This window comes from Thermobia domestica, chromosome 16, assembly GCF_964235325.1.
Source record: "Thermobia domestica chromosome 16, izTheDome1.hap1.1, whole genome shotgun sequence".
NCBI classification, from domain to species: Eukaryota; Metazoa; Arthropoda; class Insecta; order Zygentoma; family Lepismatidae; genus Thermobia; species Thermobia domestica.
In genome coordinates, this window is record NC_137469.1 from 16868210 (window position 1) to 16940298 (window position 72089).

General features: G+C 35.2%; 2 protein-coding genes across 2 annotated transcripts in view; one reads left to right on the forward strand and one right to left on the reverse strand.

Moving 5' to 3' along the window:
* Positions 1-13783: 13783 nt before the first annotated feature.
* On the forward strand, positions 13784-54612 carry LOC145672929 (very long chain fatty acid elongase AAEL008004-like). Its single transcript, XM_081742148.1, has 8 exons — positions 13784-13970; positions 18867-18952; positions 24209-24399; positions 26681-26764; positions 32263-32319; positions 37037-37142; positions 39419-39555; positions 49419-54612. Exons 2-8 carry the CDS (start codon positions 18883-18885, stop codon positions 49578-49580), a joined length of 807 nt encoding a protein of 268 aa, XP_081598274.1. The 5' UTR covers positions 13784-13970; positions 18867-18882; the 3' UTR covers positions 49581-54612.
* A 14938-nt stretch (positions 54613-69550) lies between these two features.
* Positions 69551-72089, reverse strand: part of LOC145672421 (very long chain fatty acid elongase AAEL008004-like) — a 13743-nt gene continuing 11204 nt past the window's right edge. The window contains exon 6 of the mRNA XM_081741573.1: positions 69551-69916. Within this exon, the coding sequence (XP_081597699.1) occupies positions 69752-69916 (165 nt within the window). The 3' untranslated portion in view covers positions 69551-69751. The remainder of the gene's footprint in view (positions 69917-72089) is intronic.

The window sequence follows — 72089 nt, forward strand, 5'->3', positions numbered from 1 at the left end:
TTCAGTTTAGAAATGTATACGGAGAGGTATAATTAACTCCGCTTGTAGTTACGAAGGGTTTGACGATAGAAAGCAGCTCAAAGCTCAAGTTTTACAAAGAGGTTTTTGAGGAATAGAAAACCGAGAAAATGGTGATGCACCAGAGGACGACGTCGATATGGATTTCCATTTAGTAGATGATGATGGAGAGGAGGTTACATAAGTCAATTTTTTGCACATTTGGATTCATTGTTTTCAATTTAGAACAAAATTAATGTAGCATTTATGTATCCATATTCATTTGTGCCAATCTTGTGCAATGTATAGTTGATAATACATCCCCTCCCCCAATATTTTAGTAGACATAACACTGATTTCTGACTCTGACTCCCTTTCTTTTTGATAGGTTTTGTATCTTGAGCCTCAACAAAATGGCCGCTTGTCCAGATGCAAAAGCTGTTATTTCCATTTCCATACGCAAAACCTGTTAAATCCAAACTATCTTCTTCAATAACGCAATTCACAGATTAGTGTGATTATACAGCTTTCGACAGACCAACACTCACATTATTCTTGATTTTTTAATGTTCTCTAGTTTCTAATGTTATTTTACAATTATGACGCGTTTAAGCAGTTTTTCTCGATTTGTCACAAATTTTAAAATGTGAATTTAACGGGTTTTGCTATTCACCTACTCATATATATTCGTATATATCCATGGACCTAGTAAATACATAAAGGAGTTTTGATAATCCTAACTCCTCGAAAATAGTTAATATAATATTAATCTATATATTTTGCATTTCTTAATTCTTTATATACTAGGGAATTATCTCTTATATAATTTCCCTCTAGTTGAATTTCCACGATTTTTTCTTATTGTCCGCCATTTTAGGCGTAACGAGGATTAGGCCAAACGAGGATCCTTTTTTCGCCTAAAATGACGGACAGAAATCTTATCATTTATCTGTCATAAAAGTGTCAAATAATTGGTTAGGCAAAACGAGGATTAGGCCAAACGTGGCGACACGGATAGATATATATATATATATATATATATATATATATATATATATATATATATATATATATATATATATATTATATATATATATATATATATATATATATATATATATATATATATAGTGTGCCGGATCCAGAATTGTTTGAGATGGGGGAGCACCAATAACTACCAAAGTAATCAATCACACTGAAACTCTTCAAAGTGACATATGACTACGTTCTTTATCCTTGATAACACTGATGCTTAGAACTGAGGAATTATTTTAAAGTGTGTCGCAAGTGTTCTTCTCCCCTCCTGGTTTCTGTTTTCTTCCTTACTTGCCAAATGCTATATTGTTTTTCTTGGTGAATCCTTTCCCTTGAATCTTTTGAAAATCGACTTAAACTATTGCTTTTGCAAAGCTCTACTTTCCTGCAAAGCAAAGCCCCAAATGGAAATAGGATGGCAGAATGTTTCGAAAAGTGTTGGTATTTTCACTGCTGGCTTATCTTTTTAGTTAGTGTATATTTACAACGAAGGGATGGTGCACGTGCATCTTTGCATCCCCCTAAATCAGACCCTATATATATATATATATATATATATATATATATATATATATATATATATATATATATATATATATATACGAGGGTCATTCGGAAAGTAAAGAACGTTTTTGTATAAACACTTTAATAACTGATATACAAAGGCGAAATTTGTGTTACATACTATGTGATACTTAAGTTACTTTTCGACATAGTCGCCGTGTAAATTTAAACACTTGTCATACCGTGGTACAAGTTTTTCTATGCCTTCGGCATACACAGTTGCCGCCAAACTGTTGAACCAATCACTAACAGCTTCCTTAAGTTCATCATCACTGCCGTAGTGGCTTCCACCCGTGCAGCCCATCAATAGTGAATCGACTATCCTCTTGAATTTTCCGCTCAATTCTTCCTTTGAGTTCGTCAGTCACAACAGAAGGCCGGCCCGAGCGTTCCTCATCGTGCACATTCGTCCGTCCGTCATTAAACATAATGCACCACTTACGAACTGATGCTTCATTCATTGCATTTCCATACACTTCAGTGATTTGTCTATAAATTTCTATCGGACGCACTTTTCGTGCATTCAAAAATCTTATCACACTACGAACCTCACACTTGGCGGGATCAGTAATCAGCGGATCGCAGCTGGTGTCAGACTGAGGCTAAAGCATGCCCAGGTCAATAACCCAGCGGCAGCGGGGGTGGAGGAACACGCGCACGCGCTAGCGCAAAACGTTCTTTACTTTCCGAATGACCCTCGTGTATATATATATATATATATATATATATATATATATATATATATATATATATATATATATATATATATAATATGGTATAAGTATTTAAAATTTTACATAAAACACAAGGCCATCTTATGATATTTCTTAGCATAAATAATCTCTGACATAAGATATTAAATTTAATATTTTCTTATTTCACTGGGACGGAGCTACTCAAAGAGATGTCAGAGTTTATTTTTCGGAAATGAAACAAATCTAAAATTTGGTTCGTTACATATTCCCTTCTTTTCCACTATCTTCTTCGTCATAAAGTGGTCGATATTTGTCTTCTTTCCTATTATCTTCTTCGACATAAAGTAGTCAATAATTTTCTTCTTTCCCACTATCTTCTCCGTTATCATTTGAAACTACTTTTGACGAATCATACATATACAATTTTGAAATGTTTACTATTATCTACCAATAGTGACAGGACTCAGATCCTAGCGAAAGATGATTATAAAGGTGCCACCATGCTGAGTCAATAGATCAGGGTCTTGGATTAAGGTTCAGATTTGGAAATGAAAAAAAAAAAATCTTTAAGTTTTACGTCCCAAGGTTATGCCAGCTAGGCTAAAAGAGACGGTCATGACGAAAAATGAATGAAACAGTGGAATGAAGAAATTGGAAGGAGCGGGAGAACACCGAGAAAATCCACGCACACGGCTTTGTCAACAACAAAGTTCACTTGATGTGAGCTGGGATCGAACCAAGAACCTCATGCACCAAAGGTGAACAGTCTACCACTGAGCCACCGCCGCCCCCAAGTTTGAGTATTAAATACGTATAGTTTGGACGTCTGCCGTACTTTACACCGTGAAGCGTAACTCACTTGTTTTTATATTCGAGCTACATACGTCAAGGATAATCAAATTCTACAAAAGATAAAATGGGGAAACGGTGGCTCAGTGGTAGAGCTTCTGGTGCATGGGGTCCCTGGTTCGATTCCCAAAGAAGTAAGTTTGTGGTGGACATCATGTCCGTGAGTTTTCTCGGGGTACTTTTTCCTCCAACATCATCATCCCACCGATTCCCCCTTCATCACTCACTTGCCTTAATTATACCTCCCCTTTAGCTTAAAGAGCATAATCGTTGGCAAGGGCGCCGATTTCTCTGTAAATTTTTTTTGGGGGGGGGACATTCCGATGCAGAAGGCATATATATGAGGATTTTAAGACGAATTGCATTCAAATTATGCCAACCTCTGGTGCTTGGGGTCCCGGGTTCGATCCCAGCCCCCGCCAAGTGAACTTTGTGGTGGACAAACACCGTGCTCGTGGGTTTTCTCGGGGTTCTCCCGTTTCCTCCCACTTTCTTCATTCCACCATTTTCATTCATCTCTCATTATCACCGTCTCCTTTAGCCTCACCGGCATAACCGTGGGACGTAAAACTTAAAGATTTCATTTCATTTCATTTCAAATTATGCCAAATATGATATATTCATAAGTACAATAAGGGGGTCCACATGAGCTTTGGAGGGGGCCCGGGCCCCTCCTGTCCCCCAGGATCGGCGTCCTTGATCGTTGAACGCTAAACTGAAAATTTCCTTTGATTTCATCTTACAAAAAAATGAAAAGAAAAAAGAGAAAAGTTTTGGTGAAAGGGTTACTTTGTAATAAACTATAACCGGTACAGGTTTTAATTTTCCCTAAAATCATAGTCATATTTACTTATTGTTTCCTAAATTGGTTACTTGTTTCCGAAATTGGTAGTGTGAAGAAAAGAGTAGCCAATTCGGACATGTAAATGAATAACCCTGTAAACATTGGATCCATTGTGAGTAATTCGCTAGTTGTGAGATTAGATTGTGAAATAAACCTGATAACATTGAACTGCTTCGGTTTATCAAATTAATGCTTTGTGTACACAGCGAATGTATGTGACATACAGACATACACAGTATATTTATTTATTTATCGTCCTTTTATGCATAAATACATAGAACCGAGGCCATTGCAGGAATGTTGTTATCATATCGATATGAGAGATGTTTGTGAAACAAGATTCCATTACTGAAATTACCGAAATTACGTCATGAGGCATAATATTCCAAACGTCACTTTGAGCAACTGGCGAGCAAAACAGGTTCTTTTTCTTTTTGTCGCCGTAAAAATTCATTTTTAACCACAGCGTACTGTGCCGTTGCAACACGTACTTGTTCAAGTTCACTTTCACTTTTCACTGTCGAAGAAAGTTTAACGGGCCCAAGGGCAGCAGGTAACGTGGAGTTACGTATATGACCCTGAACTTCAGACTTAGCCGCTAGCAGGTCTTCGCGTCAAGAATCAAGCCATGCCTTCACCTAGAACTTTCAAGTAATTTGTAGATCATTACCGCATTAACTGCTTCGTCGTGTAATTTCCGTTTTTTTAAAAAAATGAAATGAAATCTTTAAGTTTTACGTCCCACGATTAAGCCGGTTAGGCTAAAGGAGACGGTGATGATGAGAGATGAGTGAAATGGTGGAATGAAAAAAAGTGGGAGGAAACGAGAGTACCCCAAGAAAACCCACGAGCACAGTGTTTGTCCACCACAAAGTCCACACGGCGCGAGCTGGGATCGAACCAGGGACCCCAAGCACCGGAGGTGAACGCTCTACCACTGAGCCACCACGTAATTTCCGTTTAATTATCTCTTATTATTAGAATTATTATTTAGACTATATCAAATAATACTTTCGACAAAATAAATACTATCAAATATCCAGGATCATGTTAACAGACCAAAATCATATCCGCGAAGAAATTAAAAGGTCGACTGAAAGCAGGAAATTTGTGTTATTATTCAGTTCAAAATCTTTTGTCGTCGCGAGTTCTGTCGAGGAGTTTGAAGCTTAAAATATATAAAAACGATAATCATGTTTGTTCGGTGTGGTTGCAAAACATAGTCGCTTACGCTGAGGGAAGAACCCAGACTGAAAATATCCGAGAACAAGATCCTGAGACGAATATTTCGACCCGAAGAACGGGAATGAGAAATGGAGGAAATTTCATAACGAGGAACTGGATAATATGTACTGTTTACCAAAGATTGTTAGGGGTCATCAAGTTTAGGAGGCTCAGGTGGGCAGCTCATGTAGACAGAATGGAAGGAAGTAGGAACACTTTCAAAGTTCTGATTAGAAATCCAGTCGGTAAACGACCATTAGGAAGACTTAGGCACAGATGGGAAGACAATATTAAGATGGATCTCGCAGAAATAGGAATACAAAATAGAAACTGGATCAAGTTGGCTAAGGATAGAAGTCAGTGGAGAGCTTCACGGCATAGAACTTGCGGATTCCGTAGGCCATAGAGTTAGTTATTTAGTTAGTTAACTATGCTATTCATAAGTAGAGGAAATGTTATAGGACGGCTTTGTCCGTCCGTCTATCTGTCTGTCCGTCGACTGGTATCAGAGCAAGAGCGGTAAGACACATCGAGAATTGTTTTTTAATCGGTTAAGCATCCAAAGAAGAGATTTCTTCTCCTTAACCCTTTATTCAAACCGGAAGTAATATAAACCAACCACTTCCGGTTTCAAAATTGATTAACATTATGATAAACCTGTAACAGATAGCGAAAAGCAGTTTATTTTAAATATATGTACCGTATTTAGTACCCAAAGAATAGGTTTCATTTCCGATTTTGTCTTTCTATTGCAGTGGGAACTGGGATTAAAATCTTCTACCATTTCCGGTTCCTAATACTGATTCTCATAGAACAAAAAATACATTCTCATACGAGATGTCACTAGTTGTCCATCGTTGGTCCATCGTCGCTTACGGCATGGGGAAGTCACCGATGACTTTTACCCAAATCACCACAGTCTAGGCAGGGGCGGATCCAAGGCGGACTTTTGGGGGGGCGGTTGATTGTAATACTGTTACTTAGAGCTACTTTTAAGAGTTCCAAGCTCTGGGATTGGTTTTATTATTTATAAAATAAGAAAGTTGCCTCTTCTGGGAAGGGGGCGATTGCCCCGATTGCACCCCCTGGATCCGCCCCTGGGTCTAGGTGTTGCTTTTCAGTTACGGTTTGATTGGAAGAGACCATGTAACGCGTCGACCAGGAAGCCACCGAAAGTTATCACCTATGCACTATTACTGCTGAATTTCATAGTGAATTAATGATATCCATTACCTGAGCTGAAACATCCATTTGTTAGATTCCTGGTTTACATTTCCCTAATCAGCCTCCCATTTCTTGAATATTTCAAATATAATTTCATATTTATTTTTTGTTCTTCCGACACAGCCTACCGAAAAATAATACAGTAATATTTTTGAACCTAGACTATACAAAGATTTAACAAAACACTGTCTGGGCTCAGTGTGACGATGGAGAAAATCGTCAAATTTTCTCCATTAGACGTTGATGATCCCTCATTGGAATAAAGGAGAGCGCGGTGGCTCAGTGGTAGTGTGCTTACTTCCGATGCGTGGGGTCCTGGTTTGATCCCCGGCCACGTACCATCTGTGGTTTCCTCGGGATACTTTCGTTTCCTCCCACATCCTCATTCCACCGGTTCTTCTATCATCATGCATTTTCTTTGATCATCCTTCTCCTTTAGCCTTAAAGGTATAATCGTGGGACGTTAAATTGAGAGAGAATTTAAGTATAAGAATAAAACAAGTAATTTATCGTTACTGTGATTTTGATGCTTTCATATATGTGAGATCTTGTAGTTATCTTTCAGCGTAATGCTTTGACACACAAGAAAGTATACAACAAACGAGAAAGGATTATTATTAATGTTATTAATACATATTTCTGGACACTCTCAGTATCTATGGTTTCAAAAGCCCACCACATATGAGGGATGATATCCCTCGGTGTAACACTATTCGTGGAAAGAAGGAACCTGCATTGGACCAGCATTTGCCTGGAGTGAATAAGGAATATCTACGGCTAGTCTGAAAAAGCTGTTACACTTTTTCGTCTTAGTGTCCTCACTGGGAATCAAAGCCGGAACCATCGAACCAAAGGCGAGAGCCTTGGTGATTACGCTACGAGGGACCTTAACAAGCGAGAAAGACAATAATAGATCACGAGAGGAGACAGAAAAAGAATAGAGTGAATCATGTTTGTTACAAATACATAAGAAGCTTTACAAACATTCAGGCCTGTAGCCAGCCCCAAAATGTAAGGGGGACGGTAGAAGTTAGGGAGCCCGATCCAACCATATTATAGTTTATTTGCAAGCCTACCGTAAAAATTTTAGGGAAGGCAATAGAAATTTAAGGGGGGCTCGGACTCCCGTGCCCACCCCGTGGATATGGGCCTACAAACACTCTCCATGTGTATGGCAATCTTTCGCTGTCTCCGTGTCAGGGGGTCAATTGGGTCACTCCAGGTACAGGGTCTGTTCAGTTCACCGGATCCGGTTGGTCATTGGTCTGACAACTTCTGGGTCTTTCGTGTCACGGGACACGGACTTCACGTGACATATTCCATCATACACATACATTTATTTCTTGTAGAGTAACTCATTCACATTTAACATATCCATTTACATTAGCGGATGTAATAAACTTGTACAGTACGCAACAAAAAAACCTGCAACATGAGCATGTAAGTTTACTATGAAACTACGCCTAACAGCGCAGGGAATCAACATAACGCTAAGTGGCACGAATCACGCGAGGACAAACCTCGGCGTCCTCCACTGCGCACTTATTTTGGAGCAAAAGACTTCGTCGTTTCACAATAAGCTTACATGCTCATGTTGCAGGTTTTTTTTTTTTTTTTTTTTTTTTTTGCTGCGGACTGTACCATGAAAAATAGAATAGGATTATTGTATATTTGTCTCTGTACTCAGCGCCATAACTTAGATTTTTTCTGAATGGGGCAAGGAGCTTTCCTGGGGGGAAGTTGGCCCCCTTGCTCCCCACAAGTTACGGCCCTGTCTGTATTGCATTTGTTATCAATTTTTAGTGCATATTTCGACTCATATATATATATATATATATATATATATATATATATATATATATATATATATATATATATATATATATATATATATATATATCCAAAGTCTTAGTCATGACATAATGAAGGCACGGATAACGTTTCTCTTCTTCATCTACTTGTAACGGAAGTATTTGTAATATAGAAGAAGATGTATCACCTACAAGTTCAACACATGGATTTAATTGTCATTTTATTTCAAACGCTCTAGCCAGTAGACAGGGCCATCTCGTGTGTATTGAGGGGAGGAGGGGAAGGGGAGTGGGACGACCGTAAATCCTGCGTCAAGGAAAGTAACCAGTTTCCTGTATTTCTAATTCATTCTTCGTATTCGAAATATTTACATATGATTAACCATCACACTATTAGCGTCACGAAGTTTACTCATAGTGGGAAATCAATATCGTTGAAGGAAAAAGTTTTAAAGTTGACACAAAATAATTTATTCGTTCGGGATATCAGAAACTTGTCACCTACATCCTACGCAATTTACTTTCATTCCAGAACCCGCAAACTGACGTAACGATTCTATCAGGAGAAGTAAACTTTGGATGAAATATTATAAAATTTAGAGGCCAAAGTACTTCTTCCACAAAAATACTTGAATAATCGAATGATTTGTATTTGATTCCCGTTTTTGTCAGCAGTAAAACTAAATACGAGGGTCATTTCATAAATAATGCACGTTTTGGCAACATCTTGTAGTGGATGATGCAATCGAAACAGTGATTCCAACCTGTGACAAAAAAATCCCATTTGTGAAAGTTTTCAAATATGCAGTCACAAACATAGAAGCCACACCAACAAGATTCCTTACGGGTAGATTCGAAGTCTTTCCTGTGCTGTTTGGAAAGTATATGCTACTCAGGGCCAGCTCTGCCATATATGCAATGCGTCCATTTGCACGAGGCGGGAAATTTCGAGGGGCGGCAAAATCTGTCATTGTCGAACAGTAGCGAAAACCTGCTCCATTTAGTTAGTTATCACATTTTCGATATGAAAGTCCCTTATCATTGAAGGTAGAAATAAGTTTTCTTCTTTAATTTTTAACACATGTAGAAGGAAAATCAAGAAATAAAGATAAAAGAGCTAGTTGCACTGGAATTGCAAACTGATATATTGAAACTGAAGCTCGATATTGAATTCTATAAAAAGGATTACCATCTTTGCTCTCCTGATGTGTTTGTTCTATCTTTCACTAACATAATTAATTATTATGTAAAGAAAAAACAGACACAATGAGATTATTATTTGTATTGTTTAGGCCTTTCTGAGTGCGAGTGCTTTTTCTTTCCCCTTCGTTGTTCATGATAGGGTAGCACACTTAAAATTGTGGGTTTTTAAGCTTTGTTATTTCTGGAGAAGAAAAAAAAAGACAGCAAATAATGCCATTGCACGGGTTAGCAAATTGCCTAGGGCCGGCACTGTTGCTACTGCGAAAGTGGTTTGTGAAACGAGTTATTCATATGTGATAATTCTTCTCAGAACCCAAACAAGGAACACAATTTGTGCTTGGATATTTGAGAAATGAAAAAGAAAATAAAACATATGAATAAATGAATGAAAGAAAAATAAAGTAAACAACTAAACGTGAAACAATAAAGTTTTTCAAGACATTTCTCAAAGTATGTGAAGAATCAAGATTCTTCCAATATTGGTATACTCAGTAGAAGCTGATAGCATGGTGTATTAACATAGATACTGTATTTTTGGCAGCAAAACATATTTGTTTTCGGATAAGGAAAAGGCTTTCTAGTAAACTACGAAATACTGATAGTAGATCGAAATTTATGGATATTTTATTCAAATTATTTTTAAAAAGAACATATAAAAGTTTCATTTTTAATATATTATGTTTGTTCTTAATATAACGTAAGAAAATTCAGAGGTAAAATGGGACTTTTTGCTCTCGAGATCTGATTTTATAATGTCTGTAGTTGGCATCACTGAATCGAACTAAATCTTGCCATTTGAACTTCTGTTCATGAGTCGGCAGAACGTGTGCTTCTGAGCTCTGTAGCGTACACATCTTGGCTGAGATAATTATTGGAAATTGAGGCTGCAGGTGCTTCGAGTACTGTGTCTGTCAACGATCACAGATCGTAGATTAAAATTAAAATTTTGCGTGGCAAAACCCCGACAGAAATCCACAATGCTTTAAGTGATGTTTGTGTGAGTTAATAGTGGAAGCTAGTAGAGTAGAGTTTCGGTATCGAAAGCCATATACAGTAAAGCCCCGATTAGCCGCGGAATTGGGTAGCAAGGGCACTGCGGATAGCGAAAATCGCTTATAACCCGAAAAAAAGACTAAGGCTAGTTTTAGACGGAAGCATTTCTCGTAGTAAAAAGCATATCATCGATATCCTACCGTGTAAAGTAGCAAATGTTATAGCATTTCCCATGCTATGGCATATCCTATGGCATTTCTTGTCGATGGAACCTGTTTTATTTCGCAGCATTTTCCCCAGCATTTCTAGTCCGATTGCAGCGCCGTGGTGTGTTAAAAGGAAGCGAAAGATTTTGTGCCAAATATCCATGCTCTTTGTTTTGTGTGGGAAATTGAATTGTAGTAAAGAAAAATGAGTTGGAGTAGGGATGCTCTTTGCCTACATACTTCTTTGTGGTTTTCGTTTTTTAATATAACCGGCGAGAACTGTTGTTACAACCACTATAGCTTTAGCTACCTCACGCTTTAGTTTCAGAGCCATAATTGTCCTCTTCTCCAGTGATTTGTTTGCTACGTTACGACAAGATGGTTATCAAAACACTACCGTTTAAATGTACCATATACTTTTCATGCCATAGAATATTATATGAGATTTTTGGCAGCGCATCTGCTACGATAAATGCTTCCGTCTAAAAGTTAGGAGTAAACACCAAAAAACACAGTATTTCAGTATAGAAACTATGTTTTATTGTTTGTATTGTTCGGGTAATCAAGGTCAGTGATCAGAGAATGTAAAAACAAAACAAAACAGCAAGAGCCTACCACTTATTCCGAGAAGGCCTATAGGATTACGATGCATAATAAATCTGTCAAATTTTCGACCATCGCACTGTAGATCCTATTGTATTTTTCCGGTTGTTGGCTTGGATTATTATTATTATTATTATTATTATTATTATTATTATTATTATTATTATTATTATTATTATTATTATTATTATTATTATTATTATTATTATGTTCGTAATTAACCCTCCAGTGGTCGCAAGCGGACTCTCAGTCTGCAGTGAACAATGAATGTAATTATCACCAAGAAAATCACTCTTCCCAATTCCCGTTTTTCATTCCTTACAACAATCGGTTTCTGCTTACCAGAGTAGAGTTGTACTTCGAGACGTGTACTATTGTTGGAAATATTGGTTTTTTACAATTCAATTTATTTTTATGTTTTAGAACATACAGTACTTATTTGCACGCGGAGTGTCAGTCCGCAATGACTACTTATGTAAAGCGACTGCAGCAGAATTATTTTTTTTTTTATGCGGCACTCGCGGACAATCGAGGTTTTACTGTACCCATGAAGGAGATCTCTCTTTCAATTTTCCAAACTTTTTTTTTTTTGGTTAATTTCGTGTTGTTTCTAAGCACAATTGTGTAACTCCTATTTTTTTGTTATACACGCGAAGAGACGAGACGAGAAATAGAATTACCTCGTCTTGTCTCGATTTCCAAAACAGTTTTTCTAGTTTTGTTCTGCAAATTTATCTCCTATTTATTCATTTCATCTAAAAGTTACCAGAATTCTTCCGCGTGACGAGAGGTTCACGAAGGGTCTGATATAACAAAGTTAAACCATTTTATTGTTGAAATACATAGGTCGTTCAATATATGTTTTCCTAAGCTTAAAAAAGAAATTACGGCACATTTGTGAACTATGTATATACACATGTGTAGATGGGTGCTTCTCCACCTCTTCACATGATTGCCATTGACATTCAGGCATTTGTCTCACCGTTGCAACAATTTGTCCAAACCCTTTGCAAAAAAAATCCGGGCTCTGGCTACTTAGCACTCCTTACAACGCGCTTCACTTTTTCATCACCGGTTGCAGGAGAGCAGGTCGTTTAGGTCGAAGCTGAACTCTTCTTCAGGGAAACGCAATTCGTCATAATAAGCGACCTGGTCATTTCTTCTTAACAATAACACCCACCACCACTCAGAACGCAAACAACGACACAAAATTGAAGACTTAAGTTGGGAACGGCTGCTTCACTTTCCAATTTAGCGCCGACTTCCACCTTTTTCTGGTGTTAAAGTCTATGTTGCAAGGTGAACATTTCAAAACAGATGAAGAAGTGAATCGGATTGTGAGAAAAGTGCTGAATAGCTAGAGCCCTGATTTTTTTGTAAAGGGTTTGGACAAATTGGTCCAATGGTAAGACAAATGCCTGAATTTCAATGGGGATTATGTGAAGAGGTGAGGAAGGACCTACCTATATATGTATGCACAGTTTACAAATGGATCTTAAAATAAAATAAATATTTTACAACCAATGGCGTCATTTCAGACTTCGCTTGAGGATGGGAGCAAGAGCACCAATGTCGTAAGACTCACGTTTTGTACAAGTATATTAGTAGACAATCGATTAGAGTATATGTATCCTCAAACTCTTGGGAGAGCGCAATTGCCCCCTCCTGGCCCCCCTAAATGACGCTCCTGTTTACAACTTAGGGAAACTTATATATTGAACGACCCTCGTATATTGTGTAATGAATTTCATATCTGTAATCATTGATAAATATCTTTCATTGCATTCGCAAAATCACTTTATCGATTTATAGTTTATGAACTATGAATTTTGTTACATTAAAACAGTATTTAAAGATTTAAGACCAGGGATGGATCCAGGACGGACTTCTGGGGGTGTGTGTTGTAATACTGTTACTTAGAGCTACTTTTAAGAGCTCCAAACTCTGGGATGGGTTTTATTTATATATAAAATAAGAAAGTTCCCTCTCCTGGGGGAGCTATCATCCCCCCTTGATCCGCCCTTGTTTAAGACTTGGGTAAGTCAGTATCTGTTCACGAGACTAAAGAAATGTCTCGTCTCGAAAATGACATGAAATTCGTCATGTCTCTTGCCTCATCTCAAATTTAGAGAAACGTACTTGTTGTTTCGACTCTAAATTTCTCATCTTCGAAGGGGTAACAAAACTTCTGTTGTACAACAGTGTAGAATGTATGATATTTAAAAGATGTTGAATGGAAAATTTTTAAGTACATGTGTGTGGGAATTTATTTAATGTAAATAGCGATGACAGGAAGTTAGTAACAACACAAAGGAGGTAGATGAACAACACAACCCATCAGTAAACAGGAACAGTTAATCATGTAGGGACAAAAGGAAGATAAGAAAATATTTTCTGACTGATTTGAATCACTAATTAACTTATTAATTCGGAGTTCAGTAATTACCGTTATAACATTATATACATTCTCTAAGAAAAGTGTCTTCATATTCTTAACAAACAGGTATTGGTGCTAGATCTACCATCACATAGTGATGCAATGTAAGGAGCTTCCTCGAAGGAAATTCTTTTCCAGGCAAAGAATTAGGCTTTAATTGTCATTTGATTAGCAGCGGATTCGAAGGTCTACAATTTTAGGAAGCAAAAAGTGATCCTTTTTTTTTTCAACTTTATACAACTAACAGTTTTCCTTGGTCTCCTCTTGAAATTTGACCATCACCAAGTAAGGATATTGCTTTTTCTATAAGGTGTATTGTCTTGGTCATTTGCCATCGAAAGTTGATCATTGGCTATCTATTTTAGGTTAGCGTTAGTCACACTTAGTCACACTGTAGTACAGTTTCTCGTGAAATGAGTGAAGTCAGGTAGTGCCAGGTCTAGTCAGAGGAAAGATACGTGTCCGTACACGCTCACCTGATGGTATTGATATTTCGGCGTCCGTCTAGTGTCGTGAATACAGTTGGGGAGCTAACAATTCAGTGCAGCTACTTGAAAGAAAAAAATAGCGAACTCCGCTCTAGGACATCTGCATTAACAGCGAGGGAAGTCGATGTGCTGACCACACATCACCCCCAAAGGCATGAGTGCTACAACCTAGCTTGAAAGCCCTAACTCACTAAGGGATATTGTACCAGGAGTTTAGAGTTAGTCATACTTAAGTTACACCTCCCAACTCTCACAAAATTAGCTCTTCTAATGTTAGAAAATATTGTCCATAATTATAAACGTTTTCTGTTCTTCAGAAAGTGAACCAATGTTTACTTGATTCTAACGATGTGTAAAGTGATTTATAGTGATGCTCGCGAAGTGCTAGTGTATATGCGTTTATATGGCTTTCCATATACATAAAATAAGTGTTTGTGTAATATTTCTCGTACATATCGACAGAGTGGTTGAACCACATGTGTTAAGTAAACATGACTGTTTTTCATTATACAACCAAAACAAAGATGCAATAATAATTAGAGGGCAGTAATTCATACTGTTCAAATCTAAAGGATGCAATTATGATTGTAAATGGTTATTCATAGATTTGACTGTAGACAAATTTCTGTTTATTACTCATAATTCTCCCTTACAAGTGTACTCGAAAAGGATTCAAAATATGTGTCTTATGCTGTATACCAAATTAACGCATTTATTTGATGATAAATTATGCGGACACCTTTAATACACAGTAGGTATTGAAGTCTCGGTTTGAAGCGTGAGCTGTCGGTAGAAGTAATGATACAAATGTTTCTTATCTTTTGTCTTCTAACAAAGAGGCAATATTAACGGTAACATGGTCAAATTCAGGAGATGCCTGTGTAACTTTTTCGAAAGATAAATTATTTTACAATTAGAAGACTTTCCGTACACTTCTTAAACTCAGTTATATTTCGTTGAGTTATTTTAAGAGATAGTTCTCTAAATTGTATGAAAAATGAATCAACAATCAGATAATTATCCTCACTTTTTTTTTAATATTCCAACAAATTCAAGATATCATTGTCGAAACTTTGTCCAAAAATAAATTGAATCAGCAAACAGAGAATTATCCGCATACTCCCTTAATGTTTTATTCAAACAAATTCAAGACATGATTGTTCAAACTTTGTCCAATAATAAATTGAATCGACAATCAGAGAATTGTCTGCACATTCCTTTGTTATTACCTAGGTACATTGCAACAAATTCAAGATACCATTGTTGAAACTTTGTCCAAAAATAAATTGAATCAACAAACAAAGAATTATCCGCACACTCCCTTAATGTTTTATTCAAACAAATTCAAGACATGATTGTTCAAACTTTGTCCAATAATAAATTGAATCGACAATCAGAGAATTGTCTGCACATTCCTTTGTTATTACCTAGGTACATTGCAACAAATTCAAGATACCATTGTTGAAACTTTGTCCAAAAATAAATTGAATCAACAAACAAAGAATTATCCGCACACTCCCTTAATGTTTTATTCAAGCAAATTCAAGACATAATTGTTCAAACTTTGTCCAACAATGAATTGAATGAACAATTAGAGAATTATACGCACACTTCTTTGATATTTAACTAAGTTAGATTCAAGACATGGTTATTGGAACTTTGTTCAACTACAAATTGAAACAAAGTCGAAGGATTATTCAAACACTTCTTTGATGTTTAATACAATCAAATTCAAGACATGGTTGACAAAATTTGTTCAAAGTCAAATTAAATCAACAATCAGTACTTTCTTGACCATTTCATTTCAACATGTTCAAAATATGGTTTCTCCAAAAATAAATTAACAATCACACAATTATCCGTACACATCTTTGATATTTCATTTTAACAAATTCAAGCTATGGTTGTTGAAACTTTGTCCAAATATAAATTGAATCATGACTCAGAGGATTATTCGCATACTTCTTCGAAATTTTAGTCCAACAAATTTAAAATATAATTGTTGTGACTTTGTTGAGAAATAAATTGAATGAGCAACTAGAGTATTGTCCGCACACTTCTTTGATATTTCATTCTAACAAAGTCAAGATACGATCATTGAAAATTTGTCCAAACATAAATTGAATCAACAATCGGAGAATCATTACGACGCTTCTTTGATATTTAATTCAGTTGAATTAAGTGCACGATTGTTGAAACTTTGTTGAAAGGTAAATGAATCAACAGTCAAAGTATTATCCAAACATTTCTTTGGTGTTTATACAACTAAATTCAACATATGGTTGTCAAACTTTGTTCAAAGTCAAACTGAATCAACAATCAGTACTTTCTTAATTACTTTCGTTTATAGCAGGACTACTGGGACGATCTTTACCATACTTTGTACGAAAATTACATTGCACAGTTGTCGCAGACCTGAATTCTTCAAACCAAAACACACAGCTAACACGCTCGTAACCAGTAAAGGCCGCCATCTTTGCTGCAGTTGCCGCTAGCGCTCGTGGTGGCTTGCTTCTGAACAAGTGTACTACGTGAGTCAAAACTTGATGTATTTTGCTACAAAATGACACCAAAACCATGTCTGTAAGGTAAATAAATAAATCAATAGGAGTTTTTAAAGTTGTAAAGTTTTTTCTGACACACCCTGTATTTCATTGAGTCAAATTCGAGACAAGATTGTTGAAACTTTGTCTTAAAAAAAAATGAATCAACATGCGGAGGGTTGTTCGTATATTTCTTTGATACTTAATTGCAACAAATTCAAGATATGGTGGTTGTTGAAACTTTAGTCAAAGACATATTGGGTCAACAGTCAGTTATTTTGGAAGCTTCATGAAAATATTTTAAGGCATAATTTATTATTTTAATACTCGATTTCAGAACTTTAATACACCCATGAAGTTTCCATGGGTACAATTGCATTTAACTTATAACATGTTGTTTACATTCAGCTATTGTGTCATTTTCTCCGAATTACTTAATAGACTGGATATATATATGTGTATAGCTGAATATACCCATTCTTTGCATGCGAACTGTATTTCGAAGCCAATGCCTATGGGAGTACCACCATTCATTTGAGCGACCGCGAAAACTATGGATTTGACACTAATATCGGTTATTTTCTACTACTTTTACGTCCCGATAAATGCCCCCCTGAGACCCCCTGGTTCGATTTTTTTTTTTAAAAAAACGCTTCGTCTTGGCCTGGGGACTGGACCAAGTTACCCGTGACCAAAATTTGGTAACTGTCAACCCAGACCCCAGGCCGGTCTCGGTAAACGCCCTCCTGAGACTCCTTGGTTCGAAATTTGAAAAACCGCTTCGTCTTGATCTGGGGTTTGGACAAAGGTACCCCTGACCAAAATTTGGTAACTCTCGGTCCACTCGTCTGGTCCCCAAGCCGCACACAGACAGACAGACAAACACACAAACAAAAATTTTATTTTATTTATATTAGATTATATATATATATATATATATATATATATATATATATATATATATATATATATATATATATATATATATATATATATATATATATATAAAATTATCACGGTAGGCTTGCAAATGAACTATAATATGGTGATGAACTATAATATGATTGGATCGCCCCCCCCCCAAACTTCAGCCGACCCCTCTACATTTTTGGGCTGGCTACGGGCCTGTTCCACACCCTTGTAAACGTAATTGAATTTAAAGAATTTGATAATTCTCAAATTGTCATTGATTTATTTTAGTGAGAGTCAGTGTTAAAAACTTCAGTATGTGTATGTTTTATAATTATTTAATACATATCTACAATGTATTTGCACATTCAATAAGTGAAAAAAAAGGTACCGGTATGCGTTCTAAAATTATTGTATGTTTACTTATTATCACAAGGGCATTATCGTATATCACGATGAGCTCTTTCGTGGCTAAGCTGTTAGCGTACGCGTTTTTGGCGTGGGAGACTCGGGTTCGATTACCGGTGAGAGCTCGTGTGGTTTAGATTTTACGTCAATCAGTAGGTCCACGTCTTATATAGCCTCGGTGCTGAACGGGACGTTAAACTCAAAATCAACTCAAACGTATATCACGATAAATTATCGTATGGTTGGCAAGCCTTATATAGGCTAAATGTTGATTTTTTTTTTTTGCACTTTATTGGAGAGTTAAAATGAAATGAAATATTTCAGTTTTACGTCCTACTATTATGCCGGTTAGGCTAAAGGAGAGAGTGATGATGAGAAATGAATGAAGTGGTGGAATGAAGAAAGTGGGAGCAAACGGGAAAACCCCGAGAAAATCCACGAGCATGGTGTTTGTCCATCACAAAGTCCACACGGCGCGAGTTGGGATCGAACCAGCGACGCCAAGCACCGGAGGTGAACGCTGTACCACTGAGCCACCACGTCCCCTTTACTGGAAAGTTAGATAATGTGGCATGCCATTATGTTTCTCTGAGTCGCTCATGTAATGAAAAGTGTTTATAGCCCATGTTAATCAATGCTTTTAATCCATACCAGATATATGAATTCCTGCTCTCTCATAACGTAGTTAAAGTGAACACACACACACGGTAACATAAGCTTGTTTTCACGGTACGGCATTACTACTAATTATACTTCTGTATACCGTAATTAATTTATGATTATTGATATTTTTAATGTATTTGTTTACAATATTTACTTGTTTTTTTTTTCAGTTTGATAAGATTGACAATGTCTGGCCTAGTAGGCGGCGTTGTTGTGAGTAACCGTAGTGAGTTCCATGATGATGATGATGTAATGGGTAAGTATATTACATAGGTAACTATCATACAACTTCACAGCATGTTTTTCTGTTGAAAATGTACGTAAAAATGCTTTGTAAGCAGAAAAGTAGTATCTGAAGTTGCCGACTATACAGTACTATTAACCCTACGTACACCAGGGGGTTACGCGTAACACCGCACACTACGGGAGGGTTAAAATAATGTCTACCTCATAAATAATTATTTTCAGTCCCAGAAAATGTAATAGTTTTCTTTATTGTGTGCCTTCAGTTCAGGAGCGTGATTTCAGATTTTGCTTGGGGGGGGGAGACCCCTTGATATAAGTAAAATGTCGCGTTTTTCACTGATTTACTACTATTCTATTGATAAAATCTATATACATCTCAAACTCAGAGGGGAAAATGCCCCTCCCTGCCCCCCCTAAATGACGCCCCTGCTTCAGTTGTCTTAGTTTAAAATTAGTACAACAGAGAAGAATATGACATTCTCTGGGACAGAAAATATCATAATGATTTATGTGTTGGACTTTTTAAAAGCCCTTCCCCCCCCCCCCCTTGGTGTGCGGTGTTACGCGTAACCCCTTAATGTATGTAAGGTTTCCACCTTTAATATCATCACTCTGAAACCAGCAGGTCTTTAGGTGTACGACGCTTTGCGTCAGCTGTACCCGTAGTGACACCTAGTGTCAGAATCTTCAATTTAACTAGAAATAACGTCATGCACAGTATGGTAACACGTTATACCAAGGAAAAGTACTTTATGTCCACCACGAAAACTTTTTTTTTCTTAACTTTTGAGTTATCTTCTAGAAATTAAAAATATTGAATGCTAGTAAATAAAAATTAAATTATTTTTGACACAAAACTTCAGTGAGGCAATTTTTAACCCACAGGACCAAGGTGGCTCAGTGGTACAGCGTTCACCTCTGGTGCGTCGGGTCCCTGGTTCGTTCCCAGCTCGCGCCTAGTGAAGTTGATGGTGGACAAACACCGCGTGTGCGGAGGTTTTCTCGGCGTTCTCCCGTTTCTTCCCACTCTCTTCATTCCACCATTTCATTCATTTCTCATAATCACCGTCTCCTTTAGCCTAGTAAAACCTGTGGGAAACCGTCTCCTTTAGCCTGTGGGAAGTAAAACTTAGAGATTTCGTTTCATTGTTTCTCGTGGGACGTGAAACTGAAACATTTCATTTTACTTCATTTTAACCCAGCTTGGTGGACGTAGGGTTAATGAGATATAGCCTAAAGGTAAATTAACTCTTAAATTTTAAAATTCTGTTTAATTAAAATATGGTCCAAAGATGAGACACACAATATATCAGCTGATAGATCATATCCGGCTGAACAAATTGACGTGCTTGTGGGAATACTCTCATGCGTAGATTACGAGAAAATCGAAACGTACTATGTTTTGTGGCGATTTAAAAAGTATACCATTCGAGAAGGCCAGAAATAATTATCATTTTTTCATTTTGCTGAAAGAAATCGTTAATTATGTGTCGTATACGAGGTGTGTTAGAAAAGTAATGGGACTTACTGATGATTTTTATTTATTTATTTATTTATTTATTTATTTATTTTTACAAATCAACGTTATCTGCCATCAAACTAGTCCCCTTATGAAGCTACACAGCTATTGAGGCGTTATTTCCACTCTTCGTAGCAGTGTTGAAAGGCTTCTGCTAGAATACCTTTCAAATCGTCAGTTACAGTCTTCTGAGTATTACCCAAAGTACCAAAATGACGTCCTTTCCAGTGGTTTCTCAACAAAGGAGAGAAAAAAAGAAGTCACAGGGACTGAAATCAGGCGATTAAAGGATTGATGAATTATAGAAATGTTTTTCTGCCAAAAATTTATCGATGGAGACTGCCGTGTGATGTGATGCATTGTCGTGGTGTAGGATTCAAATGCGTGCAATGCCTGGTCTGACGCATGCCATCCTTTCAAGGATTTCGCGACAAGAAGTTTGATTAGTAGTTTGAGCTGGTGGCATACATTCCTAATGGACAATCCCTCGACTGTCGAAAAACAAATGAGCATCAATTTCATTTTGGATTTCCTCAATCTCGTTGGTTCGTCTTTCAACATGTTCTTGTCCTAAAAAGGCTCGTGTCATATGAGCACTTACGCTCTGGATAGGGAACGATCTTAATAAACCGTTTGTAACTTTTCTTAAGTCATAATAGTGGATTCGCCAAGCTTTACATAAAATTTGATCGCAGAATATTACTCAAACTTTTGCCGGTTCATTTTGTAAACTTATCTCACAAACACAACTTCACTTCTGGCGCTCTCAATAATCGTGTAGCAACTGGAGCAAATTCGAACTTGTATTGAGTCATGGGTTAACTTAAATACCGTGTGAAAGTGGAGGCAACATTGTTCTCGGTTCGTACACAGTGTTACCAGTCTCATCACTTTTCTTACACACCTCGTACGTAGCAAATTATACTTAAGTAACAGATTGTGTTAGGTATTGTTTGTCTTTTCCCAACGGTGACACAAATACTGCTTGTAAGTATTTCACTGTTGAAAATGAGAATGAATTTCAAGTCTTGGATAAATATCCCTGTATTAATAGATGTTTAATATCCTAAGAAATAAGTTTTAATTACTCAAACTTCGGTACTTTATGATCTATGTCTACGTCTGAGTAACATGTCCAAAGGCTGGATCTAGCCCAATTACCCTATGTCAGTAGCACTGGCGCAAATCCCGGCCGGATGGGAAGACATATTCCCCTCAATCTTGGAACTGGGGGACTGACCCCCTAATAATCCGATTTGAAATGTGTTTTTTTTTAGGGGAAATAATGTTTTCTGTCCGACTGCTACCTCATCTACATCACCTGATATATAATATAAAATATAACAAATTCACCTCAGAAATCAGATTCATCTACCGTAATATGAGTCCCTCCCCCCAGAGTAAGCCTCAAATCTGCCCGCCTCCCAATGCTGAAAACAACTCTGATCCTCCACAGCATTGTTTTTCAACTTCATAAATATTTTGAACATGGCTTAAAAAAAAAAAAAAAAAAAAGATTATGGAAACGGTTTAACCTCCCCCCCCCCAATGTTGAAGACAGATTTGCACTGCTGGTCAGTAAAATAGGAATAGGTATTCAGACTTCCCCTTATGGTTGAAAAGGGTATAAATGCAAACTGACAACATAAGATCTAGAGCAGAAGAATAAGTTGAGAATTAGCATGAGGAATTATTCAAGAACTAAGTACAGCTCACAGAGAACGAGAAGAACCCTAGCAGAAGTAGCGTGACGTGGGTATGGGCTCGCCCACTTTTCGCACGGGGGTTTCAAATGATACCACGGAATAGCACACAGATAACTACCCGGAGTAGCAGACGACATTTAAATATAGACCACACCTCAAAAACTGAAAATGGACTTGACCGTGTTGTTGACCTTTCCCCGCTTCCCCTGTTTTAGGGTTCTTCTCGTCATCTGTGAGCTGTACTTATGACTTTATTGCACAGGTAGTTTATTAGAAAGCTTACTGTTATCACTGTTATCATTATTATTATATCTCTAGTAGATAGCTTTTATTTTTAAAGTTCATTTATTCATTGTTCGGAGTTAGCGATTTATCAAAATTTACAGTATTCTGAGCAAACAACAGTTTGCTATTACGAACTCTGTGTTAATATTCACTAAGTGATCAAAAATATCCGGACACCCATCTGAAATTGCAGTTCATCTCACATAGTGGAGTCTAACATGGGATTGGTCAACTCCTTTATCTTTATGAATGCTCCACTCTCGCAGATATACTTCTGATCAAATGGCGAAAGTAAGTGGAAGCCCGTTTTTTCCCGCAGGGCTGCAACAAGGGTAGGGTATTATTGTTGGCTGTTTTTGTGTGGGACAAGGTCGGTGTGCCAAAATATCCAATCGTCCTCAATTGATCTCGACTAAGAACTAAGAGCAGATCAGTCCACTATCTGCACGTTATAGGCGTAAACCCAGTCTCTACAGACCGTGCAGTATGAACAGTTCCTGTATAGTGTTGATGATAGGCAGAAAATTAGCTGTTAGAATGTATTTGCAACCCTGTGTTGTGGCATTGGTACATAGAACAAACTCTAATTTCCAAACCTTCACTATGACAAATGTGACCACACCCTATAATGTCCCAACTTGAAATTTCCGTGTAGGTACTACCAGGCCCGTATCCAGGGGGGTCTATAGGGGGCCGGGCCCCCACTAAATTTTTGTGGGCCCCCTCTAAAATTTTCACGGTAGGCTTGCAAATGAACTATATAGTGATGAACTATAATGTGGTAACTTCAGCCGGGCCCCCCTACATTTTTGGGCTGCCTACCGGCCTGGGTACTACATAGGTTGATAGATGTTTGTCAGGCGTTCTCCAAAACCACACTCTTCTATTCGGACTCCACATAAGTATACCATCGTCCACCACGGCAAACAAACAAAATATTTGCTATCATCCGTGATTTCATGGCGTCGCTCCTTACATAACGTAAGAAGGAGTCTAGCATTTGTAAGTGTAGAGTGTGGCTTATGTGCAGTTTCTTGACCGCGGAAACCAAGTGTCCATACCTTGCATCGAAGAATTATGATGCTAAGAGAAGTTTCCGATAAAATCTATAATTCATTGAGTGATGATGTCGATGAATGGTTGCCAGCTTTTTAAGTGTAGAACGAACCTCTTGAACAATTGACGGTTTCTGGAGGACTACTATAGATCGATTGTTCCACCTTTAGGTTGTGGATGTTCCATCATGTTTCCACTTCACTATGAGAAGCAGATCTTTAAAGATCATTGTGTTACACCCAAAGCACACACGCGTAATCACCTAATCAAGTTGAAAATCTCTCAGCTCGACACAACGGCTCACTCTGCTGTCTTGCCATGTCTAGTATACGACTTCGGAAGCTACTCGTGTGTGTCACAGTCGGTAGATCCTCACTAGTAAGTGATGTCAGTACTCACAACACCTGTGTTTCACACACGGTAGATCCTTACTGACAGGTGACGTCAGTGTCTACAACATCTGTGTTTCACAAGCAGTAGATCTTCACTGGTAGTAACGTCAGTGTTCACAATACCTGTGTTTCACATGCGGTAGATCCTTACTGGTAGGTGATATCAGTGTTTACAACACCAAACATCATCTTCGCAGGTAGTATCTGAACACTATTGATCACATAATGTAGTTCACGCTTTTCATTTGTAATATTTCCTCAATGTCTTTCGAAAATAATAAAATGAATAAAAAATCTGTCTATTTCAGAAAGTCTCGCTGACTCATGGCCTCTTATGAGCAGTCCTTGGCCAGTGTTATCCATCGCAGGATTATACTTGTACTTCGTGCTAAGCCTTGGTCCTCGGATAATGGCCAAAAGAGAGCCATTCCAACTAAGTTCTGTCTTAATTTTGTACAACCTCTATCAAGTTATTTTCAGCATTTGGTTATCATCGTTCGTAAGTAATAAACTTCATAATTATTTTTATTAATATTTTCAAAATAGTATTAATAAAACTTTAAAATGTGTAAAGTATTTTATTTGTAATTTAATTTAGGTGCTCTGAACTTATTTATATAATATAAAAATGTATGTGTGTATGTATGTTGGAGCGTAAGTCTGGAATGCCTGACGTAATTTCAACCAAACCGAAACAGTGTGACAAACATCTTGGGATTTGAAGGCGGCGCTGCAAGGTCCCTTTAAATACTGCTAGCAAATGAGAGGCCAGCGGTATTGCCACGTTTATTTTGTACACATCCACGTCTATTCTCTGCCACCTGATTGCGCTGTAGTTCGTCTGCTTAGCCATAGCCACATTCCTTAGCACTTGGCAACATCGTGTCAGAGCTTGCATTTTATTCGTTTAGCTGAAATGCCAAGATGTTTGTCACAGGCCTTAGTACGCATATGATTTACAATCTAGAAAATTTTTTTTTGGGTGGATAAGATACCCCTAGCACCTCTAGGGAGTGAGAAGGGCGTGACATGTAAAAGTAATCAAAACCGACTGCTATTAGTGTCGAATCCATAGCTTTTTGGGTTTGCTAAGATGAATAATAATACTGCTGATCAGGGGAAACGCGGGAGGACGCTGTTACCGCACTTCCAAAAAAATATTTATGGCGTCTCCCCACTTCCTAAAAAATTACAATGGACAAAGATAGGCACAGGGGACGGCGTAACGTCATCCATCCCCCTACCTTTTCAGATTCACTTTTACCCCTGCTGCTGATACAATGTAAGCCACTTATGATATCCCCAGGGGTGCAGTTGGAAAGGGCATCACATGTAAAAAAAAAAATCGAAAATGTCCAATATTAGTATCAAATCCATAGTTTTCGTGGTCACTGAGATGAATTGTTACACTCTCGATGTCGTTTTAGTCCAAGTTCAGCCCCATTGATATGGGAAGTGAGATGGGAAGAAAAATAAAATGTGCAAAATGATCGAAATAAGTGTCAAACTCATAGTTTATGAGATCGGGTAAACAGCTGACCTGTTGAAATGATTTTTTGAACATAGTTAGTGGCCATCTCGAGTCCGTTTTTTTTAAATCATGTCACGTTGATTTAATTTTGTTTGTGGAGTATGCTGTACTCCACACCTATACACTTTCGAGAAACATATCATGTAAAGAACACGCTGAAGTATGATGGACATGGAAATACAGTTCATCTTATTTACTGAAGATTAGCAAGATGCAATTACCAGCGAAATATCAGAGAAAGATCATAGAACCAATTTACAAGTTATATTTGTAATTGAGTACTATATAAATACAGAGTGTTTGAAAAATAACTCCCTAGTTTTAAGTATAAATTTAATTGAGAAATGAATGAAAACTTAAATCAATGAGTACATATCATGAAAGAGAATTCCTTCAAGTTTTGTTTAATGTTGGTAGACTTCCACGTGGGATCCCTTTGTGGCCCTGCACACGTCGAGACGATATTCCACTTCTCGCCACGTATTCACCAACATTTCGGGTGTAACTGTCCCAAAACTGTACATAGCTTTTGCTGTAGGTGGTTGACCACCATACTGACGTCTAAAATTACGTTGCACCGTTATAACTGACTCAGTTTTCACAAGCCAAATAACACACTGCGCTTTCTGTTGCGAAGTACACATTGTTGCTGATATGCTCTGCACTGAACGCCTGTATGGACTGAACTGAGGAAACAGAGTAAACAAAACAGCAATTGTGCCGTCTCAAGGTCAAGCAGACCTGCCAACTGCAGGGAAGCCAAACTTGGAGAGTTGATGAATCAAACACCACAAACTAGAATAGTGTATGTCACTTTGTACAGATTCTAGGACACATTAAAACTAGGGAGCTCTTTTTCAAACACACTGTATATTCAGTTATAGCTATATGCGCTTCATGCGAATAAACACTGTAATATCCACTGCACTACGAGAAAGTATTGTCTATACATTTTAACTAGATCACTATTCTCAGAGAAGAAGCAAATTCTTCTAATACATGAACGAACCAAGACCACAAAGAAATTCAACCACATATCTCACATCCACATCCATTTGGCAATAAAGGGAAGCCTTCACAGAGATCTCATCCCGTAACAGGTTCCAAAAGATCACGTGACTGTTCCATTCAGTGGCTATGATTGATAATAAAAACGTCCTGGTGGGAAGAATCAGGAATTAAGGTGTGTCTAGTGTAAATAATGATATTATAGATTTTAATGCGACCCTTTTGTTTCATTTTGTTACAGGGATTACAAGATAATTTCCTCGGATTAATTCTCAGTCACGGATGCAAACCTGTTGATAAATCATTTGGGCAATACCGCATGAGGGTAAGTTTATGACAATCTATTTTATGTTTCTTTAAATGTACTTTAAATATGTTTTTCCCCCAAGATTATATAGTCTACAGACCGACTGAAAGAACTAGTGATAGACAATAATGATTTTGGTATGATTAACTTTTTTTAAAAAAAATTAAACACTGCATCCACACACTTCCAACAAATGTGTCACACAAGAAATAGGTTGCAAGTGTGATGTATTTCTTACGTGCATATTTTCATAATATGTCATACAAGAAACACGTTGGGGTTATGATGTACTGTACACCTGTATACTTTCATAACGTCACACAAGGAACACGCTGGAACATGTACTTCTCATCTACATACTTTCATAATGTTTTACACACAAAAAAACGCGTTGTAATTATCACGTACTCTATACCTATATACTTTCATGATATGTCACACAAGAAATCGCTGGGATATTATACACTTTTCATCTTCATACTTTCATAGTGTATTACAGAAGAAACACGGTGGGGATTATGATGTACTTAATACCTGCATACTTTCATAATGTGTCACACAAGAAACATGGTGAAGTATGATGTAGTTCACATCTGAGTACTTTCATAATGTATTGCACAAGAAACGCGCTAAACTTAGGATGTACTCTACCTGTATATTTTCATAACATCTCACACAAGAAATTTGCTTGTTGTACTATGTACTTCACATCTGCATACTTTCATAATGTGTCACACTGGAAACACGCTGGGATTATGATGTACCTCTCACTACAAACTTTTATAATGTCATATAACAAACACACTGAGGTTATAATGTACTCTAGACCTGCATACTTTCATACTGTTACACAAGGAACACACTGGTGTTATGATGTACTCTACACCTCTAAACATTCATAATGTTGCACAAGAAACACACTGGGGTTATGATATACTTTTCACTTCATACTTTCATAATGTCACACAAGAAACACGCTGGTGTTATGATGTACTCTACACCTGCACACTTTCATAATGTCACACAAGAAACACACTGGGGTTATGATGTATTTCTCACTGCATACTTTCATAATGTATTACAGAAGAAACACATTGGGGTTATGATGTACTCTACACCTGCATAGTTTCATAACGTTACACAAGAGACACACTGGGGTTATGATGTACTTCTCACTGCATACTTTCATAATGTCACACAAGAAACATGCTGGGGTTATGATGTACTCTACACCTGCATAATTTTATAATATGTCACACAAAAAACGCGGCGGGATTATGATGTACTCCACGCCTGCACAGTTTCAACAAATGTACCATATCACACAAGGAACACGCTGAAAAATTATGTACATTGAAATACATCTTGTCTACTAAAGACTAACAGGATAACATTTATAGCCTATTAAGGGAAAAGAAGATGCAACTACCAGTAAAAAATCAATAAAAGGTAAAGAAGCAATTTACAAGTTATATTTGTAATTGTGCACTGTATAAATGTACTCATTATTACTATATACGCTTTATGTTAACCGGGAGAAAAAAATATTTACCGTATAACCAACACGTTTTCAAGAATTGGGTTACACAAAGAACATGCTAGAGTACGATATTCACCTGTATACTTTCAATAAATGTGCCATATAAGGGACATACTAGAATATAATATAATTCACACCTCTGCACTTTCAAGAAGCATGCCATGTGATATAGACGCTGAACAGGCATTCCAAACTAAGTAGGACAAATAGTCATCAGTGTACAACGGTACGGACAAGAAATAAAATTTCATTTTCATACTTAATTATGAATTTAGGTGAGTAAATTCATAAAATCATACCTAATATTGTGCTAATAAAAAATAGAAGAAACATAAAAATTAGTAGTAGATGGATACCTAACATCTTCCAGAATGCTTCTGATATCTTTTTCCTACAACAAATTTTAGGATGTCTGGAGACATGATCCAGGCATTAACAATTTCCAAAATAGCGCTTATATGAATGTCTATGAACCTAGATTTCGCTGATAACATGTTCCTTTCCATAAATGAATAAACTTGTTCACACTGTAAATAATATATTTTTGTTATATTCTCGATGTGAAGCAAAGGCCTCATAAAAATGATTCAAGGTTCGCGAGTTTAACAAGCCTGCCCTAGAGTATTATGTACTTCACGTTTCTACAATTCCAAGAAGTGTGTCACGTGAAAGACACGTTAAACTAATAGAAACTTCACGTCTATATACATCCTACGTACACGCTGTAATATAATATACTTCATTCATTCATTCGTTTATTAGGGTCTACTAGGAACGTCAGACATTAGGCTATTTATCAGGTTGTTGTTCGTATTCTATTTTTTTTTAAATAACATTATTATTTAATTTTAATAACTGTATGTTAAAACTCTTTCGTTTATTACAAACTAAATACAGCTATTATTTAAAAAGTAGTTCACAGGATTCCAAGACAACATGATACGTAATGAAATGCAGTTGAGTTCGTTTCTCTAATTGCTGCTTTAACTTAGACTTTGGGGGGAATTGTTATTCTGGCAACACTATAATTTCTATAGTTGGCAACACTGAAAACTTTTCGGGTTCATATTTTCTGTTGTAGAATAGCATTATCTATGATTGTGATGAGTTGCATTTCATTACCTCCTTTCACTTATGACAAACAAGCAAAGAAAAAATGGTAAATGTTGTACTATTATTAGTATATCAGGCTCTTAACGAGTCAATATCACAAATTATGACTCGACCGAGAATTAAACTCGGAACCATACACATAAGTGATACACATGCCACCAATCAACCGTTTAAATGCACGAATGAGCAATACCACTTGACCTCAACCTTGAGCTAAGGATATGGTATTTTCACACTCTATGTTGCTTCATACGCACTGCGTGTTTAAATAGGTGTTGCGTGTTTTTTTTTTTTTTTTTTTGTTTTGTTTATTCAAATCATCAGAATGTTAATAGACATTGTGTAATATTTAAGGACTGTCCAAAATCATTGTTATTATTTAAAGAAAGAAGAGTTGCCAGGTTTAACTTTTAGATATAAAAAGAAAACAAAACAAAGATGATGCCGAAGTATTGTTAATGGTAATACAAGTACACACACACACACACGCCGCAGATACTGTCAGTGTTACCAATTTGGGGGAAAAGTCGCTAAATCTAGGGGATTCGACTTTCAGAATAGCGACAAAAAAATAACATTTCTGATTAGCGACTTTTTTTGGTGATTTTTAAATTACTATTTGGCGACTTATTTACAAATTTAGCTATTTTTGTTATGTGAACAAATCACGCACTATTAGTTGAAAACAGTTTGTGTTTGTTTACTTTTTACTTAATTGAATTAGCCCAATTCAATGAGTTTGAATAATATACAGCCCATATAACGTGTGGCCCATCTTCAGAATCCCGCTTTGTTTTCTGATAGGCTACACGTTCCTCATCTAGCGGAAAATAGTTTTAGCCTTGCATGTCATTTAGCTAGCAGAGATTCCATTGAAAGGCAGAAATATTACAGTATGCTTCTAAAAGTTCGAGTAAATGGTGAAGGGGTGTAAGGTTTTTTCCCCTCTAAAGGTTTAAATTTCATGTGTTTTTTCCTAGATAGCTTTCGTGAACGAGGAATTGAACCTCTGGGTTCTATAGGGCATGGAGTTCATTTTGAGTTTAACGTCCCGTTCAGCAGCGAGGCTATATGACACGTGGACCTACTAACATGGAATTCGAACCACGTGAGCTCCCGCCGGGAATAGAAGCCGGGCCTCCCGCCCCAAAGGCGGGTACGTTAACCACTTTTTACATGGACTTATATATATATATATATATATATATATATATATATATATATATATATATATATATGAGAAAAAGACGGAATACTACGAATAATTTTAGGCGACTTTTCATCCCAAATTGGAGTCATTTCACCTCCCATTTAGCGAGATTTCGTGTCAACTTTTTGGCAACACTGGATACTGTAGCAAAATCCTTATAAAGAAGTGAAAGTTTGTTTTTTTTCTTGTACTTTTAAAGTATTTGCAGATATGTATATTTATTTAGCTTGTATTGTTAAGTGTTTCTACTAGAGAGTGTTGTTTTCTCACAAATTATGACGTAATTTTAAGTATACTTGAACATGTTCACTTTTGACGTAAGACAAAGTTCATTTTCAAATACAAGGGTGTGTTTTTCGGGTGGGAAAAAGGCACTTTTTCTCTTCATTCTGCACACCGGATGTGTAAACAGGATGCTCTAATGTAAATAAGCAATATTTTATTCATATAGAGGTGTGACCCTATCCACCTTTTTTCCTTTTTTTTCTTTCTTTCCTTCCATATACTACATTGAATATTAATATAATTCAACAAAACAACAAAATCCATTCTGTACAACGTTTGACAAAAAAAGTTCCAGGACTGATATTGGTAAAGAAAGTTGAAGTTGTTGGAGCAAACCGCGATGAGAACGGTTGAAAGTACTTTCCCAGGGGCGGATCCAGGAGGGGCGATTGCCCCCCCCAGAAGGGGAAACTTTCTTATTTTATATATATAAATAAAACCCATCCCAAAGTTTGGAGCCCTTAAAAGTGGCAGTATGACAACCCACCGCCCCCCCCAGAAGTCGGTTCTGGATCCGCCCCTGTGTGCTAGCCTCACAAAGTCTATAAAACTGGTTTTGAAGTCATACTCTGAAATGCTGTTAAAGTGTGAAGTTAAAGATTTATTTAACTTATATCCTGAACACTCATGAAAAGCTGTTCCTTCAGTACCAGTTTGAATGTCAGTATTAGGAAGAAGTCTACTGGAGCCAAATTCGGTGAATAAGGAGGACCCTATACTTTACTAATACCATATATACTCGAATCTAAGACGCAGACCCATTTCTAAACTTCAAAATTTCAGGTATAAAATTCTGGGGCGCAAACACTTTAGTCAACCCAATTGCCGGAGCGGTTTTGTATGCGATTCCAAGACGCACCCCTCCCCCCATTTTAAACCAGAAATTGTGACAGAAAAGGTGTGTCTTAGATTCAAATATATGCGGTAACTGCCACAATTACTGCTGAGTAAGGATGATAAATATTCCTTTATCCCATATTTTGTTTCAGATCTGCCGGATCGTTTCGCAGTTGATGTGCAGCACACCCATTGGCGTAACTGGGATATTTTGCTCGGCGGTGCGGGGGGTGCCTAGCTCCTTACTTCTGGAAGTTAAAACCATATTCTCGTAAACGACTCAGCTGTGAAACTTGTCAAACACACAAACGAGCAAATTATCTATTTCCTCCCGTTAAATTTTCAAAATTTTGCTAGAAGCGGACGACCAACTTTCGGACTTAACCCTGGATCATTATTACGAGTACACACTACATTCACTTAATGCTTAACCGATAAAGTTTAACCTCAGGTCTATTTCATGTATTTTGCCCTAATTCTAGAATGTTAGCCCTGTTTTCTAGCACTTAATATATTCTTGTATAATTTCAGATGAAGGAAGCAGTCTGGTGGTACTTCTTTGCAAAAGTGGTGGAACTTTTGGACACTGTAAGTATCTTAAACGGTTCTGATGTAATAATTAAGAATTAAAGAAGCATAATTAAGATTTCACTAATCAAGCAACCTTAACGTACTAGACTATCCTCTGAATTGTCTTTACTAGATAGTAAGTCTTTATCACAATATAATGTTATTTTTCTTAGCATCAAACGTGTCGTCATGGCTGTTAAACTATTATTCTGTTAAACTTTAACCCTTAAGAGATCCGGGGTTTTTGGGCTATTTTTTAGACTTTCAGTCAAGCAGCTACTGCATCGTCACTATTTATCCTAGGATCATGGGTCATACCTCATTCTCTTCAGAATGGAGCTGGCTTTCAAATGATACCACTTGCATGCCCATAACATATACCAGGAGTGGGAAAAATGATGTCAATGGGAAAATTTCGGAGGAAAATTTTTTTCTCGCAATTTGGGCCCCCCTGGAGCGACCCTGTGTGAACGTAGCCATCTAAAAAAAATCTGATAAATAGTACTTGGTATACTGAATGTGTGTGCCGAATTTCATGTTTCTATCTTAAATACCAAGGGCGGGAGAAATTTTATCAGGAATTCCCACCATGCCCCAAATTACCGTAAAACACCATGATCTAAGGTAAAAAATTTCCTGAGACATCCCTAATTACCCTAGGGTCACGTTTCGCCCATCATTCTCTTCAGAATAGAACTGCCTTTCAGGCGGTATGACTCATGTGTCTCCATCATGTATCTAAGGCGGGAAAATGAGAAAAAACGGGATTTTTGGGTAAAAATATCCCTTTTTTAAACTTTTTGACTCTCTGGATCCCCCCTGATTTAACGCAGAAATCTGAAGAAAAAATCTGGTAAATACTACTCGGTGGACTGCATGTTTGTGCAAAATTTCAATCTTCTACGTGCAAAAATAAGCACGCCAAAAATACTTTACATAAAGCCCCCCAAAAAGTCTTACACGGAAATATAAATTTTTGACTTATGACGTCATCACCTCCTATGTCTCGACACAGGAAGGTGTGAAACCATCCGTAATGTCTTCTGGAATGCCTCTGGACTTGAAAAACAAACAAACAAACAAACAAGAAAAAAAACCGGACGAAAAAGCTCAAATAGGAGAGTTATAATGCAATGTACCATGAAACACCCCGTATGGCACAAATTGTACCATGAGATCCCCAAAGGGTTAATTATGTGCTGGAATAGCTTAATTAGTGTAATGGTTATACAAATAATATCAATAACAGTAGGCACACCACGCGTCATACCACAAATAAGCAAATACCAATTATTCTGAATTTCTTCATTCTAATTAAGGGTTTATTTGCAACGCTTTAACTACATCTTACAATTCTAAATACTGCTCCACATACAATTATCCATAGAACAATGGATAACTGTATCGACAAATTATCTCGATTACACGCTCTCTATATTACATACAGACCTAACCAATACAGTAATGAGGCCTGCGGTGACTCAGTGATAGAGCTTTCACCTCTGGTGCTGGGGTCCTTGGTTCATCCCAGCTCGCACCAAGTGAGCTTTGTGGTGGACAGCATCGTATGTGCGGGTTTTCTCGGGGTTCTCCCGTTTCCTCCCACTTTCTTCATTTCATTCCTTACTTCATCATCACCGTCTCCTTTAGCCTAGTCGGCATAAACGTGGGACGTAAAACTTAATGATTTCATTTCATGTCACTTTACTACAATAATTACCTTCCCAACAATGTCATAGATGTCTTCCCTTTGGCAGAAGCTATTTGGATACCAGACACCATAAAGTGGAGAGAAATAAACCTTTTACTCTGAACTTTCAGGTATTAAGGCATTTGGGAGAAGTTTCTGGACATTGTTTCCAAGGCGCGGAAAAATCAAAGAAAAACCCTTAATCTTTGTTTTCTTACTGTAACCTAGATCGATGTCACCAGTGTTTTATTCATTCATTCAAAAATGTATAATGTCCACCGTGCATCCATTTTCTGTGTAGCTCTGAAAACACATTCCTTCCGTATGCTCTTTTGTGATCAAGTTGCCTTCTATCGGGTTCAATTGTCAGTAGGAACGCTTACCTGTACACAAACACAATCAGTGAGTCACATTCCTTCCATATACTCTTTTGTGATCAAGTTGCGTTCTATCGGGTTCAATTGTCAGTTGGAACGCTTACCTGTACACAAACACAATCAGTGAGTCACATTCCTTCCATATACTCTTTTGTGATCAAGTTGCGTTCTATCGGGTTCAATTGTCAGTTGGAACGCTTACCTGTACACAAACACAATCAGTGAGTCACATTCCTTCCATATACTCTTTTGTGATCAAGTTGCGTTCTATCGGGTTCAATTGTCAGTTGGAACGCTTACCTGTACACAAACACAATCAGTGAGTCACATTCCACTGAAAAGAGACGCTATACGGGACTGGATTCACGGAGCGATTTCTCTGAATAGGAAACGAAAAACTTCCTGCAGTTTGCTTTTCAAATAGCTTTAATTAATCAATAATTTTTAATCTGTTAATAATGCTTTATAACGCTATGAATCCGAGGTAGACTCGACTAAGGAGTTCTATTTCTCAGCTGTTTCATCGCTGTGTGATTTGGAGTTTGTGATGGGCTGGGCACTGAGATTTAACTAACAATTTTTTAAATTTGTATTTATTGTCACTTCTTCATTAATAACTAACTAACTCTGTGAACTATGGAACACGGAAGTTCAATGCTGTGTTTACAAAGCTCTCCATTTACTTCTGTCTAGCCAACTGGATCCATTTTCTACTTTGTACTTCTATTTCTACGAGATCCATCTCAATACTATCTTCCCATCTATGTCTAGGTCTTCCTAACAGACATTTTCCGATTAAATTTCCAGTTAAAACTTTGAATGCGTTCTGTTCCTACTTTCTTCCATTCTCGCTACACGACCTGTCCATCTGAACCTTCCTAGACCTGATGACCCTAACAATGTTTGATAAGCGGTATAAATTACGCAGTTCCTAGTTATGAAGCTTCCATCATTCCCTATTTCCGTTTCTCTTGGATCCGAATATTCGTCTCAGGATTGTATTTTCAAATACTTTCAGTCTCCTTTCTAGCCCTCAGAGTATGAGAGCATATTTCGAAACCATATAGCACAACAGGCATGATTATCATTTTATATATTTTAAGCTTCAAATTCCTCGACAGAATTCGCGAAGACAAAAGATTTTGAACTGAATAATAACAATAATTCCCTGCTTTTAATCGATATTTAATTTCTTTGTGAGGGATATGATTTTGGTTTGTTAATATTGATCCTAGATATTTGAAACTGTCCACTTTGTAAGAAGTATTATTTGATATTTTGACGCATCCCGGGCGAATTACCATGTATTTAGTTTATTCTGCATTACTCCTAACCCCATGCCCCTGCAAGCGTTTAAGAAGACTTCTGCATTTCTTTCTATTATTCTCCAACATCCTCTATCAGATTTACATCATAAGCATATGCCATAACCTGGTGAATACCATTCAGCTCTAGGCCCTGATTGCTATCTTTGATTTTCCTTACTCTCCAGAACAAAGTTGAATAATAATGTTGACAACACATCTCCTTGTTTCAGGTCATTCTCGACTTGAAAGCTCGTGGACAAAAATTTTTCTACTCGGACTAACACTCGTAAAATAAATTCCATGAGTTGACACTAGTTAAATACCAATCAAGCAATCAAGCAAGTCTTCATTACATTTCGACGTGATAACGCTGCCTTCCTCAAGTCATTATCTCTTAAGCAAAGAGTCACAATGATAGATGTTGAAAGCAAAGCCCTCGTTGCAAGACTATAGATGTGGCAAGAATGAGCGGTATCATGCCAGCTTGCAGCATTTATACTTGCTGAGGAGAGCTGTTAGATTGTTTGCAGGTCGAGTAGGCTGACAATCCACAATTGAAAATATCAAATCTCGTTGATTGCGTGTCCATCAGAATTTTTAGAAAGTTGCTAAGTTTTAATTTTTACTGATGGATACTATAGGATGCATATTTAATATTTAATATTAAAAAAAAAAAAAAAAAAAAAAACTTACATCCTTAAAACATACACTGTTTCAGTTTTTCCTCCTTTCTTCTTCAGTGTAACATTTTAGCTGCTCTGCTAAACTTATATGGTGAGAAAGTTGTCCATTCTTTCTTTTTTTTTAAAAAAAAAAACTAACGAAATACCATTTAGATAGTATAAATGTTTATAGTTCTTCATTTTAAAAGATATTTTATTCAAGTTACGGGATTTTCCAGAATAAAAGTTCCCATCAACCTATAAATAGCAATGCAACTGAAGACATTAACGCTAAGGAAAAATCGAGAAAAGCCTCGAAACAGTATGTGTCTTAATTTAGTACAAGAATGTAAGGTAAGACCTCGAAACAGTATGTGTTTTAATTTATTACAAGAATGTAAAGCAAGACATCGAAACAGTATGTGTTCTAATTTATTATAAAAATGTAAGGTAATTTTGTCTTTTCAAATAAGTATTAATTTGGTTTGTTATCAAGTGGTATACAACGAAAATATAGCGACCATAATCAGAGTGTATATTTACCTAAGATTTGTTTTTGCTTCACACTATATTATAATTTCTTTATATTTGAAGTTTCCACTGAATGTACGATAAATTAATAATAAATTATAGTTTTACTATCACTAAAGCTTAATGGTGTCAACATTCTTAATTGTTTTTTCTTTTTTACTTTTTCAGGTATTTTTTGTATTGAGGAAGAAACACAATCAAGTATCGTTTCTACATGTGTATCACCACACTCTAACTCTATTGGTATCCTGGATGTACTTAAAATTTCTGCCAGGTAATTAAGTTTGTTATTATTTTTAATGCTTTAATTGTATTTTTCTTTCACCAAAACATTCACTAAAGTGCTGTTTCTCTATTGTTTTATTAGCAATTGATTCAAATTTAAAAACTTAATTAGAAATGATCCCGAGTCTCAAAATAACAATATATTTTCAAAGGTATGAAGTAAGATTTCACTAATCTTTTATCGTTCTTGAGTAACTAGCTTCATCTTCATAGCTAGCGTATGTACTTTTATTAATACAAAATATTTTAACTGTTACAATGGCAGATTTATCTTGTGTGTCTACCATTTGTTGGTTTACCTCTCTTTTTGTGTTATACTGTTCTTGTTTACTTTTCATTGAAATTATGATTGGGGTTCTTCTTTTATCATCAATCATCTTGAAATTAAATCGTCAGTAAAGGCAAGAGAAAATAAGAAAAATAGTATAATTAAGCATAATTTGAGTTGAACGTTTAATAGTTATTGAGTCAAGCTTGAATCACGCTCACTTGATGTAACTTAAGATATAATTCACTAAAATGATCGTTTCAGTGTTCAACAGCCCCAGAATCGTTTCAGTATGCTAATAACTACAAGATAGTTTGCACCAAATCCGTGGATAGCTTTCATTATTTGCATCGTTAATCACAAATACAATGATAGTGTTCACATAGGATCATAATAATACAAGGCTCCCAATTATAACTTCATAACGAGGAACTGTAGAATTTGCACCGTTTACCAAACATTTTTAGGATCATCAAGTCTAGGAGGCTCTAGGTGGGCAATTCACGTAGTCAGAATGGAAGAAAGCAGGGATTTTTAACTGGAAATCCAATCGAAAAATAACCATTAGGAAAACCTAGGTGCAGATGGGAGAACAATATTAAGATGAATGACGCAGAAATAGGAATACAAAGTAGAAACTGGATCCCGTTGGCTAAGTCGATGGAAAGCTTTCGTGAACGCGACATTGAACTTCCGGGTACCGGGTACCGGGGTTAATATAATTCGGAAGTTAGTATAATGTGGTGCGCACAAGACAGGGTTCATTTCTAGTAAGACAAGGTTCCTTTCTTTTTTAATTTAAAATCCCACGATTATGCATCGAGGCTAAGGGAGAAGAAAAAGAAGATGATAATAATGAACGAAATGATGGAAAGAAGGATGTGAAAAGAAATTTTAAAAAACACGGACACAGCAGTTGTCCACCACAAACTCCACTTTGCGGGAGCTAGGGGTCGAATTAGAAACCCACGCACCAGAGGTGCTCAACCAGTGAGCCACCGTGACCCCGTCAGACAACCCTGCATTACATTTGTTTTCCCCTATAATTTCGATAATGGTTACTGTCAAGAACTCGAATGATACTTACTTGTCGAGCGTGTGGAACATATTGTAAAATTTCAAATTACTCAACTAGTAATGTTCGTCAAATATTTCGAGTATAATGCTCGGACACTCATTGTCAGTGACACATAATGGCTTAAATCGCTTTTCACGTGATTTTCACATTATTTGTTTGTAACTCAACAGTAGCTCAAGTTTATTCCAGTATTTCGAGTATAACGCTCGGACACTCATTCTCAGTAACACACACTAGCTTAAATATTTTTTTCACATCATCTTCTCATTGTTTGTTTGTGTCTGAACAATGGTAATTTAGTAATATAAAGTAATTTGTTTTCGATAATTACGGTTTACCTGAAGAACAACCTATAACATACTAGAAACCATAACTATTGAAAAAATTACGTAATATTATTAAATTACAATTATTGAGACACAAATAAACATTGTGAAAATCGAATTGTGAAAGCATATTTAAGCCATTGTGTATCACTGAGAATAAGCGTCCGAGTGTTATACTCGAAATTTTGGAAGAAAATTTACAGAGGAATATTACTAGCAAAGTAGTTTGAAACCCTAATGCTGCTTGAGCCTTGAATAATACAATAATTTCTTTATTTTACCCCATAATATTGTAAACAACAATGATGTTTTAACACTAAATTACACCAAATTTTTCATATGTTTTTCAGCATAACATTGATGACGGTTATTGTCAAGAACTATTGATATTTCATCCTTGATTACACCAACATTTTCATATATTTTCCCCACAACATTGATAAGGGTTATTGTCAAGAACTCTGATGATTGTGTAGCCTTAAATTACACTAAGCTTATCATATATTTCTGCCCATAACTTTCATAACGGTTGTTGTCAAGAACATTAATGATTATTTCAGCCATTTAAAGTGTTTCCTATGTTATGTTTTCAGGTGAACAAATAATTGTTTTAGGATTTTTGAATTCTATTGTACATATCATCATGTACTTTTATTACTTGATGGCTGCAATGGGACCAAGATTTCAAAAATATCTTTGGTGGAAGAAATACATGACTTGGATTCAACTGGTAAGTATAATAATAATAATAATAATAATAATAATAATAATAATAATAATAATAATAATAATAATAATAATAATAATAATAATCTAATTGGTAAGTCTAAAGTAATGCACACTTTTGAATTCATAGTACATATTTTATTCACTAGAAAGAGAAAACAATAATACATAATAACAAATTTTACGTTATACTGAATGACTACAAAGGACATTGTAATGTCACTTTTAAAATGTACTAACTTTTTTTGTATGCCTAAGGAAATAATATCAGATGTTTCGGATACTTTATTAGATATCCATTATCAAGGATATCCAATATTTCAGATACTTTATCGGGTATCTGTTATTAAGGATATAAATATTTTGGATACTTTATCGGATATCCATTATCAAGGATATCCAATATTTCAGATACTTTATCGGGTATCCATTATCAAGGATATCCAATATTTCGGATACTTTACCGGGTATTTATTATCAAGGATATCCAATATTCCCTATACTTTATCGGATATCCAATATTTCAGATACTTTATCGAGTATCCATTATCAAGGAATATAAAGGCTTAAAATATATACAACAACAGGATTACTTCAATGGCATCACCGACAAGAAAGTCTGTCTACGAATACAATTGGATATATTAATTGTTTTGAGTCATTCTTCACTGATTTTAATTTCCCGCAGAGAGAATGATTGGGAAACCTCAGAGAAAATATATGTGATATGACCCTAAAATTGAACATCTTTTAACGAAAAATATCGTGGGTTGTGAATTCACATCTTTATTCTTGGTAGATTTTAACCCTAAGCTCTGGGGATATTTTCAATGCCATAAAGAAAATATGCCTTAAGTTTCGTCATAACTGAAGCGAGCTTTAGCGCAGCTTCTACTATTCGACCCGATTGGCGTTTGTTTCTTCTGTCTGTCTGTCTAGTTCAGGATAACTCTCGTAAAACTTATCCGATTTTAATGAAACTTTGCACGTGCCTTACTTTTAGTTGCAAAATTCACTGTTGTTTAGGGTCGCAATCCATCAAATATAAGGGAGTAAAATTAATCCCATTGCTGCAAGTTTACACACACACACACATATATACATGAAAAATAATTTCGAATTATGACAAAACTTAGTGAATATTTTTTATGGCATTGTTAATATCTCCCCAACTTGAAGTTAAAATCTGCCCAAAATGGAAGTGTTAATTAACCCCTCCCCCTTCGGCTTTCAGAAATACGTCTCACGGTAATTTCCAATTTAAATTGTTCGTTTCTTTTGCGTAATACGCCATATTTTCTTTACAGCTTCCCAACCATCTACTCTAGAGGGCGTTAAAATTAGTGTGGATTTTCTTTTAGGTAAACGATGATTTTTGTAAAATTAATTCGGACTCCATACAATATACATTTCCTTTTACTTTTCTCGGTAATTCCTTTTGCTTGGAATTAAAATAAGTTAAGAATGAGCGGTGAATGTAGTCTTCTGATGTGATATGGGTTACCAAATCCTCAATTGAAAGTTATGATTCACGATAATTTTCGTAAAAATAAATAAATAAAAATAAAAATCTCAACAGTACGTGTGTTAATATATTCTAGATAGTTTTTCTCTTGGTGCTTGCGCAAATAATTGCTTATATTACAGGTGTGTTTCAAAACAACACCGAGAACGTTTGGGAGGTGATTCCTGACACAAAGATAAGAGGAAAAGTATAGACTAACCTGGGAGTACAAATGCTTCCTTTCGGAGTTATAGGCCAACGAAAACAAAACAAAACAAAACAAAACAAAACAAAACAAAACAAAAAAAAAAAAACTTTAAAGGTCCATAGCTCTAATATTATGAGGCCTACCGCAGTCGGGTCAAGACTTCACTTAGGAACTAGTACGTGTCCTATCCAAATATCCATGTTTCAGAATCCTAAGGTACTTCCGGAACAATTTTTATAGAGGTAGTTGGTGAGTACTTCATATTATATGCCCATAGCCAAACTGCCTCTATAAAGATTGTTGCGTGAGTACCTTAGGATTCTGAAACATGTATTTTTGGATAGCACAATAAAAATAGTTCCTTAGTGAAGTCTTGATCCTACCACGGTAGATCCCTTAGTTTTGAAGCTATGGATCTTAAAACTTATTTTTTTTCATGTTTTCGGCAGCCTATAACTCCGAAAGGAAGCATTTGTGCACTCAGATTGGTCAATATTTTTTGTCTTATCTTGGCGTCAGGAGTCACTTCCCAAACGTTGTTGGTGCTGTTTTGAAACAACCTGTATATGCCGAATATGGCTGCAGATTCATATGTTCCCTGATTTTAAATAAATATTTTCAGTGATTTTTTTTAAAAGAAAGAAATCGATTTTGTATAGTGCATGCCAGGTATTTTGTTGTAATTTATAGATATACTCATGTAGTTTGGAATTAGTGGGAGGGTGGATCACTCGCGTCAAGAATGTATTACATCGCTAGTTTAAAAGAAATTTAAAAAAACATGTTTTTTATGGGAAAATTGTCTTGCATGTACATGTGTAAACTTACAACATGGAATGGATTTTGTCCCTTTTACCCGAATTGTACTTGATGAATCGCAACCTCAAATAACAGGGTTGTTTCTGAAAGTGAAAGGAAAGCATATACCAAGTTTTATCAAAATCAGTTAAGTTTTACGAGAGTTATCATGGACCAAACAAATAGACAAATGCCAATCGAGTCGAATAGTAGAAGCTTTGCTAACGGTCGCTTGAATAAATTTCAAATTTTATTCTTCCTTAATCTCAATTGAGGAAATGAAGATTAGAAGTCGTAACTCAGCAGGTAGATTGACTATATCACTAAGTTTGTTATAAAGTCACAAAGCATAGTAAACAGTAATGGCAGATGCACGAAGCCGACCAAATCAGAAAGCTCATTGTACTATTCGTTTACATCGAAACTAAATTTAACTTTTGGGGCCGCGGTGGCTCAGTGATAGAGCATTCACCTCTGGTGCTTGGGGTCCCGGGTTCGATCCCAGCCCCCGCCAAGTGAACTTTGTGGTGGGTTTTCTCGGGGTTCTCCCGTTTCCTCATACTTTCTTCATTTCTCATCATCGTCGTCTCTTTTAGCCTAGCCGGCATAACCGTGGGACGTAAAACTCAAAGATTTCATTTCATTTTTTAAATTTAACTTTTATACAATTACTGGATTGTTGTCATGCGACAGCCGCAACAAGGAAAAGAACATAAATGTAGCATTTGGTTACATTAAAAACATAATTCTTGCAAATCACTAACAAGAACTAAGCACAACACATAAGACAAAATGGCTTGGATAAATAATTTGAGTAATTAAATATTTATTTGAGTAATTTGATATTTATGCCCGTTAATATGGTATTTTGACCAGTTGACCCATAGAATGTATAGCGAAAACTATAGACTTCCTAACCGCGCCCGGATATCAGACAAGATTAATGTTAATAAAATGAGGATGAAAAACAAAACTTCAGAGTGAAAAGGAACTCAATTGCATGTGGAAAATCTTATTTAGACTGATACTCGAAATCAACACAGTACTGTCTCTTTCCAGTGAGTTCATGCCTTTGTATTTTTGTTTGTTTTGTCTTGTGTCCTCTTGCGAGGATAATAATAATTACAAGTCGCGGCTTAAATAAGCCCAGTCGACTATATCGCGAAATATTGCCAAAAGTGAAAATTGATTTTACAAAATGGCCCGTCCAAGATGGACGAAAGGTCGGTTAAAATCAGATTTATTTTTCACTATTTTTGTTATATTTCAGAGAAAAAAGTGGCACCAAGCATATTTAAAATGTATTTGATATTATTAAGATTGTATTAAACTAAACTTTGTCTAAAATAAAAATAATCTAAAGTTAAAATTGTAATAAAAAATTAAAGCAAAGCTCTTTTATACTTATCTACTTGGACACCATCTTTTTGTTTTTTCTTTGTATTTTCATGATAGTTTTTACATTTTATCATAACCAAGGCACCACAAGTGAGTCGAAAATAAGATATTTATAAATTTTTATAGGAGTCAGAATGAATAGTCAGTAGTATGCTTAAAATTACAATAATCTATATAAAAAATAAAAATGAAGAATAAAAATGAAATCTTTAAGTTTTACGACCCATGGTTACAGCGGCTAAGCTGAAGGAGACGGTGATGATGAGAAATAAATGAAAATGGTGGAATGAAGAATGTGGAAAGAAACGGAAGAACCCCGAGGAAACCCACGCACGTGGTGTTTGTTCACTACAAAGTTCACTTGGTGCGGGCTGGATCGAACCAAGGATCTTATGCGCTAGAGGTAAATGCTCTACCACTAAGCCATTGCAGCTCCTATAAAAATTAATATTAACACGTTTTTATATGGTAATACGTTAAAGTTAGCATTTCTACGCTCATTTTATGTAATGTAAGTATAAGGTAGTTTGTCTTATTGTAAGGAATACTGTATTTCGTTTACGAAAGTTTTTCAAACTTCCTTTGACTGTTTCTACACGGTTTGTGGTAGTCTCCAATAAATTTCGAGAAAGCTGATAGGCATTATTATCTGGAGAATTATTGTGTAATGAAAAAGTAAATTCAGGCGCATAGCAAGCAGTATGTGAGTGTATTCAAATCTAAATCGGTATGACAGAACGGAACACGGAAACTAAGGTAAAGGGAACATGTCAAGGACACTAAAGGTAATGAGAAAGCACATTAAGAATTATCAAAACACTTCAGTGACTGCAAATATTCGTTTAAAAGAGTGAACTTATTGCATAAAACATTGCTATCAGGATACGAATCGTATTTTATCAGAAGGAAGTAGCCAAAATTGGGTTTAGACAAAGGCAACCTAGATAGACGACGGGACTTCATAATTAAGAGCGTAGACTGCAGTTAACAAAATATTACCCAAATATAATTAGGACCGAGATATCCGAAATAAATCAGTAACTAACTTTAATCACATTTTTTTCTAATAAAGGAATGGCAATATTGCGGGCATAAACATTGATGTCACTTAGTATAAACAAGTGTGGACTTGGTTGCAATAGTGGTCTAATCAATCTAGGTCCACAACATACGAGATGCGTTCGAAAGGAAACCGAACTTTTGAAATAGCGTGCCAATCAGCAGAGGGAGCGCGCTGAAGCTACTGAGATAAAAGAGATGTTGGAGGAAAATTAATTTGGATTCCGGAAAGGAAAAAGGCACCAGAAATGCTATTGAGTTGATGAGGATTATATTAGAATGAGTTCTTGATGTAAGGGAAGAGTTGTGTGTGTGTGTGTGTGTGTGTGCTTCATCGATTGGCAAAGAGCTTTCGATTAGGTCAATTGCACTAAACTTCTGAAAATACTTAAAGAAATCGGGGTCAACTAGAGACACTGACGACTTTTTCGCAACCTGTACATAGAACAACGAGTGAAGTTGCGTTCGAATCAAGGAGAAATCAATAATGTGAAGATTGGAAGAAGAGTCAGACAAGGATTTGGTATGTCACCCCAATTAGTCAACATTCACAATGAATATTTAATGACGGAAGCATTAATGGAAATTGGAGGCTTCAAGATTGGACGAGAGATCGTCAACAGGGTCAGGTATGCAGGTGATACAGTTTGACATTCACTCTTAACTAGCAGGCTTAACATTGGACTAAGGAACAAACTGATCAAGCGCTATATATGGAGTATTGGATTGCATGGTTCAAAGACTTGGACATTACGGAAGACAGATAAGAAATATTTAGAGAACTTCGAAATGTGGTGTTGGAGGAAGATTTGATTTTCAGATTAGCGTCCCTTCCAGCAGCGAGTCTAATGTATATGAGATCTGAACCTATAGCGTAACGTGGAATCCGAACCACATGAGCTCCCGCCGGGAATCGAATCCGCAAAAGGTGCGTACGGTAACCACGGGGCAGTTCTGGAGGAAGATAGAGAAGATAAAATTGAGTTAAAGACAAATGAAAATGTTTTAAAACGGGTAGGCGAGAAGACGATGCTTGTAACCAGCACCCTTGGTAGGAAGTACAATTGGATTGGACACATCTTGCGAAGAAATGATCTTCTTCATATCGCCATAGAGGGAAAGATGGAAGGAAACTGAGGAATAGGAAGAAGAAGAACACAACTGATTGATTATTTGAAAAATAGAAGAAAATATACAGTTAAAAGAGGAAGCTGAAAATCGAGAAACTTGCAAGAAACATTTCGAGGCCCGAACCTATTAGTATCATTAGTCTAATTAAAAACTTATTAGTCTCAGAACCAGGACGCCAACAGACAGAATACTTAATATTATTATTAACATTATTGTCAGAAATTTGTTACATTTATACAATTCGAATTTAAATAGACATACTGGAACAGAGACTTCACCGTTATTATAACATGGATAGGGGGCAGTAATGTTAGTATTTAACTGCGAAAAGTTACTTAGCCTAGTTATGCACCCTGAAATCCTGACGATACTGCGGAACAGAACAAGAAAACTTTGAATATTCGTAGAGTTTCAGTCCTTTGATTTTCAATTTGGTGACTAACATACTGACATAGTAGCAGAAGACCGGTTAACGGCAGGCTAATGGAACGAATTCCTGCCAATTTAGCGTCCAAAATTTCGTGTATTATTTAAAAGTTACATATTTGGATATTAATGTATTTACTTCCTTACTTTTATCCCAAAGCTCGTATCACTGTTATAATCCTTAGCGTCATGTTATACATCCTTACGATGTATAAATATACACGATGTTCGAGAAGTCTGTATCCATTTCTGGGAAGGAGCACTTGAATTCAAATTAAGTTTTTATAATATCAAAGAAGACAGAGAAATTACAGCAGTTTGAAATGACCCGCCTCCTTATCCAAACAAAGTTGGCATCCCTCTGCTATGCACCTGCATACACGCTACAACATTGCTGGGGTAATTGTACGTACAGATGCTGAAATGCGACATCTTTATATAGTATCTCATCAAGAATCAGGTGTACAAGGTGAAGATTAGGAATTTTAGCTCATCTGCATGAACGTATTTTGGCATTAGTACATACAATGACCCCGTTGACTTACGGTGTCCTCTTTGATATTATAAACACTCCATTTGAATTCAAGTGCTCCTTCCCAGAAATGGTCAGGGACTTCCCAGGCACCCTGTATATAGTGCATATGTTCTTTATGTATCATATGATGTTATATTAATATGTTACATGTCATTAGTTTTAAAGTTTATACATTAATAATATGCTACGAGTCTTCCTGAGATGTTGATAATTAATAAAATACAGGGTTAGCATAAATGATTAATTTGTTTTGAAAGGGCTATATTTTCAAAAGTATTACACATATACGTATGAAAGATATATGGAAAGAATCACAAACTCACCAAGTTTGTCTTGTGTATTTCACGTGGCAGCACGACTCCATTGTTTTTCTGATCGGGTGTGGCAGTGTGGCAGTATAAGGTTAGTACCTGTCGAAAATGGAGGGAAAGCAAGAAAAAAAAAGTATCGTCTGGACGTATGTCGTATCACCAAAGGGGTACACATTGAACATTTGTAGAGGGTGTATAAATTTGGTGAGTTTTGTGTTGTTGTTTTTTTTCGTATGTCTTTCATGCGTATACTTTTGAAAATATAACCTTTTCAATTGAATGAATCATGTATGCTAATCCTGTAGATTGAATGATTTGAAATGACTGCTAATAATAGAAATGGAGAATTTTTCTAGTCTTGACTCGTCCTCCAATCTATATTACTTATCTTTCCTGCCCTTATGCAACATCTTCGCTGGCCCTACTTCATGTAACATCCTCACTTCCTTACCTTTAAATAATATTAACTCTTTCACTGACTCTTATCTTCAAATAGTGAGAAGAGTACATACAATATTTAAACTCTTAATAGAATAGAATAGGGGAAGGCGTTGTACCTTTGAACACCTGTGCTTTTCTCGAATTCAGAGCTATCTAGGTGCAGTGATTAAAATTCGTTTGAAAGATTAAATGAAAAAAAGCACTACAAACGCGTTTGGCTGTTGTTTACTGAGTGTTGTGTCAAGTAATGTTCCTTTTAATTTTTTCTCCCCCAAAACGAAGATTTTTTCTAGTTAACTTTTGAGTTTTGTGCTCTTCGGTTTTCGCAACTTGTGATATTTATTTGTCCAAACTTGGGGTAGTATCATTGGTGAATACAGTAATATTTTTAGTTTTAACTTCTGTTCAATATTTAAGCTAGTGGAGAACTTTTTTTCGTATTAGTGACCCTCTTGTACCTATGAACAATAATGCATCGTGTACCTTTGAACGATAAATAATACTGTTTAAAGCTACACAATGTAAGTAGTTAAAACAATTGATTTATTTTATATAGGTTAGGTTAGGATATAAAGTTATTAATTATAATTTTAAGTAGTATCTATATATTCGCTTATTATATAACATAATGTTAAGAGTTGTAAATGCTCAACTTTATTGTTCACAAGTTTTTGTTAGAACTTCTCTTCAATTTTTAATTTAATTGATAAAATTTTCATTCTGGGGAGCTTTTTATAGCTAAACCTTTTACTGCAATTTATAACTGTTAATATTTGTGGTTTCTTTCTATATTATTGCCGCAGAAGCATTGTAATTATCACTGTTCAAAGGCACACGACCATAATGTACCTGTGAACAAAACGGATTTGTTCTTATTTTATCTTATAAAAGCTATTGTAATTATGTAACTCGTTTAAAAATCATCCTATCTGATAGCAAAGAGATGACACTTCAAATGTACGACAAAAATTGGAGGAAAAGTGCTGAATATTAGAACCAAAATTTCGAAGACTCTAAGAGTGTTCATAGGTACAACGCCTTCCCTAGAATATTTTATTGCCATTAACCTTTACAAGCTGTAGATAACATCCGATTAAAATATCTATAGTTAAGATATTACACAGCTTGGTTCCTACAATTAATAATGAAAGTGAATGATTGTCAAATTAAATTTTTTGTGTTCTCCCACCGGGAATCGAACCAAAGGCACACGCGCTAGCCACTAGACTAGCGAGAAGGATTAATAATCTCTTGTTTACCTCATTGCTCCATGATACTAATCGTATTTACACTACTGTTGATTGCTAAGTTTATATGTTTGTGGCAAATTATTTTGACAATGATATTTCGAAAATCTCAAGCTCTAGAAATATCGTTTTCAAACTTTGTGTAGATTGTTCAATTCTAATTAAATATTTAAAAAATGACCGTTTAAAAAAAGGGTAATTTTAGGGGTACCTGAAAGTATTGAAATTTTAAAAAGTAAAGCATCATATCCTATGAGTTATACATTCCAATACCACATATTTTTATGCAGGGGTTGTATATCTTTCGAGCGTTTGTTTCATGGCCAAATGATAATAAAAAACAAAGGGTAACCATTTCTCCAGTCTAAGATAGATATTGTTTGGAGTATTTTGCCCAATGAATACCATATATCACTAACATTATAATTAGTGTAATGTATTTTCTTATTACATACTACATGCAAGAAGAAAGAAAATACTAATCATACATGAATTAGAAACTCCAACCGGAAGTGGGCTCAAAATCTTGCAAATGGTGCGAGATATTGAAAGAAAAATAATCGAAAAAATCTCCCCTTTATGACACCCTTTGCCGATTTTTATCAAGACGTCTTCCACTTGTGTCTGGGAAGGGACATATACAGATGATGTGAGGAATGACAAGAAGATGCATGCTCATATATAACTGATGTGCTGTGTAGAGAGCGCAGTTTCAGCTAGTTCTTAATTAAAAACTGAATAACAAAATCCGTGAAACAAAATAGATAATAACATCAATTTATTTATTTATTTTTTATTTTTTGTTTCAGATCCAATTTGTAATAATGGTGGCATATATTACTGTTCTTGTGGTAAACGATTGCAACTTCCCTAAACCTTTAGCAGTGTTTTATTTGGCAAATCTTATACTTTTCTTATATTTGTTTGGTGACTTTTACGTTAAATCATACAAAAAGAAGAAAGAAGCATAATTTATTTTAGTTTTTGTTTTGTTGGTTTATTTTTTTCATCAGGAGAATTTCTTTTATATGAAATAGAAACTAATATGACATTTTATACGAATGTGCATATGTTTTAACAATCGAATTCGTTTTTATTCATGCTTACATATTTTTTTAGTTCTACTACATAGTAACATTTGTAAACATTTTTTGTCATCACAGGTACTTAAAGCAATTCCATTGCATAAAGTTGGTATACGCAACTGATCTCATATAGTATAGAGTGTTTCAAAAAGAATTATCTGATCTTAAAAGTCCATATGTATTGATAAAAAAACATACTACAAATATGAGATAAATTGCAAAATACTCACAACTTTTTCAAGTGTTAGCTATGCTATTACAAATGCTCTGTGTATCCACCAGCAGCAGTACGAACAACATCTAGAGGATAGCTAAAATCGCCATAAACTTTACACAATGTATCTGCGTTTACTTTGCACAAGCATCCTGTCTCTTCAAATTGGAGATATCAACGACGAATGTTTTTAGATGCAGGCGGATCAATGCTAAAACGCCAACGAAAAGCAAGCTGGACCGAAATCACTGAGCCAGTCTTTGCAAACTGCAGTACACAAAACGCCTTCTGTTGAGCAGACGCCATCGTACTTCTGACTGAATGCAAGCTGAGAAGACACATTGACTGACATCTAACGGCGATTTTCTGAAACTCTAGGCCACGCTCATTCAAACAACGCTTATTTCCTAGCCGGCACGTCTCATATTCCGTAATTATTACCTTCCAAAATCAGGTCATTCTTTTTGAAACACGGTGTATAAAAAAATTCATATAATTGTTAGAATGATATGTAAACAAATTAAAGTTGTAGAGTGAAACACCGTTTTTGCTGGATATTTTGTGAAAAAATGTTGATTGAGTTTTTAAAAAAGAGGAATCGTGTCCAAAATTGTTGTATTACACGGAACGTACTCTTTTTTGAATGTTTTAGGTTTATTGGTGGTTTAAATTTATAGTTACGAAAAGGTAATCTATTTCGAAACTTGATCATAATTATTTTTTCATAACATTCAGTAGAGCTTATCGATTCAGCAGACAAGGATCTAGTTTCTCTTGATTAACGGAAAAAAAAAATCAGCCTCTGCCATTTGCCATTTAATAAGGGATTCAGTGTGACTGCTGCCTGTTTATTACGTCTACACGGAAAGGCCCTCGACACTTAGTGGGGGGAAAATCTTAAGGTGTTGCATCTGATAGTTTTGCCAAATATTGCACAGATGCGCTTGGAAATAATTAGTAATATTACCGTTTTTAACTTAGAATTATGTTTCACCTTAAATTACTTCAAGAGAAACATTTGTAACACCGTTGCGCATGGCTCTGTTCTATTTACCCTAAATTTTTGGCAAATAGAACACATTTTAATAATTATTACAGTCAACAGAAGTACAAAGTGATATAAAAGTCAGTAACATTATGAATTTACTGTAAATAAATGTACATTACAATTTGAAGCCTTGAAAAACATTACTTCTTATATGAAGATACAGGGAAAGAAAAATAGTTGAATAAAACCAATTCAGGAAAAATCCAAGTCTTACATACTGCTTTATCAGCTTTCTCACCTCCTACCTTCAACCATTCCTACTGACTCTTATGAATGTCTATTTAATGACTGTTTGACTTAGCAAAGTGAAGTATGATGTTTCGATACTGTAACAATATCTTCTTCAGATTCAAGAATACTTCTTTTATTCTTTTATGTTCGAAGAAGGTACTGTTATAATGTGGAAACGTTATGCAGGGCGTTCCTAAATGAATATCGGGGTTATAATTAAATGTATCTTTTGTTAATACACAAAACAGAAATGAAACATATCTTAAAAGGAACGTAACTCAAACCGTTTTTTGTTACAAGTTGCAAGTATTGAAAATGGGGTCCTCTTGTGATAAGATCACACCACTAAGAAAAATCATCCTCTTCTATGTCCAGTATTTTTTCACAGAAGTTGGCACGGGCCACATTGGTCAAGGTTTAGGACCTATAACAGTTGCAGACGGCACAGCGTCAGTTGCAGTTTCTTTCGTAACACCCTCCAAACAGTTGTGGTAGGTATTGCTAGTTCTTAACTCATCCACCTTACAGATTTCCTGTGACTCTGAACGAAACTTGCTCTGACTTGTTCCAGAGGTTTTTACCTTGCATAGGTATCAGATGTTCTTTTCTAATCTGGAATCACTTCCATACCCGAGCCAAAAAGCGCGCTGCATTCCAATTGCTGAATTGTACCTTTTGAATTCCAAGACACAAGAGGCTTTACGCTTAGAAGTCGTCGCTATCTTTAAAACTAGCGCCGTGCTACGGTGAAATTACAAACTAAAGCTTAAAAAGTAGGAAAAAATTACTATTTCAGTTACCCTTTCATTTAAGGTATGATTCATTTCTGTTTTGTGTATGGAAGAGAAGATATACTTAATTAAAACCCAATAATCATTTAGAAATACTCTGTACTGTATCTTTTCTTGTTTGTTTGCTAAAATGTGTACATTTTCCTTACAATTAATATCAATTAATTATGAAATTCTAGATCAATTGTCGTTTGCTGGAAAAGTACTGGCGCCTTTATTTCAAAGAAAGGTAGATGCTATTTCTTTTAGGGGCCGCGGTAAATCAGTGGTAGGGCGTTCACTTCTGGTGCATTTGATCCCTGGTTCGATCCCAGCTCGTGCTAAGTGAACTTTGTGGTGGACAAACATCGTGTGCTTGGGCTTCCTCAGGGTTCTCCCGTTTCCTCCCATTTTCTTCATTTCACTATTTCCTTCATTTCTCATCATCACCGTCTCCTTTAGCCTAGCCGGCATAAGTATGGGACGGAAAAATTTCATTTTTGCTATTTCTTTTCTTGTACTTTTCATGTGATATCTGATTATTGTAAATAGTGTTAGAACTGAACAAAGAAAAATCTACGTACAACTGTATACTGTAAATGTTATATATAATCGCTTAAAAGGTGACAAAAGGTGATGATGTACTTTTTCCCGCCAGTTGTACAGACATGTTAATGTATCTGATAGTAGAATACAACATACTTTTTTTAAAAATCGTATTTACGACATTTATGTCAGTTGTGCTAAAGGTAGTAATTCATAAAACTCTACTGAACTTCATTAATTCTGTTAATAAATTTGGAAGTTAAAAAGAAAAGAATGCTGAAATCTTAAATTATGATATTTGTTTAGAAAAAAAAAAATATTTATTAAGTTGTTTCTGAAGTTAAAAATACTAAAAATTGTCTTTGGTATTCAATATTTATTAAAGATACTGATAAATAAGACGAACATTTGATTTGTTTAACTTGATATTTCTCTGAAATGTAGCTGCAATTCAAATGTAGCTAAGTTCTTAGAAAACTAAGTAAGGTATGTGTGTAAAAACTATTTGTGCAAAGAAAATCAATACCAACTGTACTATTTGAGCAATCCTACGAACATAAGATCCTTGATTATGTTTACGTAAATAAGTTAAACGTTCTTGCACATTAGAAACAGGCATTTAACGTTGATTAGCAAATGTTCTTGCACGTTAGTACATGAAGTGTTGTGGTTCGCAGATGTGTTGCACATTCACCTGAGTAATGCATCATCAGCGCTTCAACCTACAGAATCATTATTTCTAGCCTTTAAGATCAGAGTCCGCCATATTTTTAATTAACCTATTCTCTTATGATGCTGGATCAACACACACACACACACACACATACGAATCTGTGTCCTTATCGGGAGACGAACATGGAACCATTGTGCATTAAACTATCAACAAACTTTCGATTTCCAGATTTTTGTCAACAAGCTTATTTTGCTTTGCAAAATCTCAAATTAGCTACTTTGTTGTTAACTCATTAATTAATTCATTATAATTAAATTAAGTGTAAACCTTAAACCTTGCTCCTTCCGTCAACTTCTCCTTAAGAGCCTGACATACTAAAAATAACACAAAATTTACCAATTTTTCTTTTGTTTGTCTATTCATAAGTGAAAGAATAATGAAATGCAATTTATCACAATCATAGATAATGTTATTCTACAACATAAAATATGAACCTGAAGAATTTTTAGTCTTGCCATCCATAGAAATTACAGTGTTGCCAGAATAACATTTCCCCCAAAATCTTAGTAGAGGAACGAACTTAACTGTACTTGATTAAGTATCATCTTGTTTTGGAATCCTGTGAACTACTTTTTAAATAACATTATTATTTAGCTTTAATAATTGTATGTTAAAACTATTTTGTTTATTACAAAGTAAACACAACTATTATTTAAAAAGTAGTTCACAGGATGCTAAAACAACATAATACGTAATCAAATGTAGTTGAGTTCGTTCTTCTAGTCGCTGCCTTAACTTAGATTTTTGAGGGAAATTGTTATTCTGGCAACACTGTAATTTCTATGGATAGCAACAGTGAAAATTCTTCAAGATCATATTTTATGTTGTAGAATAACATTATCTATGATTATGGTAAGTTGCATTTCATTATCTCCTTTCACTTATGAAAAACAAGCAAAAGAAAAATGGTAAATTTTGTATTACTTTTAGTATATTAGGCTCTTAATGTGTCGTCTCTACAATTTTTTTTATACTGTTTCACACTATAATGTATTATTTATTATGTAAGGACGTTAAAAACCTTTGTTACGTTTTGTAAATACAACTTTTCCTAATACTACAATTGTAATGAAAACTGCTAGAAGTAATAATAAATATATATTAAAAACCAGGTGCAGTTCATTACAGTAAATACTAGTTTGGTTTATGTAATTCAATATCATATTAGAGTTACTACCTCATTGTGTTATTTAGTTAAATTCGAATGGAAAATAATTCTTGCAATGAAACAATGCATTAACTCCTAAATATGTAATAAGTAAAATCTCCATATTGAATAATAAAAAAAAAAAGTTTAAACACAATATTAATATTGAAGTGTTTTATTTTGTATGAAATATGTAAAAAATTAATTAATAAAATAAAGTGTAATATTATCCAACTTGCACATGTTATGTAATTATTTAAATTTGTAAGATCTCTTTTCGAAACCCATTTTTTATTATTGTAATTACTGAATCTAAAACATAAATTTTCTATTCCATGAAAATTTTTACAAATATTATGAATTTCACATATTATTATTGTTATTTGTGATATATTTTGCTAGCTGTTTTCGTAAAGACTAAGCCCCTGTTTTGAGCATATGAGCGTGATGTGTATACAACGAATTTCGAGATGTGGACAAAAGACGTTAAGATGCCGAGGCACAGTTAACATCACATTTTTATCTCTGTCTTTTTATGATGAAGTATGTAGGATCCTTTTCTTTTTTTGGATAAAAAGACCCAATATATTTCAGGCAAAAATTTTCTTGTACGCCTTGTATCTGGAGAACTATATACAATGTAGCCTAATCCAAACTATCACTTAACTCAGTATGATGTGATTATTTCGTAAAAAAAAAAAAAATATATATATATATATATATATATATATATATATATATATATATATATATATATATATATATATATATATATATATAATAAAAAGAAAAAAGTGAAAACTCGATTTAGAGGGCGTTCAAAAATGTTGTGGCCCTTATCTAAAAGCCCCAATATATTTCAATCAAAAATTTTCTTGTACGCCTTATATGTGGAGAGCTACGTAGAGTGTAGCCAAACCCAAACTATTACTTAACTCAGCATGATATGCTTATTTCATAAAAAAAATATATGAAAACTCAATTTAGGGGCCGTTCAAACATTTTGTGGCCCCTGATACAAAAAAACTAATTATTGGTCAAGGTCGCAATCTTTTGATGCATTTTTTGACAATTCATAAAATTCTTGGCTAAGATTACAATCTTTAGATCCATTTCTTGGATCATTCCAAAAATCCTTGTTGCTATACGCCAGAATTTCTCAAACATTTTCATTCATGAAACCCCTTTCACTTCCGAAATGAAATGGCGGAACCCATGAAAATAGCATTAAATTATTCGACAAGTCATAATAGTAATGCCATTTATTATGCATTATCATTGTACAGAAAAGCACTTTTTTTAAGATTTAGTATTATTATGTAAGTTAACATGGCACTTATTTTAAAATGCAATAAGTTAAAATTACTGCAAATATGATCACTTTTAAACTGTTTTATGTACAAATGAAAATCTAGGTTTTCATAAACACTTCGAAACCAGATATGAGACTGCAGTTTTCCACTATAAAATCTGATACTAAAAAACTCTGCAGACACAAGAAAACAACCCCACTCCTCCCGTTGAAGTCTCAGCACATATGGTATGTTTTGTATGAAAAAGGATTATCATAACACATTAGGTTTCATGTTACATTTCAGAAATTAGGTTTTCATAAGCACTTCAAAATATTAAATTATTGTAAATATGATCACTTTTATACTTTTATATGCACCTGAGCTCATGTGCATATAAAAGTGTAAAAATGGTAAAAAGGAAAAATGGTAAAAGTGTAAAAATGGTAAGAGTGTAAAAACACAGCAAACGAAAGGAAATAGTTCGCTAACCTGCTCATAGCAGTTGTTGAAAATGACTACCATTCATATATTGGCACCTTTGGGCCATGGTCAACAAGTTGCAGAAGGCAAATCGGAACTGAGCAGCTGGAATTGCTGCAATCTCATCAGAAATGTTCAGCTGTAGTTCTTGAAGACCATGAGGGTTTTTGTGATACACCTTAGATTTGAGGTTTCCCCACAAAAAGTAATCACACAGGCACAGATCAGGCAACCGGGGTGGCCAATTTAGGTAACTTTCCACAACGAACACCCTCTGTTGCATTGTGAGTACCATCTTCACCTATATACTGCTCAACTCACTTTGACACAGTCTGCACTAAGATCTGAACCGGTGATATGCGAACACGTGATGTGTTCCATGCATACATTCACGTCCAATTCTATCCACTCGTCCGGGCTAGTGTTGTAAAATTTCCGGAAATTTTGAAACGGCTGGTAAAAAACCGTTTTTCCGGTTTCTTTCCAGAAAAATTGGAAAAAAAATCTTTGTATTGGGTTAGTTTTACTAGTAATGGAAATTTTTTTTTTCGGAGGCGTGAAAAATGTAAATTGAGAAATTTCAATATTGTGAATATTTAAAAAAGAAGCATTCGAAAATAAAACAGTTGTAATTATTCTTGAAAATTAATAGTCTGCGTTCATTTCCTTTATGTACCTTCTAATCGTTTACTCCTGGTTGTGCATTAATTACAGAAATTTTATAATTGCATACACAACTACCATCATGAAGCGTTTCTGTTGCAACAAATAGGGCTCTTGAATGAGACTGAGTTTTTAATGTGCTCTTTGATCTGGTGAAATTTTGTTAATCTTAACCAAATTACTTCTTAAAAGAAAGAGCAGTAGGCAAATTTCACTAATACTCATGCACTAAGACATATAATTACTATTATTTAATATTCAAATACAGACTTTAATATAAACTTTATGTACAAAATTTTGTATGTAAACAAATACCTGTTTTCTAATGCGAAAATTAATCTACATATATAAAATGAAAGTGACTATATTTGTAACTTAACAACTCTTGAACCACTAGACTGATCTCGATAAAAGTTTTCAACATAGATGAGGTTCGGGCCTGGGATGGATTTCACCATTTCACTTTAAAAGTGCAACTTGGAGGAAGGAAGTGTGGATATATATTGAAAATTACCGATCTTAGTGTCGAACTCATGATTTTCGGAGATGCTGAGAGGAACAGTGACATTTCCGATGCTGTTTAAATAAAAATTCAGGCCCGCAACTTAGGGGAGGGGGAAGAACAGATATATAAAAATTATTGAAAATAGCCGATATCAGTGTCGAATCCATAGTTTTCGGGGTCGCTGAGATGAACAGTGACACTTCTAATGCAGTTTAAATCCAAATTCAGAGCCGTGACCTAGGGGCGGGGTAGAGGGTATGTATATATATAAATATGATCGAAAATGACCGATAGTAATGTCGAATTCACAGCTTTTGGGGTTGCTGTGATGAACAGTAACAATTCCGATACCGCTTAAATCCAAAGGCAAGCCCGCAACTTGGATAGGAAGAGATATATAAAAATTACTGAAAATGGCTGATATTAGTGTCAAATCCATAGTTTCCGGGGTCGCTGAGATGAACAGTGACATTTCCTATTCTGTTTAAATCCAAATTCATCCACGCAACTTGGGGGCGGGAAGATATATAAGTATGATCGAAAATGGCCGATATTAATGTCGAATCCATAGTTTTTGGGGTCGCTGAAATGAATAGTACCACTTCCAATGCCATTTAAATCAAAATTCATCCTCGTAACTTGGGGGCGGAGGAGAGGGGAAATATATAAAAAATGATCAAAAATGACCAATATTAGTGTCGAATACATGATTTTTGTGGTCCTGAGATGAACATTTAACACTTCCGATGCTGTTTAAATCCAAATTCAGTGCCGCAACTTGGGAGAAGGAGGAGTGGTAGATATAAAAGAATGATCGAAAATGGCCGATATTAGTATCGAATCCATAATTTTCGGGGTGGCTAAGATGAACAGTAACATTTCCGATGCCGTTTAAATCAAAATTCAGCCCCCATTAGTTACTCTTAAAGGGGAAAAGTGACATATAAAAGTAAACAAAAATGACTGATGGTAGTGTCTAGTTCAGTTTTTTGGGTCCCTAAATTCATTAGTGACAGTTTATGCCCTTTATGTGTGTATATGTGAATAAGATAATCTCTCTTTTTGAGTTGTTCGAAAAATATACAAATAATAAAGAGAGATTTTTGCCAGAAATCAGAAAACTAAAAAGTAAAATTAAAACCTGTTGCTTTAAGTATTTTTCCTGCTAGCGAAATACGTTGTATATTCGTTGGAGACACGTTATAGCAAATAAGATTAGTATGAGACGAAGAAATAGTTCGTAAATTATATTTTCCGATTTTTTCCAATATTTCCGAACAAAAGTTTTTTCTAATGGGTTCAAAATTTCCGGAAATTTTACACAGCACAAGGACAATACGTATCTCTATAAAATATATACTATATTTGATTTTAACATACTGGTATTAACTAAAATGATTCTGGCCCTGTTATTTAACATTTCCCTGCCATAAAACGGTAACTTTATAAGATTATTTAAGATAATTTAAGTGTGTCTATATTAATTAATCTAACTAGGATTATATTTTAGGGTCTTTTGTAGTCATAACTCCATACTATCACGGTGCTAACGTTAAAGAAGTGGTACAAATATATTTGTTGCCACAAAATTTGCATATTCTAATAGAAGAAACATAAGTACTCAATGATCTAGTTAATATACTGTATACTGTAAACTAGTAAATATAAAATAGTTTTCATTTTAAAAGCATAATGTAGTAAAATATTCGAAAATTTCAATTTTTTCCCAATATTTCCGTTTTTTTCTAAGCTCGGAAAAAAAAACGGTAAAAACTGTTTTTTTTTATCAAAAATTTCTGTTTTCCTCCGGGCCTTTACAACACTAGTCCGGGCCACTTTTAATTGGCCCACCCTATAAATGTACAGTATGTACTGTATATATAAAAGATAACGCTGTTAAATATCAGATCGTGTCTTTTCCTAACAGTGACACTACACACACACTTCCACAAACAAACTACTTGTAATACTTTGTATCAAAGTTATATCATTTACAGAGAATATAGTTTGCCATTCTCCACTTCTTTATCTTGCTAATATCTGGTTTGAATTTTAGTTTTTTCGTCGTTCTCCAACATCTAAGTAATGGGAGATGGGACGAACTATTAAAATGGACTCCGACCCACTAAATAAGTCGAATAGTAAGAAAAATAAATATTTGTTTTGGTACTTCCAAAGCCATTTGTACCATTGGGTTTACTTCCAGAGAGGTAAGTCGAATGGTACGTAAAAAATATTTTCTTTGGTACTTCTAAAGGCATTTGTACGATTCGACTTTACTTGTCTGGAAACAGACTTACAAATAGAGATTGATCCATTTATTGAAGCTAGGTAGTATGAATGGGTATCCAGTCCCATTATTTATTAATTGATATAACCAGGTTAATAGGGATTTACGTTCTGATAGACCTGCAACCGCCAGGAAAGACATATAATAGATGTGATTGACTATTTTTCCCAGATTGACAACTGCATTGAATAAGATCTATACGCAATCCGGTTTCTGGACAGCTTAGAAATCTCCAAAACGTCACAAAAGAACGTTATCCAATTCAAGTTATTACATGTATCCTAATGAAAAATCACGTGTTTATAAAATAAAATGCAGTTGTTATGAGAATTACGTAGGCAAAACCAGAATAAATCTAAAGGTTCGTGTCACGAAGAATATTAGTGAATCAAAAGCGGAAGACCTGCTGTCAGGTCTGTCTAAACACTTGAAAGAAATTCAACACAAGGAAGAGGATTCAAAAATTTTATTGGAGGCCAGAAATGAAGTAGAGAAACTCGTATTTGAAACTTTAATTATTCATTTAAGAAAACAAAAAAAAAAAAAAAAAAAAAAAGTTTTTGACAAAGGATGATTAAGTGATGAATGGAAAACAGTAATTACAAAATTTCACGCGGCATTGACATAACAACAAAAATATCAGCACAAGCTGCCAACCTTTCACTAGAGAACAAAAGAGTGCACAGATCGACTCCGTCATATTGCAACTTGCAGAACTATTGCACTTGACGTGTGATGGTTGAACTAGACAAAGTGTGACGCAACGCAGCTCTTCCTCTGGTAAGTCCGTTCCATTTTGTTCCCTGATGGTTTTTTATTTTTCATCTTGTTTGTATCGTCCGTGACCATGGCTCCAGGGAAGAGACGAAAGCTCAAAAGTATAAGTACTATTCAAGAATTACAGCAGTCTATGACTAGAATGATAGTAAACTAATCTGTTTGTACTATGGTAAGGAGTAAATCTGGAAGACGGTTTTTAAGATAAATTGCTTTATTTCTATCTAGAAGTGCTATCTTTATAGAAATCATTGTCTTATCTTTCTTTTCCGTCAGGCAAATGAAACTTAGATATTTAATATTTCGAATTAAATCACGACTAGATATTGGATTTTTGTGCACTTAAAATTCGTGAAATATCCATGCAACTATCCTGTTAAATGTGTTAAAATATGCATTTAATATGCACTAACAGTGCAATAAAAGAGTGCATTTTGAAACATGCAACACAGTTGTGACAAAGTTTTGTAGGTGGAATATAACATCGAAATTGTATTTTACCTTTCAAAGACTTCTCTTTAGAATTTAGTTTTATGACAGCTACAGTTTATACAACCATAGCTTTCTAAAACACACACAAATTATGAGGTTAAAATAAACACAGTGATATGAGAACACGATTTTTATTTTTAGTTTTTTTCTTTTTCTTTTTCACATTTGTATTTTAGATTGCATTTGCTTTACACGAAATCACGAAATAAAATAATATGAACGTCACTTTTCTACAAGTTTCCACTGACAAAAAAAATGGTTTTAAGGATTTACTCCTTACCGCAATTAGCCTTTCTCCTCATTTTTTGGTATCAGTTTGTGACATTTGTAGACAGAAAATGGTCTGTTAACATAAATAGATATTACTGGACAATATTTATAGACTGGAATAAGTTTAGTAAAGTATGTGACAAAAATAAACTAGCAATAACGCTAAGTTAATTACGATTTTGGTCATTTATTTGACTCCCGTACTATATCTATATTTTCTGGCAAGTTGAAATTTAACCTTTGAAGGTATTTTCCCATGGCTTCAATTGTTTTGTGTTCGGGGTTTCTGACAGTAACATCTGTTAATTTCTTTCGTACAGAGCGCCCAAATTTACCAAGAACTGACTGAAGCCGTGCTGAACTTTATCAACTAGAGCTAGGTATACACTCAGTAGTATTTCTCGCGTCTCTTGTTTCTGAATTGATGTCGACATGATATTACAATGGCTTTATTATTATTATCAGATTTCTCTTAACGTCTTGGTAATTGTAAGCCTCTTTGCTCTTCTGAACGACTGCTAACATTATTGGTCCTCCATAAACTAGGCATTCTTCCCTCTCCCCATGCAAAAAGTCATTTTGTTTCATAGACATGTAAATGCATCGAAAACACAAACTAAAACTGAAGTTCTTCCATGCAAACATCTTACATGCCTAGCACACATCTTAAAATAAAAACTTATAGAATATACTGAATGTGCTCTTAATCAGTAATATGTGCTCAAAACTTTGAAATATGTATGTACATGCAATATAAAATTTCAAATTCGAGCTGCATTATTGTTCTTAGAAACCACTACCAAGTTGAACACAGACACATATAAGCAAATAAAATATGCATTTGCATAAAAATCCGATGTCTAATTATGACTCTCTTTCAATTAAATCATAACTCTCTTCCAGGATATTAGAAGTCGAAAGACACAAAAAGTAAAATAATCAGTTTATATTACGGTAAAGGATAAATCTTAAAAAAAAAAAAAAAAAAAAAAAAAAAAAAATGCTAGGATAAATTGCTTTATTTCTATGTAGAAGTGCTTTCTATATAGAAATTCTGAGTTGAGCGTTGTGAAGACACGAATTAAATTACAGTAAATAAAAGTCAATAGAGTAATTTGTATGTGATTTCCCTTACTCTTCATCAGATAGGAAAATGGAAGAAATTAATAATAAAGAAAACACAGAAATGTTAAGTTCGGCGCCATATTCGAATCTAGGACCAACCATGGCGTGAATGATACCCCCCCCCCCAGCCATAAGTATTTCCTTCTTTTCACTTACCATATTATCTGATGAAGCATGAGTGAAAGAGTAGTTTCCTTTCGCCATTTGTAAGTGTGGTTTAGTGTTTCTAAATGGATATGGTAATTAATTTATCCTAGTTATTAATTTTTTAGCAAGTAACTTATATATATTGTAAATATGTAAGCAACAGTACTTAATATATTGCAGCCCTTCCCACTGATCCAGTGGCAAGTGCCCGTACCTTTGGTGTACAGGATCCCGAATTTAATTGTTGGTAGAATATGACTGAAATTTGAATGCATAACGCTAGTTCGGATTCCACTTTAAACTGTAGATCCACGTCTCGAATAGCTTCGGCACTGTAAAGGAGGTAAACTTCAATAAACAACAATTACATATTTTTCTTACGTGAGAGTTATAGCTCACACCAAGTGAGCTTTATCATGGATATTCTTGAGGTTCTTCTCCCAGTTTCTTCATTCCACACCATTTCATTCATTTCTCATCATCACCGTCTCCTTTAGCTTAGCCAACATAATCACGGTACGTAAAACTGAAATATTTATGTGACTCATTATCAAGCTTTCGAGATTGTCGATTTCGTTCTCTGGGGGTACCAAGTTATGAAAGAGAGAGAATGTCTGGTCAAGATTTGTGGCCAGATTTTTTAAAATTGATTTTGATGCGTTTATGTTTAGATTCCTTTATTCTAACTTATTCGTATGTAGTCTGAGGAAAATCTCGAAAGATCACTTATATTTATAAAATATTACTTATATATTAAGTTAAATATATAAATAGAATAACATCAAAGAAGCTACACTAATAATACTATCGCCAATTGTTTCATCAGATAGGTCGAGAAAGCAGCAATAAGTATAACTTTAAATAATAGAATAGAAATTATGACCAATGAAGTTTGACAGTTATTTAACAGTATACTCTAATGTGGAACCTAATAAAATAATTAATGTTCTTCGAAGTTCATATAATTTAAGAGTTGAGTTCATTTTGAGTTTAACGTCCCTGTCAGCAGCGAGGCTATATGAGACGGGATCTACTGATTAACGTGGAATCCGGACCACATGAGCTCCCGCTGGGAATCAAACCTGAGTCTCTCACGCTAAAGGCGCGTACGCTAACCGCTTAGCCACGAAGGAACTTCATATAATTTAAGAATAAGATCTTTTAGGAAATATTACGAATCATCGTTACCATTCAGAACAAATATAGAACTGATCTAGCTGTAAATTATTAAAATAAGATCGCGCTGAATTTAAACCGCGCTTACAATTTTCATCCACAGAAATTGAATAATTGAGCGGACTTCTTTGTGAGACCACCAAACGAGTCACCATTTATCTTCACATACAACTAGCACTGTAGATGACGGGTGGCTGAAACTTTGCACAATTGCCAACTCCATATATTAAAATTACCGCACACTCATCATTCTTCTATAACAGACGAAACTCCAGGAGTGGTAACGTTAGTTTCTGATTCCTCCTCATTTCTGAAAAATCTGATTTTCTGCCCTCGCTTAATTCATCTATGCTAACCAACCAAATCAAGCTTCGTTAAAAATATTTACAATATTTACATAATATATGTGTAGTATATTGAGGGCAATATTTATATATATAATAGTACAGCGTTAAAGAAGATACACCATCAGCACTTCCACTACATTCTTCATCAGAAAGCCAGAAGAAGAAGAAGAAATGAAAATAAAAAGAAGTTTCAAAGTTAAAAGTTTAGAAAAAAGTCATTCACTTTTCACTAGTTTTGTGTTGAATTCACACCAACAGAGGATGTGGTGTATAGAAATAAGTTTAAATTGATTGTTTCCTTCTTTTATTAGTAAATATGAAATAACAACCGTCAAAAGGTGTTCTCCATATATGAACACTGAATTGTCCAAGCACAGCAGCTAGGCTGTGGTACAATCCATACCAAAAAAAAACCTACAACATGAAGATGTAAGTTTATTGTGAAACGACGAAGTCTTTTGCTCCAAAATACGTGTGCAGGGCAGGACACTGAGGTTTCACCTGGCGCGATTCGTGCCACATAGACGTTATGTTGATTTTCTGGGCTGTTAGGCGTAGTTTCACAATAAATTTACATGCTCATGTTGCAGGTTTTTTTTTTGCTGCGGACTGTACAAGCCATGTGGTCTGAGTGGAGAACACCGGCTACAGGAGTGAGAGAGTGTGTGGCTGTTCTGGGAAGCGGACTGGGTGGCATAGTGGTTAACGCATCAGCGCGGTATGCTGGAGATCCCGGGTTCTAATCTCGGTCCAGCCATTCACTCTTTGTGTGTTTAGAAAAGAAACTATGAAGTATCCGATTGAGTAATTGGGTAACTATATATTATAATGTGGCGTCAAACAATGTATATATTTTATAATATATATATTTCTGGTTGATGTATATTTATTAAACAAACTTCCGGACACAGACTGTGGAGCCAGTCAGACCCTAAATTTACAATACCAGTAACTCCTGTTGGTACTGAGGGAAGAATCCTGGAAAAGTTTTAATCAAAATTATTGCAGACACCAGATTCGAAGGGACCATCTTCCGATAGCGAAGCAAATACAATTACTAACTTACGTATATTCACTTGGTAAAACTTTTTCAGTGAGCGAAAATTTATACATGTTTTGTTCGTTCATTTATTCAAATATTTCTTCAATGGATCTATATAAAGGAAAAACAAAGAAGTAAATTCATATTTTGTAAATAAATAAATAAATAATAATAATAATAGTAATAAAATTAAGCAGTAGTTTTGATGGGATGGTGCTTATCATTAATATTAATTTCTCAGAAGTATTCTATTTATTTTTCTCTATCCACTACGATTCTGGAACTTACTATAAGAATAGTTTAAAACTTTTCAAATCAGAGTATATACACTTATTTATCTAGTCTAATATATAACATTGAAAGTGACTACGCTTCTGACTTAATAGATTACCCGACCGATCTCGATCAAATTTTCAACATAGACGAGGTTCCGGCCTGGATTTTTTTTTTTTTTTTTATCATTTCACTTTGATGGTGCAACTTAGGAGAGGGGGGGGGGGGGAAGAGAGATATTTAAAAATGATCAAAAATTACCGATATTAGTGTCGAATCAATAGTTTTGAACTCTTTTGAGATGAAACTAGAATAGAATAGTTTTGAGATGAACAGTGACACTTCCGATGCCGTTTAAATCAACCAAATTCAGGCCTCATTGCCCTTTATGTCCAAAATGAAACGTATTCTTTCCTGGGTAAAGAACGGTTAAACCTAAAATACAGTGTTCCGGTTTCAACAACTTGACGTTAGTGTCTGATGAAGATAACCTTAAGTTGTCGAAACTGTTATACTGTATTTTATTTTAATAAATAAGTGTATATATGCTCTGGTCAAACAAGTGTGTGTTTTTCTTATTTATTTTTCGTTCACCTTTCTTATTGCATATAACACTAGTATTGAATAAGAACATGGGTTTATTGCTTGAAATTTAAAAAAAAAAAAAAAGTAAATATTACACTGGGTAACAAATTTTGACCAACTTTATGTTTATCTGATTCCGTTTCTTTTTTTATATATATCATTGGGTGGTACTAATAACGTGCATAACATTAGTTTTCCCGAAATGTCAAAAATTGCCTTAAAATTCGTCTTTAACCCTTAGAAATCGGGTAATTTGTCGAATTTTTCCTCCATTTTTAGTTAAAGCGTAACAACTAAGAAACCATTTGCCCGAACACAACCGGTTATGACTTGCTTTTTAAGCAAAGGAACAGGCTTTTAAACTATATAAGTTTATTTGCAATATTACATGGGAAAGAAATTTATTCAACAAATTTTGAGAAAATTCTTAATTTTCCTTCAAAATTAAGTGTTTTTTATTTCTGGAGTTGGCAACACTGCTTGTACAGTTAGTCAAATTACATCAGATATTTTTTTGATCAGAAATTGATTCTGTAAGTTTTAAATTGATATTCACGAGACGGCACAAAATGTTGGTGACAAAATTAGAAATTTGGTTATGAAATCAACTGTAACTTGAAGTCATTTTTCATTTCCGTGTAATAGTTCCTAACGTCTATTTTCCACTAAAATATATTACATTTCTAACACTTTTCGTACGCAGAAGTGAATATTAAATGGCTGGTCTATATAAGCCGCAGTTTGGCCCGGTTTTGATTTTTATCGAGAAATTTAGAGCTAATTGTTATCTTACAACATGCTTCACTGAAGAAATAATGCAGAATTAACTTAGTCACTATGGGGTACGAAGACAGCGTACAAAATAAATAAAAAAAACTTAGCAAAAATATATCCACTTTCACTACAAGCACATAATGCAGAACATTTTTAAAATGAGCACGCTTGATTTTTCGCTTGTGCGAAGCTGATTTGTCATCAGAGATCAATGTCCAAATGTAATCTCCCATCACTGCGGTTTCCCAGCGCTCTTGGTATCTTCTTTCCAATTTTTTCAATGTATTGATGAAAGCGTTCACCATGTTCTTCACTCACATCTGCTAAATTTGGACGGAAAAAATCAAAATGGGAAAATAAAAAAATGCAATTTCAACGCCATTCTACGACCCAAATTGCGATATAGGTCAATCAAAGAATCTATTAACTCCCTATAATTTTCACTCCTATTTTTACCAAGAAAACCTTGCACTACCGCTCTAAAAGCTTCCCAAGCACTTCTTTCCTCTCGAGTCATTCTATTCTGAAGCATCTCATGTATCTGTGGGCCAGTAAATACGCCAGATGTGATTTTAGCGTCAGTTAACTGTGGAAACATTTGTCTTACGTAAGAAAGAGCTGCAGAATGTGGATCTAATGCTCTAACAAACTTTTTTACAAGTCCTAATTTTATGTGGTGTGGTGGCAGTAAGATTTTTTGTCTTTCAACTAAAGGTTCATGTATAACATTGTGAATGCCAGGAAGTAAATGTTTCCTTTCTGACCACACCTTGAGTGTATAATGATGGTCAGTAGCTCTGCTATCCCAAAGGCAAAGAAAACACGAATATTTAGTATTGCTACTCTGCAAACCTTGAAGAAAACCGATCATCTTAAAATCTTCACAAATATCCCATTTATATTTTTGGTACTCAATCTTTTCCAACAATAATTTCACGTTTTCGTAGTCTTCCTTCATGTGGACTGAGTGTGCAACGGGTACAGAAGGATCACATTTCGGTTGTGCAGAAGAACTGCCTTCAAACTTCTAGATGAACTGTCTATGAAAAGACGCCACTCCTCTGGTTGATGTGGGAAACAGATAGCTTCAAATAGACCACTAACGTCATGACAATAACACAAACTTCCTTCCATTTTGAAGAATTGTGAAAAAGTCTTATGCCTTTTCCTATATTTTGATATTTTACATGTTGGAAGGAGAAAATTCCACTCATTTAAACGTGAAGCAAGAAGTTCTGCCTTTGATTTGGGAAGACAGTCTCTTATCAAGTCATCAAGTTCTTGCTGGTTAAGCAAATGTAGTTCCTTTTTCCTGGTTTCATGCGAAAAACTAATATCAAGATCGGAAGATTCCTCTGGCTCTCCTTCCGATAACAATATCTCTGGTGGTTTGGGTATAGGAAGTTCGTCACTGTGTGGAACTGAAGCAATGAATGAAGGTAAACTGGGATATTCTATTTTTTTCCTATTCTTTCTGTTTTTATAGTGTGTCACGTCAACTGAAGTCATTCATTATGGTGATTAGTAGGCTCTCTCCAAATTCGAGGAATAGCAAATGGCATATACTTTCTGGTTTCCCGTAACCAACCTTCTAATGTAGAGCGGCAACTACCGCAACACACATACGGAGCCCAATGTTTGTCTTGATCACCTACGGGCACTCGAAAGTAAGCTTCATATGCAACACAGAACTTTGTTCCAAGCACAATGTTATGTTTAAGTTGTTTGGGGCTTGTGTAATATCCACAAACATAACAAAATGAGTCTGCTGACATTTTATCTTCCACACAGCACCCAGTGAAATTAAATCAAATGCCACTGATATAATATAGTTACCACTATAGTTACTCAAATTGTATGCAGCTGGCTATCCAAGTAGAGTCATATAGAAATTTACTGACTTTACTTAAGTAAAAGTTAATATTTTTATAAAAGTAAAGGGAAAAATAAGGAATTATATTTTTCTAGACAGTTATTTTCATTCAAAATAAATGTTGTATTCAAAATTTGTAATCATAGAACGCATATGTTACGAAACAGAACTTGCTAATTAATCACAAGAGTTTGTGCTGCGTTGCCATCTATGGACAGCCGAAAACAGACAAAACATCTATGGCAGACAGAACGCTCTAAAATGGCGTTCTTGAACAAAGACGATTTTGTAAAATTCCTTCCAGACAATCGACATTTGAGGAAAACTAATACCAGATTCGTAATTAGTACGTTAAATTCATTCGGTAAATGTAAAAACATTAAGATAAACAATTTCTTGTTGAGCAGTGTTATTATTACCTAGATTTCATTTTTACATATTACGAGACTGTACCTACCGTTTAAAAAATTAACATTCTTTTACGTAATTTTCAATGTTTTTCTTTGTACAGAAATATAAACAGTAAATGTACACATAATCACAATACGTTAATTCCAAAAGTGGATTTTTTGTTACAGAAACATTGAGAACAAATATGTTCTTGTTAAAAATGACAAATAAAATTTTTTCTACAATGTATAAAGCTGCCTTATTTAGTGTAACTTTTATTTAATATTAGTTAATAATAATGGATTACCCATAATAAATATTAGGACTTAACAGCAGTGGCGCAACCAGGATTTTTTATTTCGGGAGGGGCCAAGAATACTTAGTACAGTAGTCTACAAACGACGTGCTGCCCCATCTGATATGGACAAAATTGGAAGTTTGAATTCTCCCCACTACAAGAAATTTAGTTATCCCTATTATTAACATGCTAAAAGGCCTTAAAATAAAAATTCAAATTCACAAATTCCCTGTTATTAACGGTTACAATTTTTAAAACTTGCACCAGAATTATTAGTTTGTACATCTTTATTTTCGCGTATGATGAAGGACTCTTTACTAACATTTATTACTCTAAGAAATTAATTTAGAGTTTTCACTGGGTTTTTCTCCTTTTGTACAGTGTTTTTGACTTAATTCAATATTTATTTGTACTTTGATCTATTTTGAAATTTCACCAAAATTTGTCTGTATAAAATAGGCCAAGTTTGTTTCGGGAACGGCCTGAGCTCCCTGAGCTCATAGCTGGTCGCGCCACTGCTTAACAGTTAATTGCTTTGATAATAAATAGGCTATTACTAATTACTATTAGGACTTCTTGTCATGTCTAATATAATTCTTTACATAAAAATTAATGAAAAGTATTATTAACATTATTCCAGAGTTGAAAACAAGAATTGCTAGGGCTTTTGGATATCCACAATCATAAATGAACATATTTAACGCGTGGATAAAACCGATGAAAAATTGTACCTGAAAGAGAAAAGAAAAAAAATATAGTTCTGTTTTTAGCTAGTCTGGGAATCTTTGTCCCCTCTCCCTCCAAACTATGTTTACTTATAACAGTTTGAGTACTATATACAGGGCCGAGTTAAGGGAGGGGCTTAGGGGAGCTATAGTTCCGGGCCTCCAGGTGGAAAGGGGCCACAACTCTCATCAAAATCTCAATTAGCTATCTAAAAAAAAAAAAAAGTCATGAAGATACAATCATCATCATAAAATAAAATATGACCAAAAAATGAAATATATTCCCTACTGTAAGGTTCCTACTGTACTTTCGAAATGTATTAAGTGAAGTCAGCAAAAAGCCACATATTTTTTCTAGCTCCGAGCCTCCAGACGGGCTAACCCAGCCCTGACTATTATCAAATTTGTAATGGAATCATTTGGTCTCCATTATAGTATAAGATTATGTCTCTTTTTATGCGCCCTTATTGTTTGTATTTACGAATAGCAAAAGTTTATAAATACAGTGTTATATATGTGTTCATTGAATAATACATGTAGTATCTAACAACCGACCGGAAGAGATATACAAGGACCATTCAATAAATAAACGGAAAAGTTGTATAAAAAGTACAAAATTCCGACAAACTTTGTGTTTCTTTGTTATTTTTTTGGTGGTATCCTAGAACTATTATTAGATGGGTCTGGCATGCCTGCCTCGCAAACGGGACGCTGGGAATCAGTGAAACAAGATGGCGGCATCTTTACAGGTTTGCACCAACGTGGAGGAGCAGTTTGTCATTAGATTTCTATTAGTGGAAGAGTTCAAACCAATAGAAATTCACCGTCAGATGGCGGTGAAATATGGTGAAAGTTGTCTGAATCGAACATAAATGTACGAGTGGGCAGATAAGTTCAAATGTAGTGTAACAAGTGTTCAAGATTCGTCACGACCAGGACGCTCTGTCTGTGCAGTTACGGAAAATAACGTTGCGAGTTGATGATTGAATATAGGAAAACAGGCGTATTATGGTGAGTGATATTGTAGCAAAGATGAACATTAGTGTCGGTTCAGCCCACCATATTGTTCATGACGTACTGATGTTCAAGATTGGTTTCAATCCTTTAGCTAACAGAAATCTAATGACATTCCGCTGCTCCACGTTGATGCAAACCTGTAAGGGTGCCGCCATCTTGTTTCACTGATTCCTAGGATTCTGTTCGCGAGGCAAGCCTGCCAGGCCCATCTGATAATAGTTCTAGCACACCACCAAAAATAACAGGGAAGCAGAAACTTTGTCGAAGTTTTGTATTTTTTATACAACTTTTCCAATTACTTATTGAATGGATCTGGGATCTTAATGTACAGTCACAAACATTAATAAATGGAGGCTGAAACCATTATTTCTTATGGCTACAACTTCCATTTATTAATGTTCGTGACTGTACATTAGGAATACATGTACGTTAGGAATTTGTATTATGACATATTTTAGAAATATGTTTGTAATGTTTCACAGTCTATCTTAACAACACCAAGAGTATGCTTCTGAAATACATTTATCATATTAGCTACACTGCTAACATTAAGAGAATAAATTTGTAGTTTTTTGTTTGTTTGTTTGTTTTTATCAACAATGACACAATAAGGCTAACGGGAGGGATAATGGCTTTGACACAGTGCAGTCATATTTCTCTTTACTTAGAAATGAAGAAATATATTCTGTTTCTCATTTAATATCTGTTTCTCTTTCTCTCTCTCTCTCTCTTTTGTATTGTTTTTCGTTGTTATCTGAGTTTATTCTTTGAAAATTAGAAGAACAGGATCCATAACTTGAATATCATTAGTAGTTTAGCAATTTAACACTTCTCTCCAATAACGAGGATCTACAGTTTTAAACGCAACCGGAACAAGTATTCTTACTGAGAATAGAATACAAGTGCCTCTTATTAAGCAGAGAGCGCTTGGCATTTAGCTTAGCAAAATCTCTTATATTGTAGAAAGAATTGAATTTTTTTCTGGCAATGTGATTTTAGTAAGTGTTCTAGGGCTATCAGCCAGGTGAAGATCAACATCCGATGTTTCGAAAGCACACATAGGGATTGTGATAAAGAGACCGGAGATATGAATGGGGGCTTGTGATTGGCTGAGGAAAATGCTGGCTCCTGATTGGCTGTGGTTGTGGCTATGAAAAATGGC

Bases quoted from the DNA above. Each gene is read 5' to 3' on its own strand.
- LOC145672929 (XM_081742148.1), top strand. From the start codon at position 18,883: ATGTCTGGCCTAGTAGGCGGCGTTGTTGTGAGTAACCGTAGTGAGTTC. The intron at 24,400-26,680 runs GTAAGTAATAAA...ATTTTGTTACAG, and splicing joins GCATTTGGTTATCATCGTTC to GGATTACAAGATAATTTCCT. The intron at 39,556-49,418 runs GTAAGTATAATA...TTTTTGTTTCAG, and splicing joins ACATGACTTGGATTCAACTG to ATCCAATTTGTAATAATGGT.